The sequence below is a fragment of the Canis aureus genome, chromosome X (assembly GCF_053574225.1).
Source record: "Canis aureus isolate CA01 chromosome X, VMU_Caureus_v.1.0, whole genome shotgun sequence".
NCBI lineage: Eukaryota > Metazoa > Chordata > Mammalia > Carnivora > Canidae > Canis > Canis aureus.
This window is the reverse complement of record NC_135649.1, coordinates 46,425,209-46,497,297: the sequence shown is the minus strand read 5'-3', so window position 1 is coordinate 46,497,297 and position 72,089 is coordinate 46,425,209. Positions and strand designations below refer to the sequence as shown.

The following is a 72,089-nucleotide window of genomic DNA, read 5'->3' as shown; positions in this document are numbered from 1 at the left end:
ATCCAAGATCTCTAAAGAGCTTATTAAACTCAACAGTAAAGAAACAAACAATCCAATCATGAAATGGGCAAAAGACATGAACAGAAATTTCACAGAGGAAGACATAGACATGGCCAACAAGCTCATGAGAAAATGCTCTGCATCACTTGCCATCAAGGAAATACAAATCAAAATCACAATGAGATACCACTTCACACCAGTGAGAATGGGGAAAATTAACAAGGTAGGAAACAACAAATGTTGGAGAGGATGTGGAGAAAGGGGAACCCTCTTGCACCGTTGGTGGGAATGTGAACAGGTGAAGCCACTCTGGAAAACTGTGTGGAGGTTCCTCAAAGAGTTAAAAATATACCTGCCCTACGACCCAGCAATTGCACTGCTGGGGATTTACCCCAAACATACAGATGCAGTGAAACGGCAGGACACCTGCACCCCAATGTTCATAGCAGCAATGTCCACAATAGCCAAACTGTGGAAGGAGCCTCAGTGCCAATCGAAAAATGAATGGATAAAGAAGCTGTGGTCTATGTATACAATGGAATATTACTCAGCCATTAAAAACGACAAATACCCACCATTTGCTTCGATGTGGATGGAACTGGAGGGTATTATGCTGAGTGAAATAAGTCAGTCGGAGAAGGACAAACATTATATGGTCTCATTCATTTGGGGAATATAAGAAATAGTGAAAGGGAATAAAGGGGAAAGGAGAAAAAATGAGTGGGAAATATCAGAAAGGGAGACAGAACATGCGAGACTCCTAACTCTGGGAAACGAACTAGGGGTGGTGGAAAGTGAGGTGGGCGGGAGGTGGAGGTGACTGGGTGACGGGCACTAAGGGGGGCACTTGGTGGGATGAGCACTGGGTGTTATGCTATATGTTGGCAAATTGAACTCCAATAAAAAAACAAATAAACAGGCCTGGAAAATTATATAGTTTTGTCCTACTTATTTTATATTCAAGTATATGTCAAATCACCACATCAAAGACTGTCTCAGACTGCACCCTCAGGTGAGTTTGGTTGCCCCCAATAGGTTTACAGAACACTTGATGTATATCTATCACTACCTTCTTATATTGTAATTGTCTATTTCCAAATGCATATCGTAACTAGCAGGCTTTAAATGTCGAAAATAATGGCTAACTCCTTTCCTCATCCAAAGCCTCTTAGAGTATTACCCAGCCCAGATTGGGTGCTTGGTAATTTGTTAGTGGAAATCAACCCATCGAAAGTAGAATCTGAAACCAGTGACCCATTAGAATCATTCCATAAAATCATCCAGTATAGGTATGATTCATAGATGCTGGTGCCTAGCTTTTACCCTCCATTCATCTGTTCGCCGCCTTTCCCCATCTCCAAGTAACCAGAAAATTCACACGTCTCAACAACAGCACCTACACAACTCATTATACATTCCTCTCTGACAAAGACGCAATCACGTCTCGCCGCTGGTCCGTCAGTCAGTTCCCCCTACTCCTCATCCCCTCACACTTCGATTCCCCTCTCCTTTCGCGGCGGGAGGCAGGATGTGCTTATGCCTTCGGCCCAAAAGAAGTGCCTACAAACCTCAACCTCATCCGCTCTCCACGCAGCGGCTGACAGCCCCTGCCTTGTGTCTTCAAAGAGCAGATTTGGCAGCATTGACAACACCCCAGCTTGCCGTAGCCCTAAGTCGGTCATAATAAGAGACGCGCTGGATATTTCCCAGGCGCCCACGGGGCGACGTAAAAAGGGGTTCCCACAATCCCCTTCTCCTTCGTTTCCCCCGTCAGTCTTGCCCTCCCAAAAAACAAAACAAAACAAGCAAAAACACGGTATTAACCTTTTCGCGTCTGAGCCCATTGTCCAATCGATGCCTTCTTGTGTGCCGAATGCTTTGTTGGGAGATACAGGTTAACTTATCTGGTACAAGAAATAAAAGACCAGGCCTCTCCTCTTAATCATAGTCATCTATTGAATGTTTTCTCAACTTGGTTGTAAATTGACTTGTAAACTTACCAATCATTTTTAAATAGGAGCTTAATTTACTTGTTCACAACCCAAATAGTTCATAATGATGCCTTTAAGCTTCCGGACCAACCCAAACTCTAACTTTGCATTTTATGAATGTTAACCTTGAACCTGTGCCCTTTGTATCCTACATTTTCCATCTCCTTTTCTTTTTTGTCAATGTAACCACCTATCTCAATGGTTAAGATCAGGTACTTTCTAAATCTGGCTTTCTGGGTTTGAATCTTCACACTCTACCACTATACAACTGTGGAATCTTGGACAAGTGATTTAAGCATGCTGTTCCTTGGCTTATACATCTGTAGAATGGATATAATAGTAGTAATTGCCTCTAGAGTTGCAAGAATTTTAAAAGTTTACATGTGAGCTGCACCTAGAACATTGCCTGGCAAAAAGTTAAGCAGTATATTGAAATATAAATGTTAATTATTGACTTTTTCGAATGATATCTTCTCAGTTAAGGCCTTCTAGCTAATAAATGATAATGGTTAACATTTGGGCATCAATGGACCAAGTATTATATTAATTGCTTTAAAGCTATTTTTACAAACTTAATCCTCACAATTATTGTGGTAATTACAAATATCCTTCCCTTTCCTCCTCTTTGTTTTCCTAAAGCAGCTAAGAAAATTTGGGTCAGTGAGATAGCAGATAACTCTATAACTTTCCCATGGTCACAGTTAGTAACAGAGCCAAAATTTAACTCAGATAAACTCAAATATATCTTGATCCTTCCCAAATATCACTGAGAAAATGGCATTGAATTTTTTTAGTGCTCTGTTTTCCCTTAAGAGTTGTCTCAATATCTGTGCAGGTCAGGAAGGCTAGGTTCTCTTCAGAGGTAGAAGGGCAGCAGACAATAAAGCAAGGAAGGGTCTCTCTCTTGAAGACTGGCAGCAAAAGAGTTGAGCAAAATAGCAATAGTCATAACCAGCTCACTTATTGTGCCCCACTACGCTACACAGGCCCCATTACTGCCTAAGGCCACTGGAGAAAAGACGCAAGATCCCCACCTCACCTGACCATCCTGTAAAACTTTGATATTGTCAAAGATTTTGATTGTTTTAGGACAACACCAAGAGACTCTGTAATATACTATTCTGACTTCAGCCAAAGTGGTAGTAATTTCCACACTTGCGGTTCATAGAATCAGGTATTTCTGCCTCAGCCTAAAAGCACAGGAAAATCTCCTTTTCCCCCAAATTAAAAAAAAGGAATTCCCTCCTTTCTTTCAGAGCCTACAGTACCTAGGGTCTTGTTATTCTTGCTGCACACCCACCCACCACCATTTTCCAACTTACCCTCAGGTAGTTTATAATAGTTTCCAGAAGGAGTGGTGATGGTGAAGAAACCGGGGAAGGAGAAGGTAAACCAAGCACTGCCTTGTCCCCACCCTCTACCACTTCTGCAGATCCCCGCCCTAACCTTCTTCACTCCCTCTTGGCACTTCAGAACCCATTATTCTGCACACCTAGGAAACTCTGGGTTTGAATTGTAGAAGAATCAATTTCTTGTCTTTTTTCTCCCCAGTGCCCACAATAGCATACATGACTGGGCTTGGTCTTCTGATTAGAGAGGCTAAATTTAAAAATAAAAAGGAGAAATATAGCAGGGGAAGGAATTTTACTTAATTTTAAAAATTATTTCTAGCTATAAACTATTAGAAAATGTCAGCGTAGGGGTAATACCTGCAAGAAGTTCCATTCTACAGGCCAGGAAAGATAGAGATCTTGGTGTAAAGCAAAAGTGTTGACAGAAGACAGACAGACAAGGGTCTCTCTAGGGTCAGTAGAAATAAAGAAAGTGTGTGTGGGGGGGATGCCTGAGTGGCTCAGTAGTTGAGCGTCTGCCTTTGGCTCAGTTCATGATCCCAGGGAACTGGGATGGAGTCCCACATCGGGATCCCCCAGGGAGCCTGCTTCTTTCTGCCTATGTCTCTGCCTCTCTCTCTGTGTCTTTCATGAGTAAATAAATAAAATCTTTTTTTAAAAAAGAATTTTTCATATTCTGTAGTGAGAAAGAATTACAATGAAGCATGAATGTACCTTTATTTCTGACTTGATAGAATGCGGTCTGTTCATGTCAGAAAGACAAAAGATATTGGGGGGTGCCTGGGTAGCTCAGTTGGTTAAGCGTCATAATTTCTGCGTCCTTGGATTGAGCCCTGCAAGTGGCACTCTCCGCTCATTGGGGAGTCTGTTTCTTCCTCCCTTTGTCCCTTCTGCCACTCATTCTCTCTCTTTCTCTATATCAAATAAATAAAATCTTAAAAAATATTAGAAAAAATATTAGAAATAGGCTGGGCCTCATTTTCATTTGAATTAGGTCATAGGTTCAAGTTTAATTTGAAGGGCCATGTCTAGTTGCATCTTAACTCCCCCACTGGCTCCCCAGAAATGAATGCCAATAATCGGGGAAGGAAGGACTATAGAGAGCCCTCTTAACATAGTCCTTTGATAAACCTAAGAATGAGTTTTAGGGAATGTTGTTGGAAGTACAGCCTGAGGGAAGGTGATTCTTATGCAAGTAATTTATTGAGGAAGTGCTCTCAGGCAAAGGGAAATAAAGGAAGCAGGAAACGGCAAGGGGAAAACAACTAAGCCAACTGGAGACTAGCTTTATCCTGACCCCACAAGGAACACTGGCATAGGATTTTCCCCACAGAATTGACCCACTTTGAGGCAAGGTGGCTGGCATTATGTACCCTCATCATCATTCACTCATTGCAGGTTATAGAGGTATGTAAGGAGAGGAAGTGTTGGCAGAGAACTGAAGCTCTTATTTAGAAAAAGAAGTAAAGTAATGTGGGATGTTGGGGTACAGATCTCAGACACAGACAAGAGACCCTGCCTTTATAGCCCTTTTTTTAATTGAAGTTCGATTTGCCGACATATAGTGTACACCCAGTGCTCATCCCGTCAAGTGCCCCCCCTTTTTTTTTTTAAAAAGGATTTATTTATTCATGAGAGACACACAGAGAGAGGCAGAGACCTAGGCAGAGAGAGCAGCAGGCTCCCTGAGGGGAGCCTGATGAAGGGACTCAATCCCAGGACCCCAGGATCACCACCTGAGCCGAAGGCAGACGCTCAACTACTGAGCCACCCAGGTGTCCCTGAAAAATTCTTATACTTATTAGAGCTATGTAACATTTATATAAAAATTTGGTTGGATTGTAATTCTCTTTGATAGATACTCTTGCTATAATAGCATGAATCTTAAATTTATTTATCAGCTCTTGGCTGTTTTATTTAACTGTAAACTGTTACTGAAGATGGCCAAAGAATGAGCCCAAGTTTGGATACCTGATAAAGATGCACTCACTAATCTACAAGTGTTAAAAATACAGACCAGATTACCAGTATGCAAATAACAGAAATATATCCTTTTTTTCAAAAATATATCCTAATTTAATAATTCTGCTACGATTCTGGAGACATATCAGTCTCATCATTATAAATCTCGATATTGTAGAAGTGTACAGATATTAGTTAAGAGTAATGTTCATCTTGAAAAAATGTTCAGATTAAAAACGACCAGATTTTAGGGGCACCTGGGTGGCTCAGTGGTTGAGCATCTGCCTTCGGTTCATGTTGTGATCCCGGGGTCCTGGTATTGAGTCCCACATCAGGCTCCTTGCAGGGAGCCTGCTTTTCCCCCTGCCTATGTCTCTGCCTCTCTCTGTCTCTCATGAATAAATAAATAAAATATTTTTAAATGACCAGATTTTTAAAATTTACATTTGCAGAGATGCAAATTCCATAACATCTGGCATCTTGTTCATTTTATTTCTAATATATATAGATATATCTATAGATAGATATAGATATAGATATATCTCCTATTAAGTATCCCTTGTATAGCCACCAATGCCAATCTCAGTTGACTAAATCCACTCTACTGGCTTAAAAAAAAAGTGCCAAGACAGTAATTTTCACTGGAATTATCTTTACAATTAACTTCCACCTAAATTAGGCCCCAAATGTGTGTGAAAACCATTATCTGTGTATATTTGAATACATTCCTTTCGGTGTGACTTCTCATAATTAATTCCCTTTTTATTTATTATTTTTATTTATATACATATATATATATGATTTATTATTTTAATTATTTTTCATTTGTTATTTAGCGAGATATATTGATCATGTCTTCACTCTAAAAAGTTTAAATTATGGAGGATCTTTTAAATGGTTGCCTTTGATTTGGTAACTGAAATAAACATCCCATTTTGTAAGAAGAAAATCACTAATTAAAAATTTCTACTGATCTGAGAAATGTTTGTTGTTTCTGAAAAGCAATTTCTACATTAGTTTAATAAATCTCAATATTTATAGGTCTTGTATAATATTTTAGTTGTGTGCAAGATTTGCAATATAGCATAGGAAAGAATGCTACACTTAACTTGCTTAACTGACATATATTGAGGAGGAGATGTAACAATTATATAGGAGAAAATTATATCTTGTTTTCTTTTAAAAAATAAGAAGACAATTATATGTGAGCAACTATGTAAATGTTATTATTATAGTACCTTTGTGGGTATTTCTCAAAATATTTCTGACCATTAAATCTTAAGGGTTTCCATGATTGCATATGATTAATATTACATCATCCATTTCTCTTTTTTTAATAAAAATTGAATAAATTTATTTTTATTGGTGTTCAATTTGTCAACATACAGAATAACACCCAGTGCTCATCCCGTCAAGTGCCCACCTCAGTGCCTGCCACCCAGTCACCCCTACCCCCCACCCACCTCCCCTTCCACCACCCCTAGTTCGTTTCCCAGGGTTAGGAGTCTTTCATGTTCTGTCTCCCTTTTTGATATTTCCCACTTATTTTTTCTCCTTTCCTCTTTATTCCCTTTCATTATTTTTTATATTCCCCAAATGAATGAGACCATTTAGGACCTCGTTGTGCAATGGTAGCGCATCTGACTCCATTTCATTTTTTTTAATATTTATTTATTTGTTTTAGAGAAAGTGAGAATGTGGGGTTGAGGGGAGAAGTAAAGGGAGGGAGAAGGAAAGAATCTCAAGGAGACTCCACACTGAGCACAGAGCCTGATTTGGGGCTCAATCTCACAGCCCTGAGATCATGACCTGAGCCAAAACTAAGAGTTGGTCACTTAACCAACTGAGAGCCACCCAGGTACTCTTCACATCATCCGTCTTTAATCAAAATGTTTTCTAAATCTATGATCTATCTTTCCAAATTCACCAGTTTCACCACAGAAATGATAATGAATTTCATTGTCACACTGTTTTATTTAAAATTCCCACCTTGGGGGGCCTGGATGCACAGCTATTCATACTCTAAAAGCCTAGGCCAAATATTATTACTTCTGCAAAGCCCTTCCTTATCTCCTTTCTCCCAGGTAGAATTCATCCTTTCATTAAATGTGCATTCATAAGTCCTTATAGATTCCTCTTTCAGATCTTATATTCTAAGGTATTACATGTTACATCAGTTAGGAATTATGTTTGGCTGTCATTGAGAAACCCATTATTTTTCTATACCATAAAAGAAATCCAAAGGTAGGCAGTTCAATGTTGTTATGGTGGCTGCTTTCATCTTTCTTCTCTATTTTCCAAGCTCAAGCTGTCCCTTCATAGCTTGAGGTTTCCTCAATGTAACAAAATGGTTGCTCTATCACCAGCCATCAAATCCATGTCCTAGGCAAAGATGAGTAAGAAGGTAATGCAAATTGGCCTCCCACCTCAGCAGCCTCAAGACCACTATCAATCTCCAACCCCAGTGCATGCATATGCACACACACATACACATGGACAAAATTATTAATCTTTATCAAAAGCCCTGAAAAATATCTTCAACCTCCATACCATTGGCCTATATGTAGTTACATTGGGCACCCCTGTCTGAAAGGAAGGCTGAGAAATTATATTTTTTCCCCATTTTGAGTACATCACTACCCCCAACAAATCAAGTTTTGTCACTTAGAATGAGGAGATAGGTTATGTGATAAACAACTAGCAATCTCTGTAACATTTTCCCACTTTTTAAAAACTGTATCTGTTTATTTACCTAGATCGTAAAATCTTGAAAGGTTTAGAGTATGTCACATTCATTTTGTATTCCTGGGGCCTAGCACAGTACAAGACACTCAGTGGTTTACTGTTTTTTCCTTCACCTACAATATGAAGGGTTATTCTGTGTAATCTTCCTAGATAGAAAAGATTCCATGTTTTACCAGAATAATTTTTTGTGCTTTATATTGACTTTATTATGTCCTCAATTATTTAAGAAAACAAAGCTTTCTTACTTATGTAAGGGCCAAGATTCTTGATAATCATGTTACATTCTATATTTATCTTTAAATATTTTATTGTTCCCTTCATATGAATAGCCAAATATTCTTTCTTAGCACCAACTATCCTATTTTAAGTGTTCAAATCTCCTGATAACTTTTGGTTTTTTCTTCCTAAAATTGAATCTGAAATAAAATAACTTTCAGGATATCTTTTGCACCTTACAATTATCTTTGACATTTTCCAGAGGGTCCCTGGACAATCAAAAACATGTTCTTTCACCTTATAAAAAGAGAGGTGCTAGAAACTGTTATGTTTATTCAGTGTTACTATTGATGAGTTGCATGGGAAGAGTTGTCCAATCAGAAGAAATGCTCAGAATTCCCCAAGTTAAATTTATTTATTTTATTTTTTTTCCCAAGTTAAATTTAAATGGAGAAAATGTTATTAATATAAAAATTTCAGAAATTATATTCTCTATGGGAAGTACCTAGAGATTTCTCAATGTCCCTAGTCTCCATAATGTTTCTATTTATCAGAGTCCTGGTAGTGTTTTGCCTGAGAATATTAGGCAACAGCAATATAGTGTTATGTTATAATTTCAGTTATTATTATAAATGTTTACTTGGCCACATCTTACTTCCCATGAATTTAGCATTTTAAGGCCAGTGGTTTTCTTTAAAGATTTTATTTTGTTGAAAGAGAGAGAGCCGAGACAGAGCATGAGGGGTGGGGGGGGGAGGTGGTGGTGGTGGTGGGGGGGGGAGGTGGTGGTGGTGGTGGTGGTGGTGCAGGCAGCAGGAGAAGGAGAAGCAGGCTCCCAGATGAGCAGGGAGACCAAATACATGGGGCATGATCTCAGAACCCAGGATACTGATGTGAGCTGAAGGCAGAAGCTTAATCGATTGAGCTGCCCTAGGTGCCCTGGAAGGCCAGTGGTTTTTAATTAAAGATTCACATCAGACAATTATGGAGTTCCATTAAAATATAGATTTTTGTACCTACTCCAGACTTACTGAATCTCTTTGATATTTGATATTTTTCATATTCTACCAATATGTGTCCTTATGTATGTTTGGTATATTCATAGTATAGAAGGTACATTATATGTCTGTATTATTATATGTTATATCTTGTTTTTTCTTTTTTCAAAGATTCATTTTAATGAGCAAGAGAGCACAAGTGGGAGGAGCAGAGGGAGAGGGAGAGAGAATCTGAAGCAGAGTCCAAGCAAAGTATGAAGCTGGACAAAAGGGCTCTATCCCACAACCCTGAGATTACAACCTCAGAAGAAACCAAGAGTCTGATGCTTAATAACCTGTGCCACCCAGACATCTCAAGTTTTTTCCTTTATAAAAGTTGTTTTCATTAATTTTTTGTAAATCAGAGGTAATATTCACTATCTTTGCTGAAAATAGGCTCAGTAATTAACCTTCTAGATATTTTGTCTAAACTTTGAGAATTGGCTTTATTACTGGGATTGTTTCTGATATCATATATTTGGGCCCACTGATTTTGTCCTCCCGCAAAAAGAATCAGCAAATAATTTGATTCAAGAAAGGAAAAGAAGTTAGGGGTCTCTGATTTGAGAATTGAAACCCTAACTACTTTATTTTTATTTTTATTTTTTTAAATTTTTTAACTTTTATTTATTTATGATAGTCACACACACAGAGAGAGAGAGAGAGAGAGGCAGAGGGAGAAGCAGGCTCCATGCACCGGGAGCCCGACGTGGGATTCGATCCCGGGTCTCCAGGATCGCGCCCTGGGCCAAAGGCAGGCGCTAAACCGCTGCGCCACCCAGGGATCCCCCCTAACTACTTTAGAGGAATTCTCGATTTCTTTTTTCTCTCCTCAGCCTTCTTAATTTCATGTTTTATAAGAGGTCCAGAAAGCAGAGCAAATGCTACATGCTGTGGTTCAGAGCATAGCAAGCAGTTCAGACAATGCCACTGTAACAGGCTCAATGGTAGTCCCCTAATGATATTTCCACTTCCTCATCCCTGGAACATGTAACTATTATTTAATATGGCAAAATAGTGAATGTAACTATATACGGCAAAAACAAAAATATGTGAATAAATTAAGGATTCTGAGAGAAGGACCTTATCCTGGATTACCTGAGTGGGCCCTATGTCCAAAGACAAGTGTCCTTATAAATCAGAGCCTGGGTAATTTGGAGAACAACCTCATACCTGGTTACAGGCTCTTTGGATTGGGGCTGAGATCTATTATTCCCTTGGTTTAACATGGGCACATGGCTCCTGGCTGAAACGTGGACCACAAACTGATGAATAATACACTGAGGCATTGTTTTATCAGTAGGTTGTGTTGGTGATCTTTGGGGAGCTAATTTTATATATATAATAAGTATATTATATATAATAGACATAATATATATTTTAACATAACTTTTATATATAGAATTTTATGTATCTAGATGTAGATATAGCTATATATACACATCAATCACATGAAAAAATTAACAGAGGTTAGATCATTGGGTCAAGTCTAATATATTTCTATCCAATAGTAACCAAAATGACGAAGACTGTTTACCACCTCTTGCAGCCCATCACCATTCTGGGAGGTAAATTATGCATCAGAAGAAGGCAGATCATCCCAATGTTTCTTTCCAGGCCCAGATCCTCAGGGAAGGTAGGGAACTACTATATCCATGTTTTCAGAGAAATAGAAATTAGGAAAGATCTTGGTGGAGAATGGAAGGGAGGGATAAATTGGGGAAATGCATTCAGGATAGGTATTCTCAAGGGACAAACCAAACAAAGTGGGGCAAGGAAGAAGGATGTACAAAAGTCATCAACTCCTAGTGGCAAAGAGCTTGGTAAAAATGTATTAGTACATTATTACCTTATATTTAAGTGAACATAAATACAGTGCACATACCCTATTTACTGCTCTCAGTATCTAATTAGTGTTTCTCAACTGAGAAATATATTGGAGGGATCTCTCTTAAAGGAAAACAGTCTCTTAGGCTCAAGCATTTATGTAAATTCTTTTAATAATATTTCTTAAACATAAACAAACATGAGACTAAATAGAAACTCTGCTATTCATAAGGCTCTGTACAAACTTAACATCAAAGTAAATTTACAAATTGTGCACAAATATTAATTTAATGTGGTACATGTTTGCTGAGACAAAACTACCCTTAGAAACCTGAACATACTACTGACTGGCCAGCATGTGTTCTTGGTTTTCAACATACTTGCTTGTATGTGAGTCTTGTGAGGATCTTGGTTTCCCATCACTTTCCCTTTCCAAACTATTAGACAATCTTCATCTGTACTAAGCCATGAAGTAGGAGGTACACCTAATTTATTTTTTTACCAGCTCATGACAATTAAAGTAGTATTGTTGCCAACTTGATTTTTAAAACAGGTTCAAATACATGTCCTAATTATGTGGCAGCTGTTAGTTACCATTGTCATCCATATACTCCAGGATATGTTTAAAATTAAATGTCAAAGTAAAACATACCTGTAAAAAAGCTTGCAGATGCTGTCATTAGACTCCAGTTTGAACAACACTGTCCTGTTACAGTATGTGTAAATATATATATATATATATATATATATATATATATATATTTAAATTAGAATATTTTGTTAGCTTCTTACTCATAGTTTCTGGTGCAATTACCTGAGTACTTACATTATTATGTAGCACTTGACTTTTGTTTTGGGGACTAAGCCATTGCCCATTCAGGCTCACTGGGAATGGTGCATTGGGGATCACAAATTAAACCATCATCAACCTTACATCCATGATTTTTAAGTTAAATGAAAGAAGACAGGCACACTCAACAGTCAGGTCATCGAATAACTAAAGTGAGATAATATATACATTTTAAAGGAGTGGTTGAGTTGTTTTCATTATAAGTTGCATTGGTAGGACATATCACAGAGATTAAGACTGGGGCTTGTGTGTGCCCACTGTCCATTTCTCCCAACCTCCTTTCTCCTTCCCTTCCTCCTAGGTTCTTTCACTTTTCCTTTTTTCTGCACCTACTTTAGTTTTATGTTTCTCTCAAAGTTTAATGTAGTGTTTTTCCATAAAGCTAAATGTATTTAATTTTTAATTAAGAGATTATTCCCTTATTTTATATGAAAGTGTGCTTCATTTTATAAGTTGTAGTAGTTTAAAAAATTGTCTTCATTTGGCAAAGTAAGAAATTGGAAATCTTGTGTTTTACTCCAAATCTAAAAAAAAAAAATGTTTATACGTGCAAGGTCTGCAACCACTGGTCTGTAAAACAGAGAAAAGAGAAAGAGGAGGAAAGAATGGTGGTATTTGACACGTAGCAAGTTGACTTAAGTTGAATAAGTTAAAAGCGCTATAATATACTTTCCACTGGAGCACTGGCAGGAATACATAAGACTCATTTGGGAGTCAGGGAAGGCTTCACAGAGGAGGTAACATTTGAGCTGGGGCTTTAAGAATTAGCAGGGGAAAACCAGCAGGGCATTCTAAGCAGAACGCATAATGCAAGCAAGAGCACAGAGCACAAAAGAGCACTACGTGTCCAGCAGCTCTGAGTAGCCTGGTGGCTGTTGTGTAGAGTTCTCAGGGTTAGAAGATCAAGGGTAAAGCAGGGACTATTTTTTTCCTACTTGGCCCATTTCCCCTACAGTTCATTGCACAGTGCTGGGCACACACACTGCAGGGCTCATTTAATTGGGACAGGGTGGTCTAGTACGCTGGGAACCAGGGCATCTGGACTCTTTCTCACGCACTCGCAGTGTGACCTTAGCCAAGTCCCTTTTCTCAGGGCTGCCGCTTCCTGCTTATTAATCAGCCCTGGGTGAGAAAACAGAGGTGGTTGGCCTGAAGCGCAGGGCCTTTCCAGCGCCAGAAATCCCACGCTCACGCGTGGAGGGCGGTTGGGCGGAGGTTCAGTTCCTCCTCCGCTCCAGCAGGGGGCATAGGGAGCAGCTTCCCACCGCCTTTTTCCTCCCGGCGGGCGTCGGCGGACTGCAGCAGTCGCAAGTGGCGAGCGCAGTGGGCGGGCCGGGCGCGGCAGCGGCGGTGGCGCTGCGGTCAGCGGCGCTGCGCTGCGCTGACTGGGCTGGGCCGGGCAGCGGCGGCGACGGAGACCGCTGCCGAGGCCACTGAGGCGCTGACTGGGTGGCCAGTGGGCTGCTGTGGCCTCTAGCAGCCTCTTAGCGCGGTCGGCATTCACCGGGCGGCATCTGGCCGTGGAGCTCAGCCTGCTGGTGAGCTGCGGTGGGCACACCCCGGCTCGGCAAAGGCGGACAGGTTAGAGTGGGGGAAGGGGCAGGCACAGAAGCAGCCCGGGCCAGGGAGGGAGCCCAAAGCCAGGCCATCTCCAGCCATGTCCGACGAGACGTCGGCCACCACTTCGTACGAGAAGTTTCTAACCCCCGAGGAGCCCTTCCCGCTCCTGGGACCCCCTCGCGGGGTGGGCACCTGCCCGAGCGAGGAGCCAGGCTGCCTGGACATCAGCGACTTCGGCTGCCAGCTGTCCTCTTGTCATCGCACGGATCCACTCCACCGTTTCCACACCAACAGGTACGAACCGCTGCGGAGGGCAGGGGCTAACTGCCCACACCCCTGACTCAAACTGGAGAACGCTGGCTCACTCCTGAACCTGGTGCTCCTCCTCGGGTCTGCGCTTCCATTCGTCCCCTCCCCCATCTTCTTGCGACCAGCGCTCCTTTCCTGTTCCCTCTCCCTATTTTCACCCTAGTCCTCCCGATTTTCCTTTGGTCCGGCATTTTACTTGCTCTCTTTTCCCCATTCATCATCTGATCATAGCGATTCCTCCCTTATCCCCTCCCACCCCATCTGTGCCCAGAGAATCAATCCCAAATCTCCACCCTCAAATTTTTTTTTAAAGATTTTATTTATTTATTCATGATAGTCACACAGAGAGAGGCAGAGACACAGAGACACAGGCAGAGGGAGAAGCAGGCTCCATGCAGGGAGCCCGACGTGGGACTCGATCCCGGGTCTCCAGGATCGCGCCCGGGCCAAAGGCAGGCGCCAAGCCGCTGCGCCACCCAGGGATCCCTCCACCCTCAATTTTAAGATGCATCCCTACTCCATCCACCCGAAAAAGTTTAACCCCTTCCATCTCCCATACACTCTAGAGTAGACTTTGGATGGCTCAAAACCAATCTATGGATCTTTTGAAAGATGGCACTTTTAAAGGTAGAATCTTCCTTTTCCCGATTTTTAATCTGTCTCCCGGCCCAATTGACACTCCCCACCCCATTTTTTTTTTTTTTTTTTGGTGAAGGTATAGGAAACAAGACCTCCTTATGAACTCTTTGCTTTACCATTTTAGGCCCTGCCAAAATGTATAACCTTAAATCTCGAAGATTCCTTCATGTAGCATATCCCTTGGTTTGCTCCCCCAGTGGAAGGACGAAGCTAAGCTTAGAATGGGCTTATACAAATTTACTCAGGGGGCACATCTCCTAACGGATTTTATTGGAAGCTAGAGTGTTCTGGAGAATTCTCTCATGTAAGCATTTAAGTTTAATACCAAATGTGAAGATTGTGAAGATGGTGTACAGGTAGCCCCAACCTGTGCACAGAAGCCCCAAGGTGGATATTTGATAGATACATACCAAGGCTTGGGAGGGTGTATGGAGAACAAGGGAGGAGATGGGTTCAGCTGTGGAAAGAAAATATTGGAATTGAATTAAGGAGTCTAGTTCTGATTTCTAGTTCACAATATCAGCATGAACAAATCCTTCCATCTTATAATGTCTTTTGCATGCCCTCCACCACCTCTTAAATCACTCTACAGATTTACTGAGCTTCTACCAGATGCAAAGAATGTATAAAACATGATTCTTACCTGAAAGAAAGAGTCTGGAAATGACATGTTAAACAGTCATGCAGAACATCAGTGTAACACATTGGAAAAGGAAGTGGTAGTAAATTTATTACTTTTCCAATCGTCATTGCAAAAATGAGGAAACTGAGGCCCAGAGAGGAAAGACTGAGTTCAAGGTCATAAAACAGTAGGCAAAGCCAAGATTACTTCATTGGAGCCAGTGATGAAACTTGGAACAGAACTAATGGCACAAATGTTTTAAACGGTTGTTATAGTTTCTTAGACTGACTCAGAGAAGCTTATTTAACCCATGATGTGATTATAACATGAGTGTAATGGATTTATGAGATCGAGTGTGTTTAGGGTTGTTTGCATTGGAAAACAATATAAAAGAATACTTTTGCACATATTTGGTATTTAAGGTTAGCAACATTGGAGCAAGTCCTATACACAGGAAAGTTGAATGATTTCAGAATTAGCCTGCACTGATGATGAGGGCAAGGGAGTGAGGAAGGAGGCTGAGGGTAAGTAAGCACTGCCAAAACTGTTGGGTTGATGAGTGAAGCAAGGAGAAGAATACATTTCTTACAGCTCATTTTGTTCTTTTTCTTCCTCTCCATTTTTTTCTTGTGTTTTCCTACTCCTTTTCTTAGAGACAGAGGTAAGGTCAAGGTTGTTTTCCAGAATGGAGCAGTTAATATAGACAGGGAGGGGATCCCTGGGTGGCTCAGCGGTTTAGCGCCTGCCTTTGGCCCAGGGCGCAATCCTGGAGTCCCGGGATCGAGTCCCACGTCGGGCTCCTGGCATGGAGCCTGCATGGAGCCTGCTTCTCTTCTCCTGTGTCTCTGTCCCCCCCCCCCCCCCCCCCGTCTATCATAAATCAATCAATCAATCAATCAATCAATCAATCTTAAAAAAATTAAAGAAATAATATAGACAGGGAGGTTCCTGTTCATCCCCAGTTTTCCCAAGTCAAACATTTTGCCTGCTTTTTAAAAACCTCTCTCTCCTGCCCTACTTTTCTCAAGGCTTTGGGATGACAGTAGGAGATCTAATGTATTTTGCTTTGTACCCTTTTCAACAGAGATTAGGGTAAGCAGAAGTTGCAGTATTTACATTGGATGATGTTTCTGCCCTAGGCCACCTAGGCTTTTTAAATGTTCTCTCATTCTGGAATGTTCTGCCTTCCTAGCCCTCCTCAAGATGGCATTTGAGAGGACCATATACTCCCCTCTCTCCAATAAATAAAGTCTTTTAAAAAAAACAAAATTTTTTAGAGATTTTTAAATTTATTCATTTGAGAGAAAGAGAGCATGAGTATGAGGGGCAGAGGGAGAGGGAGAAGCAGACTCCCCTCTGAACAGGGAGCCCTGGCATAACCTGAGCCAAAGGCAGACGCTTAACTGACTGAACCACCCAGGTGTCCTGAAAATAAATTTCAATAAACCAAGAAACTTGATTATTTTTTAATGATTTATTTATTTATTAGAGCATGCACATGAGAGGGGGAAGGGGCAGAAGGAGAGGGAGAGAAAGAATCTCAAGCAGGCTCAGTACTGAAACTGATACTGGACTCCATCTTACCACCCTAAGGTCATGACCTGAGGTGAAACCAAGAGTCAGACACGTAACTGACTGAGACACCCCAATTATTTTTTAACTTAAATGTTAATATGGAATATATGTGGTGTTTAAGGCATTTTTCTTTGGTTTTGGGACAGGATATTTATGATATAATTGTGAGTTTTTTCTTAGCATTTGTCCATGGCAACCTCCACCATTATCAAAAAGGGAAGTCATTTACCAAATTGAAAAAAAAATTATAATGATACTGGTAAGTTCTGTAATTAAATTGTTTTTTTTAAAAGATTTTTTATTTATTTATTCATAGAGACACAGAGAGAGAATGAGAGGCAGAGACACAGGCAGAGGGAGAAGCAGGCTCCATGCAGAGAGCCTGACGTGGGACTTGATCCCGGGTCTCCAGGATCATGCCCTGAGCTGCAAACGGCGCTAAACCGCTGTGCCACCAGGGCTGCCCTGTAATTAAATTGTGAGATGAAGGAGGTTAATATGAACTACTTGATGTGTTATTCTTTTCATCTTTAATAGTAGTACATCAGTACTTTGAACAATTGTGAAAAGCATGTGGGAGGACAGTGCCTCACTTTTGTACACCCTATTGGCAGGATAGGAAATGAACTATTAAAGCAGTTACTCAGTTATTTGATTTTAGAACCCTGTTTCAATCACCTTAACCAGAAGAGCCTCAAGACTACTGTGTATCTTTTGTACTACCCACAGGCTTCCTATCAATATAGAATTAACAGTTGCAGAAGAGCTGTGATTTGCAGGTGGGGGAACCATGCTCCATGAAGTAACAGATTATAAAGGCAGGAGGAATTTGGTTTAGGGATTTGTTGAGACAAACTGAGAATAGGGATCAGACTTGGGAGAATTATCCAGGCTAGAAATACGGATTTGAGAGCATTTGGAATAGAAAGAACAGTAGAACAGTAATGTGTTAGGAGTAGAACTGTGGCTTAGAAAGGTTGAGAGAAGAAGAAACTTTTCAATAAATTTAGCAGGGAAAGGAAGGAGAGGAGATGTGGTAATCTGAAAAAAAAGTTGAATGTTTCATTGTTGTTTGTTTGCCTTGTTTAGTTTTTCTTTTCTAAGAATAGAGATTTTTAGCTCCTTAGCAGCCCACAGGAAAGGGAGAAACTGAAAGTAAGAGGAGAGTGTGGGATGACAGGAGATGACTGGGATGAACTCAGAACACGAATGGAATAATTAGTCTTAGAAATGACATGGCTTTTTTTTTTTCTTCCAAGACTACAGAAGAGGGTAGGAGGGATGGGTAATGATATGAAGACAATTGAGATCTCTAGGAGAGTTGGGCATTTGAGTAGCGTGGGCGGGGGCGGGGGGGGGGTTGTGTCATCTGCTCTAACTTGGGACCTTGATGGCCTACTGTGCTCCAGAGTTGTAGCAGAGGTTGGGGGTGGCTATATGGGGGTTTTGACAGATAAGCTTTGTAGATAAATTTTCTCAGCTTTAGTTTTTTTTTAAACTGAAATTTGGGCAGCAAGCCTAGTTATTGAATTAAACTCCATTTCATTCGGATTCTTTTTTTTTAAGATTTTATTCTTTTGAGGGGGAACACGAGAGAAAGAGCACAAGCAGTGGGAGGAGGGGTAGAGGGAGAAGGGGAGAGAGAAGCAGGCTCCCTACTGAGCAGCGAGCCCAATATGGGGCTCAATCCCAGGACCTTGAGATCATGACTTGAGCCAAAGGCAGACACTTAACCGAGAGAGCCACCCAGGTGCCCTCATTAGGAGTCTTCTCAATATTTTTCTTTTAAGGTAGAAAGTCTACTTTGTGAATAATTTTATGGTTATAACTAGAATCTTAGTGTTAGGTAGCTTTCTCCTACTGGAATAAGATATAAGAAGTTTGCAGATTTGAATAGTTCAGCACTAAGCACATGCACACAGTGGTCATTCATGACATGTTTGAAACCAACAGAATAGTCTAAAAGAATCACACTTAAATTTTTTTTTTAAATTTTTATTATAAAAGCTCACTTTAGAAAATTGGCATATATACAAAACTCTAAAGATCACTCATGATCCCTTTCAGTAAAGATAACAACTGTCAGCATTTTGATGTTGTTACTTGTAATATTCTTTTTTTATTTAAAGATTTTATTTATTTATTCATGAGAGACACAAAAAGAAAGGTAGAGACATAGGCAGAGGGAGAAGCAAGCTCCCTGTGAGGAGCCCAATGAGGAACTCGATCCCAGGACCCTGGGATCAGGACCTGAGTGACAGGCAGATGCTTAATCACTGAGCCACCCAGGTGCCCTTAATATTCTTTTTTTTTAATTTTTATTTATTTATGATAGTCACAGAGAGAGAGAGAGAGGCAGAGACACAGGCAGAGGGAGAAGCAGGCTCCATGCATAGGGAGCCTGATGTGGGATTCGATCCTGGGTCTCCAGGATCGCGCCCTGGGCCAAAGGCAGGCGCCAAACCGCTGGGCCACCCAGGGATCCCAATATTCTTTTTATGTTCATATATAATTCAAAAAATCAGGATCAGGTTATATATGATTTGTGACCAGGTTTTTATACTTATATTGTGAGCGTTTTTGTTTTCAAAAAATAGGCTGAAAATACAATATTTTTTAAAAAGATTTTATTTATTTATTTGGATGAGAGAGTGTGTGAGCAGGGGGAGGGGCAGAGGGAGAGAGAACCACAAGCACACTCTGCAGGGAGTATACAGAGCCCTACATGGGGCTCCATCTCACAATCCTGAGATCATGGCTTGAGCTGAAATCAAGAGTTGAGGGCTCAACTGAGCCGACCAGGTGTTTCCTGAAAATATAATTTTTAATGATTATAAAACACCATTATTTAGATATATTATTTATTCCCCATATTTGGGAAGCATATCTTTTTCCTTTGTTGGTTATTATAAATGAGACTATTTGGACATGTTTGGTCTTAAATCTTTTTCCCAATTTCAATTTGAGGAAGTGATCATTCCTAGAAGGGCAATTACTGAGTCCAAAGGAATGAACTTTTTGAAGCTTTTGATGTATATACAGTACCAAGTACCAGTCTTCCTATTTTCAGAAAGATTATGCCAATTTAACACTAACACTACTAATTGCAGTGGATAAACGTACTACTGCCTACTTTGTTTTTGTTCACATTGCCTTAAGGTAATAATAAAATAATATTTGGAAATTAGAAGATAATAGAATTTAAAAATATATATCTCTTGGAGTGGGGCACCTGCTAATGGTTCAGCACTTGCCTTTTGCTCAGGTCCTGATCCCGGGATCCTGGGATCAAGATCCACATCAGGCTCACCACAGAGGAGCTTCTCCCTCTGCCTATATCTCTGCCTCTCTTTCTGTGTCTCTCATGAATAAATAAATCTTTAAAAAAATGTCTAGTAGTAAAAATGTTTCTATTTTGTAAATGATTGGTTTCGAATATGAACCTTTTTTAAGTCACTGTAAAAAAAAAGAGCAAAAGCTCCTAAGAATAGCCAGAATCCTATTAAATCTCTTATAAAGACATGGACCTGAAAAACTGAGAAAGATACTGATTTTGCCCTACATTAAGAGCACAAAACTGGGGGGGGGGGCTCTTGGGTGGCTCAGTCATTTGAGCATCTGCCTTTGGTTCAGGTCATGATCCCAGGGTCCTGGGATTGAGCCTCACATCAGGCTCCCTGCAGGGAACCTGCTTTTCCCTCTGTCTCTGCCTGCTGCTTGTGTTTTCTCTCTCTGTCAAATAAATAAATAAAATCTTTAAAACACACACACACACAGAAGCAAGCAAATAACTGTCCTGTCAGTGATTTAAACATTAGATTATCAAATCTAGCATAGTTTTCTGAAAAGGAAAGTCATAATTATAGAAGGAAACACATTTCTACTGAATTTTTGCAAGCTCAAAAAATTTTTTATTGAAAACAATTACCTAACAGCTTTTCCTACCACATAACATGGTACTTGGTACATAGAAGATACTAACTAAATGGTTGTTGAGTGGCTGAATGAATAAAGGTTGAAAAAAGCCATTAGCATTTCTTTTTTGCCACTAGCATTTTGAAGACAAAAAAGAAAAAAATAATTTGCCCAGAATACAGCATAGGTAATGGTTTACTAGATCTAAGAGAGTGTTTGTCATTTTTTAGCTTTTATATTGCCTTATTGTACATCCTGAACAATTTGGTTAGTTCTAAGTTTGATTTTTTAAAAAATGAGGATACTGCCTGCCTAGGAAGCACATGGTGAAACTAGGTAATATTACAAGGTATTCTAAGATGTTAGATGAATTTGAGATTTTTGCCTATTTATAAAAGCTTGTTGATATCTGTGTTTATAGTTATTGAACCATAATAGTTTAGAGAGTGTCATGTGTGTGTTTTGAACCTTTAAAATATTCTACCTTTAGCTCAAAGGAAAAATGACATAAAATTGTCGGATTGCCCACATTTTGCAAACCAAGAACTTTGAAATTAAGATTAGTAATACAAAATAAGGGAGGGAGAGTTAAAAAATGAAAAACACAGTTCAAGAAAAAAATAGATTTAATGAAAGATGAGAAACAACCTAATAATAGATAAGTAACAGGCTTTTCTTCAGGAAGCCATTATTTCAGTATTTTATTAGTATCCAATGTATTAAATCATTATCTTAAGGATTAATTATGTAGGCTACTGCCTAAGCAATGAAGATTATCTTGTTAATGTATGAAGCTAGTGGAAATTTACAGAAGAAAGATATGTAGATTTAAAGACAAAAGTAACGCTGCAACAGATACCACAGGCAAAATGTTAATATTCTTAATACACTAAGAACTTATAAAATCAGTAAGGAAAACATTAACACATAGAAAAACACTAGAGCAAAATAGCAAATATTTTAAAATTTGATCTTGCTAGTAATTGAAGAAATGAAAATTGACGTAAAAATGGTTTTTCCTACCAGATAGGTGAAACTTTAAAAATGAAAATTCCAGTGCTGGGGCGCCAGGGAGACTCAGCAGCTCAGCGTCAGCCTTCGGCTCAGGCCATGATCCCAAATCCCATATCCTTGGTCCAGGGATCGAGCCCCACATCAGACTCCCTGCAAGGAATCTGCTCCTCCCTCTGCCTCTCTCTCTCTGCGTCTCTCATGAATAAATAAATAAAATCTTTAAAGAAAAGAAAGAAAATTCCAGTGCTGTTAAGGTTGTGGTGAAATGAGCATGCTTTATATACTGTTTCAGGGAGTGTAAATTAATGCAGCCTTTCAGAAAGGCACTTGACTAAGTATGATATGACCTTTAGAAGTGTTGATATTCTTTGACTCAGTACTTTCCTTTCAAGGAATCTATCCTGAGAGATTATATGTTTTTTTTTTTTTTGTATTTTTTGTATATTTTTTAATCGGAGTTCAACTTGCCAACATACAGTATAATAGTGCTCATCCCGTGAAGTGCCCCCCTCAGTGCCTGTCACCCAGTCACCCCATTCCCCCATCCACCTTCCCTTCCACTACCTCTTGTTCGTTTCCCAGAGTTAGGAGTCTCTCATGTTTTGTCACCCTCTCTGATATTTCCCACTCATTTTCTCTCCTTAACCCTATAATCCCTTTCACTATTTTTTATTATATATGTTGATAAATAATTATAAACAAAACGGTTCATCTCAGTATTATTTGTAATACCAAAAAAATGGAAACAGCCTAAGTATTATTGAAGGAATAAGGTTAAATAAATTATGAGACTTTTTAATCAGTGGAATATTATATAGGCATTAAAATGTTTTCAAGTAATATACATAGGGAAATACTTAATATATGATAAGTGAAGAATGGATACTAAAAACTATATATATGTGTGTGTGTATATGTGCAGAATGATGATTCTGTAAAAAAAATATATATGTACTAAAATATTGTGGATTAGTTATTATTGAGTAATGGAACTCTTGGTCATTTTAATATTCTTTATTACTCCTTTCTTATTCCAACATCTTTGCAATGATCTTTTATAGCACTGGTAAGTAAAAGTTATTTAAACACTTCTTGAACTTCTGTGTACTTTTTGTGCTTTTCTCTGCCCTGCAATGGCTACTCTCTTCTTTTAATAATAATAATAGCTACCATGCATTGAGCACTTTTTATGTCTGCTAAGAGTTCTGTATGCATTCTTGTATAATCTTCATAATAACTCCTCCTTAAAATGAAAACACAGGCTGAAGAGGGTGTGTTTTGCTTAAGATCAAGCAGCAGTCAAATTACAGAGCGAGAATTTGAACTCAATCTGACTTCAAAATATATTTATAACCACTATCCTATGTTTTATTTATAGATGAAGGTTTTACTTTATTCTTAATTTAGATACAATTTCTTTTAAAATATTTTATTATAAACATTTTCAGACAAATATAAAAGGAAAGGGAATAGTGTAATGAACTTCATATATCCATCATCCAGCTTCAACAATTATTCACATATGGCAATATGCTTTATATCACTACTCATTACTCAAACCCTTATTATTTTCAGAAAAATCCCAGATATATATCATTCATAAATGTTTTAGTATACTTCTTTAAAAGGTAAGGGCTCTTTTGAAAATAATCACAGTATCATTGTCATATCTAAAACTATACTTCTATTCTTCATAAATATCTTGAATGTATCTCCTATTAATATCTTAAGATTGTGGGGATTCTGGAGTTCCTGTTATGATTTCTTTTGTGTTGTGTTTTTAAGGTGGAACTTAACTTCTTGTGGAACAAGTGTTGCCAGCTCAGAATGCAGTGAGGAGCTATTTTCTTCAGTTTCTGTTGGAGATCAAGATGATTGCTATTCCCTGTTAGATGATCAAGACTTCACTTCTTTTGATTTATTCCCTGAGGGGAGTGTCTGCAGTGATGTCTCTTCTTCTATTAGCACATACTGGGATTGGTCAGATAGTGAGTTTGAATGGCAGGTAGGTTTTTTTTTCTTGTATTACCATCATTACTCCATAAATAGAAGAAATTTTGATATTTTCATCTCTGACAATATAAAGAATTAGATGGAACATGTATCCTTTATTTTTACTAATGTACCATTTAGGTCTCTGATGTTATAGATATCCTTCTGTGGATTTTCATATAATTTACTACTTGTATAATGTTCTCATTATTATATATCATCAGTATTTTTCTATGCATGAATCCAAGCAAGTATATTCTTCCTAATTATAGGAAATAGCCTTTGTGTCTTTATAGGCACAATATCCTTGCATCCGGGTCATGTTCTATATATTTAATATCACAAACCACTATTATAAAAACATACTTTTTGGTTCTCATCAGAAATATAATTTCCCATTTTGAATTCTCTTCATATGTAGGGATGTTTTTTGCCCTATAGTGGTTTTTTTGTGGCATATATAGCATGTAAAATGGCTTTTTGGAAAATTTTTTGGAAATTCTGCCTTATAATGATTGCAGTCTATCAGAAAATGTAAATCATGTTATCGCAAGATCCATTTTCTGATTGTAAAAGACAGTAACATTTGAAGAAGCTTTCCTTGCATATAGGAGATGTTATATTCAGATACTTGAATGCCTGCTATCTTTGAAAGCCATCCAAATTTTTGAAGTTGTATTCCAAGAGAGGAATCAAATATTATTTTATTTCAAACATTTTCTTATTGAAGTGTGAAAACAGACTGGCATGAAATTAAAAGTAATTCTCCAGGTCCCACTCTGCTGTGGTTACCACTGTTGAGAGCTTGTGCAGATACAAGTATGTTTACAGAATGTGAAAAACACAAATGGGATCATACTTGAGCCACTGTTTGGCCCTTTGCTTTTTTTCAACTAACATCTCATTCTTTTTGTTTTTTTTTTTTTGTTTTTTTTTTTGTTTTTTTTTTTTTAAAGATTTTATTTATTTATTCATAGAGACACAGCTAGAGAGAGAGAGAGGCAGAGACACAGGCAGAGGGAGAAGCAGGCACCATGCAGGGAGCCTGATGTGGGACTCGATCCCGGGTCTCCAGGATCACACCCCGGGCTGCAGGCGGCGCCAAACCGCTGCGCCACTGGGGCTGCCCCATCTCATTCTTTTTGAAGGCTGAATCATAATTTATTTAATCTGTTCTCTAATAATGGATATTTAGATTGGTTTAAGTTTCTTGTTATAAAAATGCTACACTGAAAATTAAGAGTTTTTAAAGAGAAAAAGTAATCTAAAACTCTGTTTTTATATTTTATATTTCAGATGTTTCTGTTTTATATACAGTTGTAAATATGATTTAGATAAAAATCATAAAAATTTTTTAGCCTTTAAAATATTGAGATAAAATTCACCATTTTAATAATTTTAAGTATATAATTCAGTGATTTTTAATATATTCACAGTGGTGTGCAGCCATCACCACTATCTAATTCAGGGACATTTCTCTAAAAAGAATTCCATACCTGTTAGCAGATACTCCCAATTTCCCCCCTGCCCCCATCACCTGGCATCCACTAATCTACTTTCTCTATGGATGTGCCTTCCTGGATGGACATTTCATATAATATGTGGCCTTTGTGTCTGGCTTCTTTCACTTGGCATGTTTTCAGGGTTCATCCATGTTATAGTGTGTCACAGTACTTCATTTCTGTCTTAGCTCAGACTGCTATAACAAATACCATAAACTGGATGGCTTAAACAACAGGCATTTCTTTCACACAGTTCTAGAGGCTGAAAAGTCCAAGGTCAGAATGCCATAATGGTTGGGTTCTGGTGTGGGTCCTGTTTCTGACTTGTATATGGCTGCCTTTTGCTTTATCTTCACATGGAGAGGGGAGAGAGGGCTGTGATCTCCTCATCCTCTTGTAATTATAGTCACATCCCATCATGTATCCTCTATCCTCATGTAAACATAATTATCACCCAAAGCCCTACCTCCACATATTGAATTGGGGATTAGGGCTTCAAGATAGGGACTTGGTGGTGGTGGTGAAAGAAGGGGGCACACATTCAGTCCATACCAATTCCTTTTCATTGCTGAATAGATAGGGCCAAATCACATTTTGTTTGTTTATTCATCTGCTGATGAGTGTTTTCCCCTTTGGGGCTATTAGGAATAATACTGCTGTTAACATTCAGATATAAGTTTTTATATGGATGTATCTTTTTTATTACTGAGTATAGTTGACATAATATGTATATTTGTAATTCTCTTGGATATACACTTCGGAGTGGAATTGCTGGGTCATATGATAACTTTATGTTTAACTTTTTGAAGAACTGCCAAAATGTTTTCCAAAATAGTTGCACCACTTTATATTTCCACCAGCAATATATGAAACTTCCAATTTCTCCATATCCTTGCCAAAACTTGCTATTGTCTTTTTGATTATAACCATCCTACTGTGTGTACAACAATACTTCATTTTGGTTTTGATTTGCATTTCCCTAATGACAAATGATGTCAAGCATCTTTTCATGTGCTTATTGGCCATTGGTATTCTTTTTTTTGGAAAAATGTCTATTCAAATCCTTTGTCCATTTTTAAATTGTTTTGTCTTTTATTGTTGAATTGTAAGAGTTCTTTATATGTTATGGCTACTAGACCCTTATACATGATTTGCAAAAGATCTTTCCCTTCCTGTGGGTTGTGTTTTTACTTGATACTCCTTTGACACACAAAAGGTTTTAATTTTAATAAAGTTCAATTTATTTTTTCTTTGAATTCTGTGCTTATGATGTCATATTTTAAAAAACATTGCTTAATCCAAGGTCATGCAGATTTTCACCTGTTTCTTAGAGTTTTAGTTTTTATATTTAGATCTTTGATCCATTTTGAGTTACTTTTTTGTATGTGGTGTAAGATAGGGGTCCAAATTCATTCTTTTGCATGTAGACATTCAGTTGTCCCAACACTATTTGGTGATAAGGCTATATTCTTTGCTTATTGAATGGTCTTGGTACCCTTGTGGAAATGAATTGGTCATAGATGTATAGGTTTAGTTCTGGGCTGTTGATTCTATTCCATTAATATGTATGTCTATCCTTATGCTGGTACCACGCTGTTTTAATTGCTCTAGCTTTGTGGTAAAGTTTGAAATCAGGAAGTGTTAGGTCTCCCAGTTTGTTTTTCTTTATTAAGATTGTTTTGGCTGTTGGGGATCCCTTCTGCAATTCCACATAAATTTTAGGATAGAGTTGTCCATTTCTGCAAAAGGGGCAATTGGCATTTTGATGGGGATAGCATTGAATCTGTTGTTTTTTTAGTGTCCAAGCCTTGTACTTCCTTGGTTCAATTTATTCCTACATATTCTATTCCTTTGATGCTGTTGTAAGTGGAATTGTTTTCTTAATTTCATTTTTGCATTGTTCATTGCTAGTGTATAGAAATAAAACTGATTTTTGTATATTGATTTTATATCCTACCACTTTGCTGAACTCATTTGTTAATTTAAATGATTATTTTTCTCTGTGTAGATTTTATAGAGTTCCTTTGTATAAGATCTTGTCATTTGTGAATAGAGATAAGTTTTCTTCTTCCTTTCTAGTCTGGGTAGCTCTTTTTTCCTTGCTTCATTGCCCTGGCTAGATCGCCAGGGCAGTGTTGAATAGAAGTTGCAAAAACAGGCATCCTTGTCTTTTCTGATCTTAAGAGAGAAGCATTCGATCTTTCACTATTGAGCATAGTGGTAGCTGTAGGTTTTTCATAAATGCCTTTATCATATTGAGGAATTTCCCTTCTATTCTAGTTTGTTTGGTGTTTTTATCTAAAAAACTATTTAGGTTTTGCAAAATGCTTTTTCTGAACTTACTGAGTTGATCATAGTTTCTTTCCTTCATTCTATTAGTATGATGTATTCCATTGATTTTTGTATGTTGACTCACCCTTGCATCCCTGAATAAATCCTAATTGGTCATGGTATATATGCCTTTTAATATGCTGCTGGATTTCATTTGTTAGTATTTTTTTGAGGATTTTTGCATCTGCCTTCATAAGGGATATCAGTCTGTAGTTTTCTTGTGGTATCTTGTATTGCTTTAGCCTCATAGAATGGGTTAGGAAGTACTCCCTTTTCTTCTGGATAACGAACTGTAATACACTTTTCTCATTTAACATATAAACTTTTTCATGGTATTCATAATGACTCTTAATGACTATATAATATTCCTGGTACTAGATGTGCCAGAACTTGTGAGACCATTCCCTTTTTACATCTGTTCAAAATTTTTTTTCTATTATTGGTAACATGGCAGTGAAAATCTTTGTGTGGGTACCTTTTTATTCTGTGCCTCATTTTTAAAGTGCATACTTTGTATTTAAAATCAGACTCCTGTAAGGATACTTAATAAAGTATAATTGGATGGAGTTCTGATAATTCTGAGAATTATTTTTTCTGATTATTTAACTTAGAGTTCATAGCCATAATGTTGCAAAGTGGCAGGCGTTTTTTAAATTTTAGTTTCTGAATTCTTCACTCATTTCATAAGAAGTTAGAGTGGAAAACTATTCCCAACTACTCACTATTAATGTATAGGACTGACTATAACATTTGAACAAAAATAAGGCCTGCCTTAGTAATGTGTTTCCCAACTTCTGAAATTGGAGTGTAGTAACTCTGTCACCATGTATATTTAAATATTATTTAAATAATGTTATTATTTATTATTTGATCTATTATTTAAATATTCTGAAAGATTTAACATGCTCTCTTGTCTCTATGGGGCCTTGTGTAATGATGAGCAGTAAATTATCCAAGAAGATAATTACAAATTAGCTGTTAGGATTAATATATAGATTAAAATTGTTAACTAAAAAATTCTGATTACCTCTGTTGTGATTAAAAACTACATCCATTTAAATCTTTTAACATGTTTCAGTTACTACTAAAGTAAATATAAAGGATTTATAGATTCTCTGGGAAGAGAAATACTAACTACTTGATAATGCAGGGTTTTAACCTTATAGTGAAGTAGCACCAAAGCATTTTGCTTTTCTGATAGTTTTCTTTGCTTGCAGTCCTTTTATTATTAAAGATATATTTGACTAGTCTTAGAGCTTGAGAAATTACTGTTAAGCAGGGAACCATAGAAAATTTAAAGAGTTAATTCAGCTGTCACACTTGAAACCTAAAGGTGCAATTTGAAATTACACATCAGCTGTTCCAGAAATGAGCTTATAAAATTTTGCTGCATACTGCAGAAAATATGGCAGAGATTTGATTTAATTGTCCCTACTTGTCACAATAACTGATTATAATATATTATATACTAAATATTATTGTCCATGAAAAATATGGGATAAGAATTATAAAGCATTTTCAGTTTGAGATATAAAATGGAAAATTGCTGATCTAATAAAATATACAGGAGCCCATACAGTTGATTCTAATGTATATCTGCAATTATAATCCCGTATCTCCAATTGACTACTTGACATTTCCACTTTGATGGCCTTATTATTTAATGTACCTATTATCTTTTTTTTTTTATTGTTACTGTTATTATTGAGAATATTAATAATCATTCTTACATTTATTCGTACAGAGAACTTCCATTTCTGCAAAAGGCTTCTGTGCAAGATTTCATTAGTTTTAGTTTGTGCTGGCCTTCTGCAAAATCTTTTTGGCTTCAGTACTCCCCAGACAAGGAAAAAAGTCCTCTGTCCAGCTTTTTTTTTTTTTTTTTTTTTGAAACGAACTAGGGGTGGTAGAAGGGGAGGAGGGCGGGGGGTGGGAGTGAATGGGTGACGGGCACTGGGTGTTATTCTGTATGTTAGTAAATTGAACACCAATAAAAAATAAATAAATAAAAAAAAAATTAAAAAAATGTACCTATTATCTGATGCTGAATCCTTGATCAGTAATGTAACTTCCAATTACAGTGTTTCCATGGGAAAAAAAATAGACTCCATTTTGTGACATGTCTTACAGTGTAGTGAAAAATGACTATTGTTATTTTGAAGGACATTTGCATTTCTTTCATTATCACTACAAACTCTTCATATGCCAATTGCATTCTTCTCTCATTCCAAACTACCTGCAAGGCAAGACAGCCCAGCATAATTGAGAACACTGGACTTGTATCCTGCTTTGGATACTGACACTAGCTGTATGACATCAGGATGTCTCCTTAGACATGATTTTTCCTTATTTATAAAATGAATGTGTTGGACTAGAAGATCTGTAACATTGCCTTAGGTCTCTTGCTATTTTTTAAAAAAAATCGAGCTCTTTAAGTGCACTAACCTTGGAGGGTTGTAAGACTGTAAAATGTGGCCAGTTTTCTTCTGGTTTCAATGGAGTCACCTGACTATTATCCATTCAGTTATCAAATAGCCTTGTTAGGGACACCTGGCTGGCTCAGTCAGAAGAGCATGTGACTCTTGATCTGAGGGTTTTGAGTTTGGGCACCATGTTGGGTGTAGAGATAACTTAAAAATAAAATCTTAAAAAACCAGCCTTGTACATTGTTTTTCATTTGAAATTTTCCCTATTTATTCCCGTTTTTCTTTGCATTGTTGTTTATCATAGTCCAAGTCTAGATCAAATAAGAACTTCCTGTCTGATTCCAGTCTTTCTTCACTCTGTTTTGTCCCCATACTGCTTTTTAACTCATCTTCCCTCAAGACTAGTTCCATCAAGTTACTTCTACTTAGAAAATGTTACTGGCCTATATCTGCATATCATATAACAGCTTGTTCATCCATTGAGCTTTCAAATCCCTAGCATTGACTTTCTGTTTTAATTATATTGGTCTCCTTATCTTCATCCTATTTTCTTTAAATCTGTGGTTTTACCAAGTTATTCTCCTTACTTGAATGCTTTCTCTTTTTCCCCATTCTGTAATTCTGAGACTACCTTTTGAAACTTCACCCACTTTAGCAGCATGTGGCATTCTCTGATGGCTTTTGCTACCATTTAAAGGATACAAAATTATGGAAAGAGATGGAAAACACATGTTTATTGAGTGTTGCCTTGTGCCAGGCCTATCACTTCATTTAAATTTCTCAACAATCCTTTGAGATAGGTGGCATTAACCATAACACTGGGGCTCAAAGAAGAAAACTAACTTCCATAAGATCACCTGGCTAGTGAGCAGTAGAACTGGGATTTAACTCTGCATCTTTTTACTTCTCCCTGAAGAAAATGGCCAAAGAACCATTGTTGCTTTATTTGCCATCCCCCAACCCCAGCAAACACATAAACAGAACCAAAGGCACAAATTAAATGCTTAACATATAGTCTGTCACCTAGCAGATGTTCACTAAAGATTTAGATAAACATTTTTCTTAAATTTTGAGAGTCTACATATTTTGATAGTTCCTTTACCTAATACATCAAAGGAGCTTGAAGTAGAGGAGGGCTTTCATCTGATACAGACTGTTTCATTTTGTTTTAGGAACCCCAGGGAGATCTTTAATGTAAGTAGTGTTGTGATTTGAAATCTTTCAAAGGGAAAGTAGCAAAACATTTTCATTTTTGACATTAAAGGCTGAAAGATGACCTTCATCTATTCAGCAATCATTCTCTCATGACACTGACTAGATAACATCAGGGCTAAGGGTGAATGAACAATTCCAGCAGTGTTAATGAGATTTTAATGGAAGTCATACAAATTGTTGGTAGTCATTTATGTACTTGGACTTATCAGTGACTATTAAAATGAAAATGTGGTTTTTAACATTAGTAGCTAACTTAAGAGAATTTCATTCTAAGCATCATGGTCACCTTGCATAGTGATCAACCCTATTTCTGTCTTCGTTAGTCTCTTCTATGCAGTTGACTCCCCATTGCCTGTCACCTTATAGCTCTTCTAAGTTTTAATCCTGCAGCTTTAACTCACTGCTAGATATTTCTGTTGATGATCTGTCATTTCAAATCTAGCATTTGTCATTTGCTATTTTGTATAATTGAATGTTTGTGTTATAATATTATCTTCCCCAGTAGGAGTTTTTGTATAAGGACCATGACTTAAAATCCTTTGAATCCCCTGTACCTATTAGAGTGATACAGGTATGGTAGGAGGCCAGGTGTGTGAGTGTAATAATCTTCATGGCTAAAGTAGCTTTTATCTTTTGGTAACTTCAAAAGCCTAGTAATCATCCAGAGTTGAGATGCAATTGCAAAGGACAACAACAAAAAGGTGGTATTTTGTACCTTGTAAAAATGAAAGCATTTATCTTTTAAAATTATGTACTACTTGTAGAAGAAATTATTTTTTGGATGAATGACTTAAATTTACTTGTTTATTTTAAAAAGTTTATTTATTTAAGTATATCTCTACATGCAACATGGGGCTCAAACTTATGACCCTGAGATCAAGTGTTGCATGCTCCTCCAGCTGAGCCAGCCAGGTGTCTCTAAACACATTTATTTAAAATTAAATCCATTCTGGCTTGTGGAGGTTATAAATATGTTTATTACCCTGATTGTGGTGATAGTTTCATGGTCATATGCATATGTCCAAAGTTCTCAAATTATATATATTAGATATGTACTATTCTTTGTATCCCTTTGGACTCAAGATAATTGTTAAAAAATTAAATCTGTTCTAACTGGCTTATAATAGACAATATAAAAATTATAGCACTTATTTTTGGTGTTCATCTCACTTTAAACTGATTTTCTGTGTATTAGTCTTGCTCACTTTTCTCCTTTGTCCATTGTCTCAGTATTTTTTCTAATTTTTCTGTCATAAAACTCTGATCTTTAAAGTGTTTTTGCTCTATATTAACAGCATATTTTAAATTATTTTAATTGCCTTGAGGTTGTTAATACTGACTTGAGCACAAGGACCATGCCTTGTCTTTATATTGGCAGTATTTCCAGCATAGTGTTGAGCAAAATGCCAAGTCATGGCAGATCCTTCCCATCTCCTGAGATGGAGTCCAATGTTCCTTATTCATCATGCTGTATAACCCCTAGCCTACATTCACATTGTGAATTAAAAACCCTAATGATGATTGACTCTTAAGTTAGCATTTTATTAACAAGTCTTGATTATGAGTTTAAGCTTTTGGGAAATATCTCACTCAACAAGTGACTGTATAGAAAGAATATGTTGATGTTGCTGCTTTGTCTAAAATAGGAGTGAATCAGAACTAATGTCTCGTCATTCTGTATTTGTCATTAAAACGTAATTTTTAATCAATATGTAATATGTTGTGCTATTTAAAGTGTATTTTTGAAAAATTTTGCTTTTCCTACCCCCTTCTTATTTTTATAAAGTTACCAGGCAGTGATATTGCTAGTGGGAGTGATGTACTTTCTGATGTCATACCCAGTATTCCGAGTTCACCTTGCCTGCTTCCTAAAAAGAAAAATAAGCACCGGAATTTAGATGAACTTCCTTGGAGTGCAATGACAAATGATGAGCAGGTAGGGATCTTGACTTTTTTTTAAAGATTTTATTTTTTTATTCATGAGACACACACACACACACACACAGAGGCAGAGACACAGGCAGAGGGAGAAGCAGGCTCCATGCAGGGAGCCCGACGTGGAACTTGATCCCAGGTCCTCAGGATCACGCCCTGGGCTGAAGGCGGCACTAATCCGCTGAGCCACCTGAGCTGCCTGGATCTTGACATTCTTAATTGAAAGCATATATGTAGAGATTACATGAAGCTCAGTGTATTACCTATTTAAAGCTACTAGGTAAATGTGGATTGCCTAATAAAATCTGAGTGAGGGCTTTAACTGTTTTTGCAGGGAACAAATATCATAAGTGCTTTTGATGTTTGAAACACATTATAAATGACATTAAAATATCAGAAGTTTTGGCATTGATCTTGTTTATTATAATTTTTCATCACATAGGTGGAATATATTGAGTATCTGAGTCGTAAAGTCAGTACGGAGATGGGTCTTCGGGAGCAACTTGATATTATAAAAATAATTGATCCTTCGGCTCAAATTTCCCCTACGGACAGTGAGTTTATTATTGAACTTAACTGTCTCACAGATGAAAAACTGAAGCAGGTATGTAAATACAATACAGATTGTACAGCTATTAACAAAACCATTATTTTATAAAATGTAGAGTTGGATAATCGTATGTTAAAATACACAAATAATTAAGGTCTAAATCACTGCTGTGAGATGTAATATTAGAAAAAATGATGGCAATATTTGAGAGCACATGGTTGTAAGGTTTTAGGTACATCTCACCTGGCAATACCTTTCTGGGATCATGTGGATCTAGGACCTGCTGTTTAGTTGTGTAGGCTTTGAAACTTAATTTTACCACTTAAGGGATGGTTATGCTATTTATTTATTTTAACTCACCTTTAAAAAAAGTGATTGACAGAATCAAAACACTGATTATTGAGAGCTATCTATACTTGAGTGAACATCTGAATTGGGAGATTTGAGTAATCTTATGGAGTAATTGAGCCTGTGTAGGGTAAAATGTAATTTTCATTCAGCTATTTTGAAATACACATTTCTTTATCTCCATTTTTCTTTGGTACATAGGTGAATGAATACTTATGTTCTATTTTTGTTTTTTAAAAGCTTTTTTTTTGCATTTATCATCGCTTGTAAAAATGTTTTTATTCAGTATTTCTCTCAACAGACATACTATAATTTTTACATTCCAGCTCATTTTCTATTAGTATTGAAATTGATGCCCTGCATTTGAAGACAGGTACCATGGGCCCCTAGCTAAGATTTAGGAAACACCCTAATCTTAGATATAATCAGGAGCTTACTTAAATCATATTGAGACCTTTAAAAAATGCCTAAACTGATTTGTTCTATTGTTAATTTCTCTGAGTGTTATTTTCTTTTTTTTTAAAAGATTTAGTTTTTAGAGCAAGTGAGCAGTGGGAGGGGCAGAGGGAAAGAGAGAAACTTCAGCAAATTCCATGCTCAGTGCAGAGCCCAGCGCGGGGCTTGATTTCATGACCCTGAGATCAGGACCTGAGCTGAAATCAAGAGCTGAACACCTAACCGACTATGCCACCCAGCACCCTGAGTGTTATTTTCTTATAGCTCCATAATATATATCCTAGAATTTTGTTTTTTTTTTTGTTTTTTTTTTTAATATTTTTTTTTTAAATTTTTTTTATTTATTTATGATAGTCACAGAGAGAGAGAGAGAGAGGCAGAGACACAGGCAGAGGGAGAAGCAGGCTCCATGCACCGGGAGCCTGATGTGGGATTCGATCCCGGGTCTCCAGGATCGCGCCCTGGGCCAAAGGCAGGCGCCAAACTGCTGCGCCACCCAGGGATCCCTATCCTAGAATTTTGAACAATGTCAATTTTTCTAGTACTTGTTTGTACATTTAGAGATTTCTTTCATCCTTATAGTCTACTTATGTACATCTGTAGCACTTTTTTATTTGATTTATTTAACAATGTTAAGTGTCTGTTATGTATTAAATATTAGGATACAAAAGAGTTTAAAAAATGATCCTTGTCTTCACAGCGTCTACAACTCAAGAAAGAGCCAAAGAAATCAATGTAGGTTATAATCCAAGATTATAAATCTGTATTATAATACAGATACAATCATATTATAATACAATAAATGTTATTTTTATTTCTTTATAATTACTGTCTTTTACTCGATTTGTTAAACATCTGTTACAATCCAAGTTCTTTTTTGGGGGGTACACTTATCAAAAGCAAGAACATAGATACAGTACTATTAAATAATCTATAGGCTGTATTCAGGTTACACTCGATTTTCAACCAATGTCTTGTTTTATCTCAAGATCCAATCCAATCTTTTTTTAAAAGTTCTTATTTAAATTCCAGTTAGTTAACATACAGTGTAATATTAGTTTCAGATGTACACTTTAGTGATTCAGCACTTTTTTTTTTTTTATTGGTGTTCAATTTACTAACATACAGAATAACACCCAGTGCCTGTCACCCATTCACTCCCACCCCCCGCCCTCCTCCCCTTCTACCACCCCTAGTTCGTTTCCCAGAGTTAGCAGTCTTTACGTTCTGTCTCCCTTTCTGATATTTCCCACACATTTCTTCTCCCTTCCCTTATTTTCCCTTTCACTATTATTTATATTCCCCAAATGAATGAGAACATATAATGTTTGATTCAGCACTTAGATTTAATAGCCAGTACTCATCACAAGTGCACTGTTTAATCCCTATCACCTATTCAACTCATCCCCTCACCCTCCTTCCCTCTGGTAACCATCAGTGTGTTCTCCGTATTTAAGAGTCTGTTTCTTGGTTTCTCTTCACTCTTTTCCCCCTATGCTCATTTGTTTGGCTTTTTAAATTCCACATATGAGTGAAATCATATGATATTTGTCATTCTCTGACTAACTTATTTCACCCAGGATTAATACTGTCTAGCTGCATCCACATTGCTGCAGATGGCAAGATTTCATTCTTTTTTATGGCTGAGTAATATTCCACTATGTGTGTATATACACACACACACACCATCTTCTTTTTTTTTTAAGATTTTATTTATTTATTCATGATAGTCACACAGAGAGAGACAGAGAGGCAGAGACACAGGCAGAGGGAGAAGCAGGCTCCATGCAGGGAGCCCGACGTGGGATTCGATCCCGGGTCTCCAGGATCGCGCCCTGGGCCAAAGGCAGGCGCCAAACTGCTGCGCCACCCAGGGATCCCCACACCATCTTCTTTATGCATTCATAAGTTGATTGACATTTGGGCTCTTCCCATAATTTCCTGTTGTTGATAATGCTGGTACAAACCTAGGGGAAGCATGTGTCCCTTTGAATTAGTTTTGTATTCTTCAGGTAAATACCTAGTAGTGCAATTTCTGGATCGTGGGATAGTACTATTTTTCACTTTTTGAGAAGCCTTCTTACTGTTATCTGGAGTGGCTGCACCAGTTTCCATTCCCACCAACAGTGCAGGAGGGTTCCTCTTCCTCCCCATCCTTGTCAATACTTGGTGTTTCTTGTGTTGTTGATTTTAGCCGTTCTGATGGGTGTGAGGGGTATCTCATTATAGTTTTGATTTGTATTTCCCTGCTGATGAGCACATCTGTAGCACTTTTGATAATGTTTTACATTATGTACAATATTCTTTTCTCCAGTATTTTCAGGTAGAATGTCAAGGAACAACACTAACCAGTGTTTGTCTGTGTGTTCCAAGGTCAGAAACTATATCAAGGAGCATAGCCCTCGCCAAAGGCCTGCAAGAGAGGCCTGGAAGAGAAGCAACTTTAGTTGTGCAAGCACCAGTGGAGTGAGCGGTGCCAGTGCCAGCGCCAGCAGCAGCAGTGCCAGCATGGTCAGTTCTGCAAGCAGCAGTGGGTCCAGTGTTGGAAACTCTGCTTCAAACTCCAGTGCCAACATGAGTCGAGCACACAGTGACAGCAACTTGTCTGCAAGTGCAGCAGAACGGATTCGGGATTCAAAAGTAAAATGTCTAATCAATACAAAACTTTACCTTTCAATATTAACATTAGTATTTCTTCATATAAATTTCTTGAAGAGTTAAAATTATCTTGCTTTCTAGATGCCTGTGGGTTTTGGCTTTAATTGAACAAGCAGGATACTCTGCTTGAGTAAAGCCCTTCAGGCTGAGTGCTTTGAAATACTGTTTTGACCCACACCCATATCACATTCAATTTTATCTGATTTTTGTGTCTGTTTTAAGTAAGATAAATTGATGGAAATAGTGAGTCTCAAGATTGCAATATTGACTGTAACTCACTACTGAGCAGGTCTCACTATGTTGCTGATGTTGCTGTCTATTAGCTCCTAACAATGTTCTGCATGTCGTGTGTGTGTGTTAAATGTTTTCTTAATGTTTTAATCTTGAATGTTTATTAGGTCTTTTAAAAATATAATAACACCTTCTCTAATTTCTGTCTATTTACAGTTGAAGAATTTTTTGTGATAATATTGAGCACATAAAAAATAGGGAGGTGTAGTGTATTTAGAATGTTTTTGTGATGCTTTAGGTAAGTTCAGTTCCTTGCAGTGGTGACAGTTTGGAGCCAACTTAAAGATAAAAAGGGTATCTCATAACTCTTTGGGAACCCAGTGGTGACTAGAAGATAAACAGTGATTCCTTCCCTGGCTTGTACCAAAGTAGAAACATAGCCATCTTTGTTGGTTGCCAGGGTATTCCTCTAGATATTCTTCATTCTTTTTTTCTTGCATCAGTTCACCAGTGACAAGGAAGAGCACCCACTGGGTTTCTAATGGGCTTTTAAGATGGTATTTGCCTAATATGGAGAAGACGTGATTCTTTCCCGCCATTGTAAAATTGCTAGAGCTTTTGAATGAAAGATACCTTAAAAGCGTAAGCATTAGAGATTTTGGCAATGTTCTCTATGTTGGCATTCAGTATTGTTCATTATGTGTTCACTCTGCAGTGACACCCATGTACCTTAATTTGGTTAAAAAAGGCTTTGGAATGATTGATTATCTATAACTAATCAAAATGATCAAATTTCAGTCCTTCCTAAGATTCACTGGTCAAATACCATAAAAATAGAATCTTGAGGTATCATTTCCCTCAGTTCATTCCAGTGGCTCACTTACTGGAACCAGGATCATACTGCAAAGGAATTTGAACATCTCCAAATATTCTGAAAATACAGAATTTGATCCCTAAAAAATTCTGAGATGGGTATGTCAGAACTGAACCTTACTGATTTAGAAATTTTTATTTTGACAGAAGCGATCCAAGCAGCGGAAGTTACAGCAGAAGGCTTTGCGCAAGAGGCAGCTGAAAGAGCAGAGGCAGGCTCGAAAGGAGAGGCTCAGTGGGCTCTTCCTTAATGAAGAAGTGCTGTCCTTGAAAGTGACTGAGGAAGACCATGAAGCAGATGTAGATGTTTTGATGTAATAAGGATGAATTTATTGGCATTCTTTTTAGGTGTTAAAGTGTTCTATCCTTTTATTTGTTTACATGCATTTTGACCAAACTTTTGGTTAGGGCTGTGCTGATGTACCATTAGTATTTAAGTCCAGTGGTTCTCAGCAGGTGGTCCCCAGACCAGCAGCTTCAGCATCACCTGAGAAGTTGTTAGAAATGCATACTACCAGGCCCCATTCCAGATGCAGTGAATCAGAAACCCTGGGGGAGGGACCAGCATTGTGTTTTAACAACCACCAGATTGTTTTGCTGCACGCAGCTCTAGTTTTAAGAACCACTAATTTAGTAAATGTTTTGACTGTTTAGACTTTAGGGTGGTTAAGTGGGCTTTTTCAAGAGCTAGTACGTTTACAGTTCGGAAGATTTCAAGCTACTGCTGACAAGTAGTTTATTATGTCAGTATAGGTATATCTGTAGTGATCATAATTCAGCTTCCTTCTTAATGTTACAGTTCCTCAGTTTGCTTTTTCTAAAGGCCATAGCATAATTCTTAATTCTTAGTGGACATCTTTTTTTGAGGTTGTGGGGTGTGGGGTGTGGATTGCTGTTTACAATAGTGCCTTCATTAGCTTTAGTTCTGTTTTCATTTGTTAACTCAAATGTGTAAAAATAGGCACTAATGTCTTTCCTGTTAGATTTGTTTTTTACTTTCTGTAAATTCAGAATCCTTTTGTAAGTGATTACTACTGAGGAAATAATGTTACTAGTAGCTGAACTTTAGACTTGATGCTATATTGATTAATACTCAAATGGAGGAAGCAATTAAGCAAAACATCCAATTCTGCTTTTCCGCTGCTTCCTGAAATTTTAGGGTGTGAATCTGTCTCAAAGGCAGGAACTGTATCTTAAGTTCTTTTGTAGGTCATTTTTTCCAGCACAGCTCTGATTTTTAAATATTTGGTATAACAGCTTCTGGCATGTAAACTGGTAAATGTTCAAAGTTAACTAAAGAAAACCCTTACAGTTCTCCGAAACGTCTCTATAAAGCACTAGAAATACACAGAACGTGAGATAATAGGAAAAAAAATCCTGAGCTTGTTGGCTCTTAATAGAAGTCTTATTGTAGATGTGAAATCATGGAGTTTCTTTAAATGTTTTCATAGAGTTATGAACACTAGAAGTAGTGTGATTCCTTTTCTTCTACCACGTCTTTAAACACTCATATGGGTTAAAGAAGATGGAAACTGGTACTACTGACAATCAAGCTGCTTTCTGATTTTCATGATTTTCTTTTTATTGTGGATAACTTTTGGGAGGTAATCATAATTCTGTAGGAGGAGTTGTGATCAATATTTTTTTAAACTCTAGAGTCGAGGATGATAGGATTTTTACTTTTTTAAACATTCATATCAAATAACTCATTAAGAAAGAGATTGACTTAAATCGTTAATTCTCAGTTGATAAAAACCTTTGCTTGCAATCATGTTTTGAAAACCTGATTTTACTTTACTTCCTTGAAGGTTAAAGAATTGAAACTGAGGATGAAAAGTGATGTATTTTGCAGCTTTGCTGAGGTCTGTGATATGGTTATGAGATTTTGAAGACTACTAAATTTATACTTTAAAATTTTACTAAGATGAAAGTATGCATATATGGTTATCAGTTGGAGTACTCCCTCTGACTTTCCTTTTACCCTTTCTTAGATGCTCCTAACCAGCTTAGAGGGCCCAAAGAAAGCTTGGGGTAGGACCCCAAAATACTTTGAGGAAAGTGGAAAGGGTCAACCTCATTGTGTTTTCCCTTCCAAATATAGGATGAGTAAAAGGAGAGAAGAGCAAATACAGCTGAATTTTCTGCCTGCTCTTAGCAAAAGCAAAATCTAGAGAATGATTTATCTGTTCTCTTTACCTACTCTTCCAGGAAAACAGGCCACTTTTGGAGACCATAGAGCAGCATTTATCTGTTAAATACTTGGAAACAATTGACCAGTAAAAGAAAATAACATGGTCATGATATAATAAGATCAATTTTTCTACTCTCCCAACAGTCACATAGTCTTATTACCTTAGATTTAACTTAAGTCGCTATGAAACAAGTTTACCAAAGCACCACAAAGCCAATTTTAAAAGTTTATAAGGATTTGAGTTTTTATAGTAAAGTATGCCATGAAATTTTATGTAAATCTGGATGCACTGTCTTTACTATAAATTAGAGATTGCCCATAAAGTTGGTTTAGAGGAGATTGAAAATAATTCTTTTTTTTAATTCTTTTTTTAAAAATTCTTTTAATTAAAAGAAAAAATTAAAACAACTTGGGTTTGCTTATGATGTGGGAGAGGGATATTATCAAGTCTTTCTCCATCTCTCCTGACATTAGAAAAAAAACCCAGCAGTAAAAGACAAAAAGTTTTGTTTTTGTTAATGGGCTATACTGTGTTTTTTTCTTTTTTAATATCTCATGTAGATAATTCAAGTTTGAATTCTTTCTTGGAATAAGTAATAATTTATTTAGTCTGGTATATCTGAGTTTAAGACCAATCCAACTCACTATTTTTTCTTTTTAAAGATAAATCTAACCTATTAATAAAAATGTGAGACTCATTTGCTCCAGTGTAGAGCTTCTGTAGAGAACTGACACTGGAGCAAATAAGTTTCTTCCCCTTTAAACACAACCCTTGTTAACTTAGGGCATGATAAATTTCCCTCAGATTCTTTGTAAAACATTTTATTAGAGATCTTGTATGTATGTTTAATTATATACCAATAAAACTGGAAAAAAGAGCTCTTGTAGAAGTCTGTCAGTCCCTACCATAGGTATGAACCTTGAATTAAATAAGATGGCATGTCTTTTTCTACAGTTTTACAACTGAATTAAAGTAATTCAGTTTTACAACTGAATTAAAGTAGTATACTGTTAGGTGGTATATAAAGGGTAGTTCATTCTGCCCGAGCAAGAACTTAGAATAAAATGACACTTTTTCTCATGAGACTTGTCTTTTTTGTTTTTAAAGATTTTATTTATTCATGAGAGACACAGAGAGAGAAAGGCAGAGACACAGGCAGAGGGAGAATCAGGCTCCATGCAGGGAGCCTGATGTGAAACTTGATCCCAGGACTCCTGGATAACACCCTGAGCTGAAGGCAGACGCTTAACCAGTGAGCGACCCAGGCGTCCCTCATGAGACTTGTATCTTTTGTTAGGCTGGGGCAGTTTTGTCCATTTCCTTAGCCCTTTGGATTAACTAGATAGATATTGCTGAATTAATCCCAGAAACTGACTTGTAATTTAATGACTCTATGGATTGGGTGGACATCTCATTTTATTTAACTCTTATAAGTGTTAATTCCCTCTTAAAGGAAAAATTCCTAGAAACTACTGTATAAAGGTATCCAGATTCTGATGAGCTTTAAAATTAGTGAAGTTTTCAAATATCTTCATATTTAAAGCCAAAAATGTTATTAGGACATGAAAAATAGAGAAGTCCTGTTTCCAGATTCTCTAGCAGAGATTTTCATTCATGGCTTACTTTTTAATAGCCTCATGTGCCTTAAAGGTGAATTCTATACTTTTTCTCAATATCAGGCTTTTTCAAACTCAAAAAAAATCTGAACATTGTAATTTGTTTTCTAAAATGTCCTTGCTGTTGGATATCAGTAAGCAAAATCATTAAATTGAACCAGTCAGTGACAATAGAGCGTATTAACAAAACACTAATCTTTTCAGATATTAAATTTCATTAACATGACTTTATTTGTGGCCCACCTTGGTCACTGAAGAACATTGAAAGTTATCTAAAGTATAGCTTAATGTACTCTCTCATTTTTTTTCCCCTGAAAAAGGTCATAAGCCAGAATGCTTTTTTTAAAACCAGATAATTCTTAGTGTCTGGAGAGATAATATTCAAGACAAAAGCACTTCAAGAACAGAGATAATATAGCAGCTTGATTCCCTTGTTATAACTTTAGGGATTCTTTGCATTCATTTGTGTAATAGCTGGAATGCTCCCCTCCCCTTTAACAAATTACCTATTAGCTCTTCTGTCTTCAAGAAATGTTTGCTTAGAATCGGGAGGGGATTACTGAAAGTCAGTTTATAGTTTGAGACAGTTGATAGGAGAATTCCCAGTCCTATTCAAATATGGTATTGATGGTGAGCACACTGCCATTCAACATTTCTAAACTTAGAGGTAAATCTAATCCTTAAAAGGACTATTAGTTAGAAAATAAGTATTTGTATACACATGTATCGTGGTAACTTTAGATTCATTTTAAGTCTGACAAAGTAAGATAAATTCTATCTTTACAATGGAATTATGCTAAGTGGGTGAGAAACTTCTGAAAGATATTTAGACCTAGGCATCTCTGTCAGTATAGTATCTGGAACATAGCTCCTTCAAATTCTAGCTTAAATCTCATTTCTGTGGAAAATAATTGACTTATTCCTAAGGCTCAGAAGGAACTCCAAAGAGTCTTCTAATTAACCGGCTATTAATAGAGTACAGAAGTTGCATGCTATTGCTGCATATCAGAGTTGACTCACTAAAATTTTATTTTCATATTTTTTCTAATATTAAAATTATTTCTTTTCAGCCCCCCTCACAATTTTATTTTAAATTAAGGTTATTAATGTTTTAACCTAGATCACATGGTGGTAAGTTAATTTTTAATTTGGCATTCATACTGAACTCTGAAAACCTGGTTTAGTCTTCTCTGATTTTAATATATAGTAGTTTTTTTCTTTATTGTCAAGTTTGTTACATCTTTGTGGTCAGTGGAATCTGTGGAAATCTGTGGGTTTTTTTTTTTTTTGTGGTGAGGGGTAGGGGTAGAAAAGAGAATTGCTCCAATTATACATATGCATTTTGACTATATAAAGGTAGTTGTAGAATTAATATGTATAAATGACAAGTTAACACTTACCTATTCTGACTTGTTCTAAGGAACAGTAGCCTGAAGCCATGGCTTGTTTTTTGGAGCTGCTTGCTCTTCAATAGTAGCTGACCAATTAGATTTAAGTTTGGACTTTGGGGTTAGGTTATCTAGCTGAGGCTTTTAGGAATGGAGCAGACTATTTCTGTTCGTATAGTGGATCAATTTAATTTCCTCTTTGAGAACTCTAATTTAGGTATAGGTATTATCCATTCTGAATCTTTGTGTTGGGAGTTTAATAAGACTGTTGTCAAAAGCTATTAAAGATAATTACAAGTATATGTAAAACATTTGACAGATGGTTAAAAATTTCATTTTTTTTAGTTTCAAAGGTTAGTTATGTAGCATCAATATCATAACCAAAGCAAGTAGGAAGTTGGCTGGTTTGGAGAATCTTCAAGTAGTCTTAAATACTGTAATGTATCAGATTGTTAACCAGGATTTTTTTCCTGTATTTCTGCTAAATGTATTACTATATTAATGCACTTTTGTATATATAACTGTCTTCTGTACATTCTGTACTTACTACAGTGTATATAAAAGCTGTTTTTCCTGAAAAGTGTAAGGAAATACAATAGCTGTAACACAAGTCGTTTCTATTTTGAGTTCCTTCTTGTACTTGAAAGTAGTAGTTCAGTAGTTAAATCTAAATGTGTATGTATGGTTGTAATTAAAATGGGAAATGTGGCAGAATTGTCTTTTGAAGCTGAATATCAGACTGAACAGTGTTGTTTTGGGTATTAAAAACTCTTGTAATATTTTAATTGTTTCTTTTGATGTACCATGGGCTTTTTCAAACCCCACTGCTGCTTACCACTTTATACTTCAGAATCCACTCCTCTACATGTTCCATCCCAGAACATTGATCAACAGAAAAGAATTAGGTCTCCTCTCTTTTGCTCACAGTTTGGTTAAGGATCCATAAACTTTTGTTTTGTGAAAGCCAGAATTTCCCAAATGTCCTTGGCAAATCATTTTTCTGGAGAGATCAGATTTCTAGGGAGAGTAGCATTCATTGTATGTGAAAATTAGGTCTGTCTTGTGTTTACAAAAATGAGATCTATTTTCCTTATATATTAATCTAGAGTCTTTTTAGGTTGTAATTCTAGAAAAATGTGAGCAGTTTTCTGTAGTTTCAGAAGCAATTCAACTTTCAGCAGCAACTCTATCTCTTGCCACTAGAGGGAGGTCTGTGGTTGCTCTCCTGAAAACGTCTTAGCTGCTTTTCTTTTAATTTCAGAGGTTGAAATCAACCTTATTTCAAAATTCCTTTTGTGATATTAAATACTTTCATTTATTAGTGGAAGGTAAATTAATTGAGCTTGTTTAATAAAGCAAATCTTATGCTTTTCTGTAATCTTCAATTTTTAATAAATGTGAGTTAGCTATTAAGTGAAGTGTGTGTGTGTGTGTGTGTGTGTGTGTGTGTGTGTATGGATCTTCTCTTAGGTACTTTAAAACTTCACTGTCCACTGTGGTAGCCACTAGCCACATGTGGCTATTTAAATGAATTAAATAAAATTTGAAATTTAGTTCCTTGGTCCCATTAGCAATACTTCGAGTGCCCAGTAGCCACATATAACAAGAGGAACACCACCATCACAGGAAATTCCACTGAACAATCTAGAGATTTGATGTTTTATGTAGTGGCCACTATCCTCATCTTACCAGTGAACAGTAACCAGTGATTCCAAATTGATGCCCACAGTTAACTATTGTAGGTGATTGGTGTGAGAGGGAGAACAAGCTGTGTTTCACTTTTCTACTTTAATAAAGCCACTACCAAAGTTGGGACTTTGGTGGTTTAATGGAGAAACTTCTCAAATATTGAGTATTTCATTGGACTATGAATAAGATTTCTTAAAGACTCCATTTTTCAAAACTGCTTAGTGTGTTTCTTTACTCATGTGATGTGGGAGACTTAATAGAGTCACTGTTACTTGAGACTGACAATCCTCTGCCCTTTCCCAATTAGTTTGAATCTCCTGGTTAAGTGGTGTTTTTATATTACATTATCTGTGTTTCTTAGTAATAGGTTGATAGATACTAGATTTAGGTACAATGTTATTTCCCTTTGTAATGGTTAAATAACATTTTTAACACTTCAGTTTGTTCATCTGGTTGCCAGGATCTCATATGCTTGTTTTTCTTTTAAAAACAGCAGATAACTGAATTTATGTATTTTCATGTTTGTCTTATAAAAATCATCAAGTAAGACCGTAAAATGAATTCCCACATCTACTTCCGCTCTTCCCTCATGGCCATTCTTGTTTCTTTTAGCCTCCACCTCCAGACACCTTAGCTGAACTCCTAATGATACCCTGGATGGTAATTTCATTTTTAATTGTTTCAGTGTCAGATTTTTAAAAGGACACTCTTCTTTTATATATAAATATGAGCATATACCTCCACAAATAAAAAAAATTCCTTAATATCAAATAACTGGTTTACTTGCTTGAAATCAAAACCATAACCATTAGTCTTTTTTCTTTCTTTCTTTCTTTTTAAAAAGATTTTATTTATTTATTCATAGAGACACAGAGAGAGAATGAGAGGCAGAGACACTGGCAGAGGGAGAAGCAGGCTCCATGCAGAGAGCCCGATGCAGGACTCCATCCAGGGTCTCCCGGATCATGCCCTGGGCTGCAGGTGGTGCTAAACCGCTGTGCCACCAGGGCTGCCCAGTCTTTTTTCTTTCAAAATCATTCTGCATTTTGTTAGCACTGAGGTAGAAGAATTATTTTTATTATTGTTTGGGTAAGTCCTGATAGTATGTCTTGAGCACATTTTTATTAAAAGTGAGATATCTATTGCTTTTAGATAAAAACAAAACCCAGCTGTTTTCCTTACTGTTTTGTTTCTTAATGAAGCCATGAAATAATTTGGGTAGCAGGAAGGAAGGAGGGAAATAACTGTGAAAGATGAATTGAACCGGGGCATCTAGGTGGGTCAGTGGTTGAGCATCTGCCTTTGGCTCAGGTCATGACCCTAGCATCCTAGGATCGAGTTCCACGTACCTCTCCCCACAAGGAGCCTGCTTCTCCCTCTGCCTGTGTCTCTGCCTCTCTGTGTGTCTCTCATTAAATAAATAAAATCTTAATAAAAAAGATGAACAGTTATTTTTCTGTCTCACCTACCTATGAGTTCAAGAATGCTCTTTGTTTGCCAAAATTGTCACACATGGTAAAAATCTGAATACCCACTATTTATAAAGAGTTTTGCAAGGATGCTCTGGGGGACATAAGGAAAAATAGAGATTCTTATAGTCCTTAGAAATTTTTTCAGGAACTCTTTATAAAGCTGTGACAGGCTATTGGTTTTGGTTTTGCATTTTAACTTACTGTAGTTTAGATTTTACGAATTGTAGAATATCAGAGCTTGAAGGGATTTGGGGGATTATTTAGCTTGGTGATTCTTAAACTTGAGTGTGCATCAGAATCCCCTGGAGGACTTGTTGAAACACAGACGGCCAGACGCCACTCGAGTTTCTGACTCAGTAGGTCTTGACTGGGCCCTGAGAATTTTTATGATTTCCTTGGTGATGCTGCTGGTCCAGTGAACACAGAGAAGCTTTGATGTAGCTCAGTCCCTTTTTCTCTTGCCTCTATTTTTGCAAATGAGGAAATATACACTAAATGGAAAGTGACTTCTTAACCCCAAACTGGTTTGTGACATGGCCAAATCAGAATCCAAATCTTGAGGTGCCTTATTCACACTGGGAAAGTCCAGTGCTTTTCCTGTTGTGCAATTGTTTCCTTCGTAGTAGTTGCCTCCAAATGCTTCCTTCCAAGTCTTTTTTTTTTCTTCCAAATCTTTTCTGAACATTGGGGTTTTCTGATAAAGATTTATATCTTTACCCAGATCAGGAGTTTCTTTTCTTTTTTCGTTTTTAAAGATTTTATTTATTTATTTGAGAGAGAGAGAGAGAGACCGAGCGCACAAGCAGGGGGAGCAAGAGGGAGAAGCGACCCCTCACTGAGCAGGGAGTCCAATGCGGAGCTTGATTCCAGGACCCTGTGATCATGACCCAAGCTGAAGGCAGATGCTTAACTGACTGAGTCACCCAGGCGCCCCTTAAGAGTTTATAAATTGATGTCATGATTAAAATTGTTGGCAATTTCTTTTTATATGCCAATGTATTTTTCTGAGGAGGGCTCCATATCTTTTATCAAGTTCTCAAATGAATTTTCTTCCCCTTAATGGCTAAGATTCTGTCCTTTGAAGGCAATTTTAGTTTTTGGAAATAATCAAGGGTCATTTGGGAGGCTATCTGGGGGTTTATGTGTGTGAGAATCCTGAAAATTGCTACACTTGGTCAATGAGGTATGATTTTAAAAGTAATAAGACTTTTTTTCTCATGGCCTAAAAACTAGGGCTTTGATGTACATTAAAGAGTTCTAGAAATATTTTGGGCAATGACAGCATCATTGGTTTAGGTGTATGGCGATGACATGGAATGGAGATATTAGCTTGGATGTATTAGCTCTGGTTTGTTGATTAAAATAGTCATCTCTTCATAATCATAACTTGTATTCTAGAGAAAAATCTTCCACTAATGTTTTAGAAAAACCGTGTTAATTTCACAGACTTGTTCACAGACAGACTTGTTCATCAAATAACAGAACGAGATGGTAATCTAAAAACTTGAAAGACATATAGCCTTTTGGACATATAGACTTTTGGTCCTATAGCTGAATGATAACAAATTAAGGACTAGAATTCAAGTCTCTTGAGCTGTAGACTAGTGCTCTTTCCACTGTATCACACTGCTTTGTATCATGCTACTACTTTCACAGTGTTTCAGGAAAAACATCTTAAGATTTTAGTATAGAACAGTGAGTTAAAGTGTGGATCACACACCAGCAAAATCAGCATCACCTGAGAACTAAGAGGTGCAAATTCTCAGGCCCCACCCCAGACCTATGGGATCAGAAACTCTGGCAGTCTGTTTTAACAAGCTCTCTCAGGATTCTGATGCACACTCAAGTTTGAGAACCATTAGTTTGGAGTAATGATTCTCTGGCCGAACATCAGAATTATCTGGGGGAACTTTTAGACAGTGCTGGGACGCCTGGGTAGCTCAGTGATTGAGCGTCTGCCTTAGGCTCAGGGCATGATCCTGGGTGGGGGTATCGAGTCCCACATCAGGCTCCCTGTGAGTAGTCTGCTTCTCCATCTTTCTATGTCTCTGCCTCTCTCTCTGTGTCTCTCATGAATAAATAAATAAGTAAATCTTAAAAAGAAAATAATGGTGCTTAATCATTACTACCTTCTTTACCCAGACAAATCAATCTCAAAGGTGAGGCCTGGGCATCTATAGTTTTATAATAAACATTGTATTTTGGAATAATTTTAGGTTTAAAGAAAAATTGTAAAGACAGTGTAGAGAGTTCCTCTGTATCTGTTACTTAGTCCTCTAATATTAACATCTTACATAACTATGGTACATTTGTCAAAACTAAGAAATTGATATCGATACATTACTGTTAACTACAGATTTATTCACATTTCCTTATTCTTTATTCAGATTTCACTAATTTTACCACTAATACCATTTTTCTTTTTTTTTAAGATTTTATTCATTCATGAGAGACAGAGAGAGAGAGAGAGAGAGGCAGAGACATAGGCAGAGGGAGAAGCAGGCTCCCGGCGGGAAGCCTGATGTGGGACTCGATCCCAGGACCCCAAGATCACGACCCGAGCCAAAGGCAGATGCTCAACCACTGAGCCACCCAGGTGCCCCACTAATGTCCTTTCCCTATGCCAGAATCCAGGCCAAGATTCCTCATTGTATTTAATCATCATGTCTCCTTAGCCTCCTCTAGTCTGTGATATTGTCTCAGTCTCTCCTTGGTTTTCATGATCTTGACAAATAAAAGAATTGGTCAGTTATTTTGTGGAATGTCATCCTCAATCTGGGTTTGCCTGATGTTTTTTCTCACAATTAGATTGCAGTTTTGAGATTTAGGGAGGGTTACCAGAAAGGTGTGGTGCCATTCTTATCACATCATCTTAAAGGTATATACTATCAACATGACTTAACCCTAGTTAAGCTACCATTTTTCCCTTTCCAAACTCTGCTCTTTAGGAGCAAGTGGTGCAGGCCAGCTCACGCTCAAGGAGGAGAGAGAAGTATCTACATATGTTATTGGGATTTCTGTATGGAAGATTTGTATCTTCTCCATGTATTTATCTACCTGGTCATTGATATCAGTATGTATTCATGGACATTTATTTTATACTTTGGCCTATAACCGTATACTAAGCTATTTTATTGCTCAAAATTTTCCAGATTTGGACATTGGGAACTCTTTTTTAAAAACATTTTATTAATTTATTCATGAGAGACACACACAGAGAGAGGCAGAGACACAGGCAGAGGGAGAAGCAGGCTCCATGCAGGGAGCCCCATGTGGGACTCAATCCCCGGTCTCCAGGATCACACCCTGGGCTGAAGGTGGCACTAAACCTCTGAGCCACCTGGGCTACCCTCATTGGGAACTCTTGAAGGACACTCTAGTGTCCCTTTGACCTACCCATTTCCATTTGTATTTTGAACGCTTTATTTTCTGGCACTTCACAATGCTTCAGCCCTAGAATCAGCATTTCTTCAAGGAGCTGGACACTTCTTTTTAAAAGCTCCTCAGGTGATTCTAATGCAGAATAAGTGTGGGAACCACTGATGTTGAGGCTGAACCATATTCTTCTGTAAATCTCCTGATGCTTTGATCAGGCCAGATCCTATCTTGTATCCTCATAAAATGTAGTCCTTTTTGATTATTTCTCCTCCTTTTCTTTTCATGTTCAGTCTTTTCACCAAAGCTGTTTTCTTTTCTTTTCTTTTCTTTTTTTTTACCAAAGCTGTTTTTGTCTCAGCAACCAGAGCAGCACTTTTTAAACTTTAATGTACATAGGATCTTGTTAAAATGCAGATTCTGATGCAACAGGTCTAGGGTAGAGGCTTGAGTTTTTGTATTTCTAGCAGGTATCTAGTTGATTTGAGTGCTCCTGATCCATGAACTACATTTTGAGTAGCGACTGTCAGAACAAAATGCAGACAACTTAGGACATTTCAAGAACCTCCACGGTCTGCCTGACCCCAGTCTGCTTTTCAGCTTAATCTTCTGTACATTTCTCCATTTACCTTATATTCAAACCAACCAGTCTACTCAGCATTTGTAGTAGTCACCTTCTGATGTGGCCCCCAGAAATTGTGGTGATTCACTTCTTTAATTCCTTTCCCCTGGATGTGGGATGGACCTAGAGACTTGTTTCTGATAGGATACAGCAAAAGTGATGGGATGTCACTTCTGTGATTACATTACAGAAGACTGTGACTTCTGACTCACTTGTCCTCTTGTCCTCTCGGGTGCTCACTCTGATGAAGCAAGCTGCCAGGTTGTGAAATGCTCTGTGACAGGCCCACATGGCAAAGAACAGAGGGACTGAGGCCTTTGTATAACAGCCCATGAGGAACTGAATTCTGCCAACAATCATGAGTGAGCTGGGAAGGAGCCTGCTTCTCCGTCTGCCTATGTCTCTTCCTCTCTCTGTGTCTCTCATGAATAAATAAATAAAATCTTTTAAAAAAATCTACCAAAATAATTCAGATTGAGTAAATACAGTATTATAAAATTTAAAAAATCATTTTGTAGCAAAGGAGTTTGACACCTAACTTTTCCTAAATTTTTGAAAGAAATATGTTTTTCAGCTAAAAATTTCAAATTCTCCATCTACCTTTCCCCATGTTAATGCATATGTTTCTTTAAAAAATTGATGTTATGGGGCACCTGAGTGGCTCAGTGGTTGAGTGTTTGCCTTTGGCTCAGGTCGTGATCCCAGGATCCTGGGATCAAGTCCCACTTTGGGCTCCCCACAGGGAGCCTGCTTCTCCCTAAGCCTATGTCTCTGCCTCTGTGTGTCTCTCATGAATAAATAAATAAAATCTTTACCAAAAAATAAATAAAAAATTGATGTTATCCTCACTTTTAAAATTATATACCAGTTTTATCTATACCTGATCTTTTGTTTAAATTTTGTTGGCTATTTCCAAAAGCAAAACATATGAGTAAGTCTAAAATACTATAAAGTATAAAATTAGAATCATATCTACTTTATAGTATTAAAAATATAAAAAACTCAAACAGATTAAAAATAGCATATATCCAACTGTGGGCAAGGCAGTGGAGGGACCAGAACTCTATAAAACTGTTTGGCAGTATCTACTACAGAGAACATATACATACCTAAGTCTCAGCAATTCCAGTCTTAGATATATAGTCTATGGAAGGTGTATGTTTACCAAAAGATATACTGGAATATTTACAGGAATATTATAATATCCCCGAAACTGGAAACTACCCAAATGACCAACAGGTGAATGGATAAACAAATTGGGGCATATTCGGGGAGGGAGGGACAAGATGGCGGAAGAGTAGGGTCTCCAAATCACCTGTCTCCACCAAAATACCTAGAAAACCTTCAAATTATCCTGAAAATCTATGAATTCGGCCTGAGAATTAAAGAGAGAACACCTGGAATGCTACAGTGAGAAGAGTTCGCACTTCTATCAAGGTAGGAAGACGGGAAAAAAGAAATAAAGAAACAAAGGCCTCCAAGGGGGAGGGGCCCCGCGAGGAGCCGGGCTGAGGCCGGGGCGAGTGTCCCCAGGACAGGGGAGCCCCGTCCCGGAGAAGCAGGAGCTGCACCGACCTTCCCGGGCGGAAAGGGGCTCGCAGGGAGTTGGAGCAGGACCCAGGAGGGCGGGGGTGCCCTCGGGCTCCCCGGGACAGTAACAGCAACTGCGCGCCCAGGAGAGTGCGCCGAGCTCCCTAAGGGCTGCAGCGCGCACCGCGGGACCCGGAGCAGCTCGGAGGGGCTCGGGCAGAGGAAGAGGCTCCGTGCGGAGGGGGCTGCGTGGTTCCAGGAGCAGCTCGGAGGGGCTCGGGCGGCGGCTCCGCGGAGGGGGCTGCGCGGCGGCCCGGGAACGCGAATCCAACAGCGCAGGCTCCGGAGCACAGGGCGCCGGGACACAGCCCAGGATCCGGCCTCCCTCCCCCCGGGACAGGCAGAGGCCTGGAGGGCCCAGGACAGCGAGGACGCTCCTGCCCCAGCTGAGCAGATCAGCCGCCCACCCCGGAGCCTCCAGGCCCTGCAGACGGAGAGCTCCGGAGTTTCTGCGGGGGCTGAATCCAGGTTTCCAGAGCTGGCCCCGCCACTGGGGCTGTTGCTCCTGGGGACTCACGGGGTAAACAACCCGCACTGAGCCCTGCACCAGGCAGGGGCAGAGCAGCTCCCCCAACTGCTAACACCTGAAAATCAGCACAACAGGCTCCTCCCCCAGAAGACCAGCTAGACGGACTGACAACTTCCAGGGGAAGCCAAGGGACTTAAAGTACACAGAATCAGAAGATACTCCCCCGTGGTTCTTTTTTTTTTCTTTTTTTTTTTTGTTTTGCTTTTTGATTTGTTTCCTTCCCCACCCCCCATTTTTCTCCTTTCTTTCTTTTTCTTTCTCTTTTTCTTCTTTTTTTTTCGTTTTTTTCTTCCTTTTTTTTCTCTTTCTCTTTTCTTTCCTTCTTTCTCTCCTCTCTTTTTCTCCTTTTCCCAGTACAACTTGCTTTTGGCCACTCTGCACTGAGCAAAATGACTAGAAGGAAAACCTCACCTCAAAAGAAAGAATCAGAAACAGTCCTCTCTCCCACAGAGTTACAAAATCTGGATTACAATTCAGTGTCAGAAAGCCAATTCAGAAGCACTATTATACAGCTACTGGTGGCTCTAGAAAAAAGCATAAAGGACTCAAGAGACTTCATGACTGCAGAATTTAGAGCTAATCAGGCAGAAATTAAAAATCAATTGAATGAGATGCAATCCAAACTAGAAGTCCTAACGACGAGGGTTAACGAGGTGGAAGAACGAGTGAGTGACATAGAAGACAAGTTGATAGCAAAGAGGGAAACTGAGGAAAAAAGAGACAAACAATTAAAAGACCATGAAGATAGAATAAGGGAAATAAACGACAGCCTGAGGAAGAAAAACCTACGTTTAATTGGGGTTCCCGAGGGCGCCGAAAGGGACAGAGGGCCAGAATATGTATTTGAACAAATTCTAGCTGAAAACTTTCCTAATCTGGGAAGGGAAACAGGCATTCAGATCCAGGAAATAGAGAGATCCCCCACTAAAATCAATAAAAACCGTTCAACACCTCGACATTTAATAGTGAAGCTTGCAAATTCCAAAGATAAAGAGAAGATCCTTAAAGCAGCAAGAGACAAGAAATCCCTGACTTTTATGGGGAGGAGTGTTAGGGTAACAGCAGACCTCTCCACAGAGACCTGGCAGGCCAGAAAGGGCTGGCAGGATATATTCAGGGTCCTAAATGAGAAGAACATGCAACCAAGAATACTTTATCCAGCAAGGCTCTCATTCAAAATGGAAGGAGAGATAAAGATCTTCCAAGACAGGCAGCAACTAAAAGAATATGTGACCTCCAAACCAGCTCTGCAAGAAATTTTAAGGGGGACTCTTAAAATTCCCCTTTAAGAAGAAGTTCAGTGGAACAGTCCACAAAAACAAGGACTGAATAGATATCATGATGACACTAAACTCATATCTCTCAATAGTAACTCTGAATGTGAACGGGCTTAATGACCCCATCAAAAGGCGCAGGGTTTCAGACTGGATAAAAAAGCAGGACCCATCTATTTGCTGTCTACAAGAGACTCATTTTAGACAGAAGGACACCTACAGCCTGAAAATAAAAGGTTGGAGAACCATTTACCATTCTAATGGTCCTCAAAAGAAAGCAGGGGTAGCCATCCTTATATCAGATAAACTATAATTTAACCCAAAGACTGTAGTGAGAGATGAAGAGGGACACTATATCATACTTAAAGGATCTATTCAACAAGAGGACTTAACAATCCTCAATATATATGCCCCGAATGTGGGAGCTGCCAAATATATAAATCAATTATTAACCAAAGTGAAGAAATACTTAGATAATAATACACTTATACTTGGTGACTTCAATCTAGCTCTTTCTATACTCGATAGGTCTTCTAAGCACAACATCTCCAAAGAAACGAGAGCTTTAAATGATACACTGGACCAGATGGATTTCACAGATATCTACAGAACTTTACATCCAAACTCAACGGAATACACATTCTTCTCAAGTGCACATGGAACTTTCTCCAGAATAGACCACATATTGGGTCACAAATCGGGTCTGAACCGATACCAAATGATTGGGATCGTCCCCTGCATATTCTCAGACCTTGAAAGCCTTGAAATTAGAACTAAATCACAACAAGAAGTTTGGAAGGACCTCAAACACGTGGAGGTTAAGGACCATCCTGCTAAAAGATGAAAGAAAGGGTCAACCAGGAAATTAAGGAAGAATTAAAAACATTCATGGAAACTAATGAGAATGAAGATACAACCATCCAAAATCTTTGGGATGCAGCAAAAGCAGTCCTAAGGGGGAAATACATTGCAATACAAGCATCCATTCAAAAACTGGAAAGAACTCAAATACAAAAGCTAACCTTACACATAAAGGAGCTAGAGAAAAAACAGCAAATAGATCCTACACCCAAGAGAAGAAGGGAGTTAATAAAGATTCGAGCAGAACTCAACGAAATCGAGACCAGAAGAACTGTGGAACAGATCAACAGAACCAGGAGTTGGTTCTTTGAAAGAATTAATAAGATAGATAAACCATTAGCCAGCCTTATTAAAAAGAAGAGAGAGAAGACTCAAATTAATAAAATCATGAATGAGAAAGGAGAGATCACTACCAACACCAAGGAAATACAAACGATTTTAAAAACATATTATGAACAGCTATATGCCAATAAATTAGGCAATCTAGGAGAAATGGACGCATTTCTGGAAAACCACAAACTACCAAAACTGGAGCAGGAAGAAATAGAAAACCTTAACAGGCCAATAACCAGGGAGGAAATTGAAGCAGTCATCAAAAACCTCCCAAGACACAAGAGTCCAGGGCCAGATGGCTTCCCAGGGGAATTTTATCAAACGTTTAAAGAAGAAACCATACCTATTCTCCTAAAGCTGTTTGGAAAGATAGAAAGAGATGGAGTACTTCCAAATTCGTTCTATGAGGCCAGCATCACCTTAATTCCAAAACCAGACAAAGACCCCACCAAAAAGGAGAATTACAGACCAATATCCCTGATGAACATGGATGCAAAAATTCTCAACAAGATACTGGCCAATAGGATCCAACAGTACATTAAGAAAATTATTCACCATGACCAAGTAGGATTTATCCCTGGGACACAAGGCTGGTTCAACACCCGTAAAACAATCAATGTGATTCATCATATCAGCAAGAGAAAAACCAAGAACCATATGATCCTCTCATTGGATGCAGAGAAAGCATTTGACAAAATACAGCATCCATTCCTGATCAAAACTCTTCAGAGTGTAGGGATAGAGGGAACATTCCTCGACATCTTAAAAGCCATCTATGAAAAGCCCACAGTAAATATCATTCTCAATGGGGAAGCACTGGGAGCCTTTCCCCTAAGATCAGGAACAAGACAGGGATGTCCACTCTCACCACTGCTGTTCAACATAGTACTGGAAGTCCTAGCCTCAGCAATCAGACAACAAAAAGACATTAAAGGCATTCAAATTGGCAAAGAAGAAGTCAAACTCTCCCTCTTGGCCGATGACATGATACTCTACATAGAAAACCCAAAAGTCTCCACCCCAAGATTGCTAGAACTCATACAGCAATTCGGTAGCGTGGCAGGATACAAAATCAATGCCCAGAATTCAATGGCATTTCTATACACTAACAATGAGACTGAAGAAAGAGAAATTAAGTAGTCAATCCCATTTACAATTGCACCCAAAAGCATAAGATACCTAGGAATAAACCAAACCAAAGAGGTAAAGGATCTATACCCTCAAAACTATAGAACACTTCTGAAAGAAATTGAGGAAGACACAAAGAGATGGAAAAATATTCCATGCTCATGGATTGGCAGAATTAATATTGTGAAAATGTCAATGTTACCCAGGGCAATGTACATGTTTAATGCAATCCCTATCAAAATACCATGGACTTTCTTCAGAGAGTTAGAACAAATTATTTTAAGATTTGTGTGGAATCAGAAAAGACCCCGAATAGCCAGGGGAATTTTAAAAAAGAAAACCATATCTGGGGGCATCACAATGCCAGATTTCAGGTTGTACTACAAAGCTGTGGTCATCAAGACAGTGTGGTACTGGCACAAAAACAGACACATAGATCAGTGGAACAGAATAGAGAATCCAGAAGTGGACCCTGAACTTTATGGGCAACTAATATTCGATAAAGGAGGAAAGACTATCCATTGGAAGAAAGACAGTCTCTTCAATAGATGGTGCTGGGAAAATTGGACATCCACATGCAGAAGAATGAAACTAGACCACTCTCTTTCACCATACACAGAGATAAACTCAAAATGGATGAAAGATCTAAATGTGAGACAAGATTCCATCAAAATCCTAGAGAACACAGGCAACACCCTTTTTGAACTCGGCCATAGTAACTTCTTGCAAGATACATCCACGAAGGCAAAATAAACAAAAGCAAAAATGAACTATTGGGACTTCATCAAGATAAGAAGCTTTTGCACAGCAAAGGATACAGTCAACAAAACTAAAAGACAACCTACAGAATGGGAGAAGATATTTGCAAATGACATATCAGATAAAGGGCTAGTTTCCAAGATCTATAAAGAACTTATTAAACTCAACACCAAAGAAACAAACAATCCAATCATGAAATGGGCAAAAGATATGAACAGAAATCTCACAGAGGAAGCCATAGACATGGCCAACATGCATATGAGAAAATGCTCTGCATCCCTTGCCATCAGGGAAATACAAATCAAAACCACAATGAGATACCACCTCACACCAGTGAAGATGGGGAAAATTAACAAGGCAGGAAACCACAAATGTTGGAGAGGATGCGGAGAAAAGGGAACCCTCTTACACTGTTGGTGGGAATGTGAACTGGTGCAGCCACTCTGGAAAACTGTGTGGAGGTTCCTCAAAGAGTTAAAAATAGACCTGCCCTATGACCCAGCAATTGCACTGTTGGGGATTTACCCCAAAGATACAAATGCAATGAAACGCCGGGACACCTGCACCCCGATGTTTCTAGCAGCAATGGCCACGATAGCCAAACTGTGGAAGGAGCCTCGGTGTCCAACGAAAGATGAATGGATAAAGAAGATGTGGTTTATGTATACAATGGAATATTACTCAGCTATTAGAAATGACAAATACCCACCATTTGCTTCAACGTGGATGGAACTGGAGGGTATTATGCTGAGTGAAGTAAGTCAGTCGGTAAAGGACAAACATTATATGTTCTCATTCATTTGGGGAATATAAATAATAGTGAAAGGGAATATAAGGGAAGGGAGAAGAAATGTGTGGGAAATATCAGAAAGGGAGACAGAACGTAAAGACTGCTAACTCTGGGAAACGAACTAGTGGTGGTGGAAGGGGAGAAGGGCGGGGGGTGTGAGTGAATTGGTGACGGGCACTGGGGGTTATTCTGTATGTTAGTAAATTGAACACCAATAAAAAATAAATTAAAACAACAACAACAACAAAAAACAAATTGGGGCATATTCACCTAATGAAATACCATGCAATTTAATCATAAATGATCCGTAAGTACACCCAATGGTATGGATGGATTTCACAAACATGATGTCAAGCAAAATAAACCAAATACAAAAAAGTATATTCTATATGTTGTAAAAAAATACACGTGAAACTAATGTATGTTGCTAGGACTAGGATAGCGCTTACTCTTATGGGTCTGGAGTGTCTATAATGACTAGAAGGGTATTTGAAGGGGCCTTCTGGGGCACTGGTAATATTCTGTTTCTTGTTAGGGTTGCGGGTTGGTTAAGTAATGTATTAAATTTGTAGAAATCCAGTGAGCCATTCACCAATGTGCCATGTTTTGAGGTATGTTATATCTCAACAAAATGCTTTAAAATTAGCATTTAGGTTATCAGGAGATGACTGTAGTCAAATAGTCTATGGAGTTTGTATAGAATTTAAGTTTGAACTTCAATTTTAAAAACAAACTTAGAGGCCATAACTTACAAATCTGTAAAGGGAAAAATGGTGTCAGAAAAAAGAATCTAATTCAAAAGAAGGCAAGAAAGAAGACACAGAAAGTAGGAGAAATGGAAGGCACAATATGGCTGAAAAAAACTCAAATATATTTTTTAAAAGTACAACAAATGTAAAACAACTACTGTTAAAAGATGAACAAATGTATGACTAGGTTTCTTTTTTTATCAAGTGTTCTGTGTAAGAAACACCTCTATGATATGAAAACCCATAAAAGTTGAAAGTCAAACAGTGGAGATAGATCAGGCAAACACTAACCAAAAGAAAGGTGGCATAATCATCTTAATATCAAACAAAATACACTGGAGGGCAAATATCATTATTACAAATAAAGAAGATTATAACTATATTATCATAAAAATTCCAAGCCATCAGAAGAATAATGCAATTCTTTTTAAAAAAAAGTATTTATTTATTCATGAGAGACACAAAGAGAGAGGCAGAGACACAGGCAGAGAGAGAAGCAGGCTCCATGCAGGGAGCCCGATGTGGGGACTCCATTCAGGGACGCCAGGATCATGCCCCGAGCTGAAGGCAGGGGCTCAATGGCTGAGCCACCCAGGTGTCCCAAATAATGCAATTCTAAACTTGAATATGCCCTAACAACAGCTTCAAAATACGTAAGGCAAAATTTACAGTACTACAGGGAGAAATTGACAAATCCACATCATGTGGGAATTTTAAACAATTTTCGCTGTATTTTTGAGATCAGGCAGATAAAAATTCAATAAGAATATAGATTTTAAAAACATAATTAACCTAATTGAATATATAGAACACTAGGTACAATTATCACAGAATTCTCAGTAAGTCAACACAATATTTATATGAAATTTGACCAAAAAAAAAAAAAAAAAAAAAGAAATTTGACCACATGCCAGGCCTAAAAACCTATCTGAACACATTTAAAAAAATATCTTACAGGCCATTTTTTCCGACCACAATGCAGAGAAATTAGAAGTCTATTTAAAAAGTAATTACAAAATAAAATAAAATAAAAAGTAATTACAAAAAAACCCATGTCTTTGGAAGACTGAAATGCACTTCAAAGCAACTCACAGGTAAATGAAGAAAAACTGAAATTAAAAAATACTTACACACTGAATAATGAAAATACTATGTAACAAAACTTATGGTATGCAGGTAATTATTACTCATGGAAATTTATAGCTTCAAATGCTTATATTACAAAAGAAGGATAGCTTAAAAATCAATTCAAGTGTATAAGTTAAGAATTCAGAGAGAATCTTTTTGTCTTTTTTTCATTGTTTTGTTTCTGAAATTCCACATATGAGTAAAATCATATGGTATTTGTCTTTCTCAGACTTATTTTTTATTTTTAAAGATTTTATTTATTTATTTATTTACTCATGAGAGACAGAGAGAGAGAGACAGAGAGAGAGGCAGAGGGAGAAGCAGGCTCCACGCAGGGAGCCCGATGTGGGACTCAATCCCGGGACCCCGGGATCACGCCGTGGGCCGAAGGCAGGCGCTAAACCGCTGAGCCACCCAGGGATCCCCAGACTTACTTTACTTAGCATTATATCCTCTAGGTCCATCAATGTTGTTGCAAATGGCTGGATCCCATTCTTTTTTTATGGTAGAGTAATACCAATTTTTCTTTATCCATTCATCTATCAATGGACACTTGGGTTGCTTCAATATCTTGGTTATTGTAAATAATGCTGCAATAAACATAAGGGTGCATATATCTTTTTGGATTCATTTATTTGTTTCCTTTGGGCAAATATACAGTAGTGGAATTACTGGGTCATATGGTAATTCTATTTTTAATTTTTTGAGGAATTATCATACTGTTTTCCATAGTGACTACATCATTTGCATTCCTAGTAACAGTGCATGAGAGTTCCTTTTTCTCAACATCCTTGCCAACACTTATTTCTCGTTTTTGATTTTACCCATTCTGACAGATATTAATGTGATTATCTCGTTGTGGTTTTGGTTTGCATTTCCCTGATGGCTAGTGATGTTGAGCATCTTTCATGTGCATTTAGGTCATCTGTTATGTCTTCTTTGGAAAAACATCTATTCAGGTTCTCTGCCCATTTTTTATTAGAATTTTTTTTGTTGTACAATTTCTTTATATATTTTGGGTTTTAACCCCTTATTGGAGATATCATTTGCAAATATCTTCTCCCATTCAGTAATTGCCTTTTTGTTTTGTTGATGGTTTTGTGCAAAAGTTTTCAGGGAGGTGGGCAGGGGGATGGGTGAAATATATAAAGGCTATCAAGAGAACCCCCTATCTTGATGAGCACTGAGTAATGTAAAGAATTGCTGAATCGTTATATTGTATACCTGAAACTAATGTATGTCAACTTCAATAAAATAAGAGAAAAAGACAAAAAAAGAATTCAGAGCTAGAACAACAAAATAAAACTAAAGAGAATAGAAGGCAAGTAATAATAAAAATAGCAGAAATGAATGAACTAGAAAACAAAGATATACTAGATAGAATCATCTATGACATCGTCCCTGAAATCTTTCTTTAGCTTACAACTTATACTCAATTTATCTGAGAACTCTGATGGCTCTACCTGCAGAATTTGACCACTTTGCACCACCACCATTGCTACTACTGGTGCCATTACATCACTTGTTTAAACTATGATGCAGATCTGACACCTGTGAAAGCAAAAAGGGAAGGAAGGAGGATTGGGGAGGAAGTCTCAGATCACAGTGCAGCTTTGAAAAAATCTTGGCCAGCTGAATGGAGAACTCTGCAAAGATGATTTTAGGCTGGCCATAACATGCTCAGTCATAGGCTGAAAACTGCCTGGGAACACATGGCTTCAATTCAAAAACAGCAGGTTGTAAAGGAACCTGTGCCTGGAACCTGTCAGATAATTGCACTCCTTGAGGCAGATTCTCTCTAGAAGGGAGATCTGAGGGGTGTGCTTTCATGTCTACCACAATATGCATTTCTGTTTGATGTTGTTAGGATGAAACTTAGGACAAGGCTCAGCAAAGTTTGGCCCATTGGTCAAGCTGAACCTGCCACCTGCTTTTGTAAATAAGGTTTTATTGGAACTTAACCACATGTATTTATTTCTCGTTCATGGCTGCTTTTACACTGCAATGGCAGAGATGAGTATTTATGATAAGACTACACTGCCTATAAAGTCTAAAAAACAACCCTTTACAGAAAATGTTTGCAGATCCATGACTTAGTATATATTTAGTAATATGCAAGGCACAATGGAGTCTTTCAAGTTTTATAAGTTAGCCATCTTTCAGGAAGAGTAAGACAGATATGCACAAATACTTGTGATGCTAGGGATGTCTTACAATTTCTATTCTTCATACTACATGTAAACAGTTTGGGTGTGTAGAAAGATTTATTCTGGCTGCTCTGTGGAAACTTTATTATAGAAATGCAAAGATAAAAGCAGGAATACCTGTCAGGAAGCAGGTGGTATAGTCTAGGCAAGAAATGATGGTAGTTTGCATAGGATGATAGTGGTAGAAAGGCAAAGGTGCATTTCCTGAGATGAAAACTGGAGAGGGATTGAGTAGTGTGACAATCAACGTTTTGCTTTTGATGTTGAACTTGAGGTATCTAACTGGAAATATCAAATAAAATTTTAGCTAGATGAAGCTAAAGTTCAGAAATGGTCTGGTTGATGTGAATTTGGAAAATAGTATTTAGGTAATATTTCAAGCTAGGACTAGATGAAATCATATAGGGAGAGAATATAGATAGCTATTTCTTACAACCAAGACTTGAGACACCAACATTTAGATGTTGAGGAGAGGAAGAGAAGCCAGAAGAGGAGTCTAGTATAGTGTTTCTACAAACAGGCAGTGGACGACCATGTGGAATGCTGCTGCAACTAAGATGAGGGAGGAAGATAGTACATTAAATTTGGCAACATGGAGATCACTGGTGACCTAAAAATAAGCAGAATTTTTTTTAATATTCAGGAGCAGAAGCTAGGATGGAATAGGTATAAGAGAATGGGAAGTAAGGAAATGAAGGTAGCTAGTATAGAGACAACTGTTTTGAGGCACATTACTGTGAAGAGGAGCAGAGAAATGGGCGTTAGTTGGAGGAGATGTGGGGTCAAGGGAAATAGTAGAGCCTGTCTGAAGGTTTTAAAGCAGAGTGGTGATGTCATTAGTGCTTTAGGAAGGCTGGTCATCCTTATCTTCTGTTGCAGAATAAAACTTACAGGGAGAGATACAAATAAGTGACAATTATAGTCTCAACTAAGGTAATGGTAATGAGAATGGAAAGGTGGGACAAATGCATTCTCCACTGTGTAGAATTGCTACCTGGACTTATTTCTTCCGAGATTTATAGATATTAGCACCCTTATCTTGATGCATTTTTTCTCAAATATGTAACTCAAAGAGATTTTTGTCTTTTCTCCTGTGATACTTGAATTAACAATAAATGTTTAGAGATGGAATGAAACTAATAAAACTAGTCAGTTCTAATCACATACCACACAGGCCACTACATTGCCATTTGCTTTGTTATTTATACTCTGGAATCAGAGAGACCAGGTTACTCTTGTCTCTCCTACTTTTTTTTTTTTAAGCTGTGTGATGATGAGAAAATCATTACTATGAGGACTATTTGAGGTAATTTTTTTAAAAAAAGTTTTAAGCAGGATTTCTATTCTGGGAATGATGAAAACTAGAACATTCCTCCTGTTGAGGAAAATTATGAAGTGTGTGTGTAAAATATTCTTGCTTCAAAGCAATGAAGAATTTCGGAAGTCAAGATCTAAAGGGTCAAGAAAAATTAGAAACTCAGAGAGGTGAGTCTGGCATTTGGGGTCAGTTTTTCCTATAAGGCTTTTGTTGATTCCAGAAGAAGATACTGCTGAATGTCGGAGAAGCCAAGCAGTGCTTTAATAGCTTCAAGGGACAAGGGAATTAAAAACTGCCGTCCAGGGCCTGGCAACTCCACCCAAAACTCTTAGTTGGCAATCCAAAAGGCTACATCCAGAATAACAGAAAACTAGAAATAGACTGACCTATGCAAGATTTGAAGCCCAGCTTCCAATAATCTCAGTCCCTGAAATTGGATTAAGATAATACAAGAAGGATCTCTTGTCAGGGAAACTTCATGCTAGGTCTCAAATTATCTTTTGTAATTGTTTACCACTCATTCAAAACCACATATAAAAGAAAACAAAATATTGTGAACAAAAACCAAGAAAAGCAACAGACAATAGAAACAGGCCCACAAGTACTTTATATAATGGAATTATATGAAGGCTTTATTTATTTTTTAAAAGATTTTATTTATTAATGAGAGACATACAGAGAGAGAGGCAGAGACACAGGCAGAGGGAGAAGCAGGCTCCATGCAGGGAGCCCGATGTGGGACTCGATCCTGGGACCCAGGGGTCACACCCTGGACCAAAGGCAGGTGCTAAACCACTGAGCCACCCAGGGATCCCTATATGAAGGCTTTAAATAACTATCCTTGGGGCACCTGGCTGGCTCAGTTGGTGGAGCATGCAATTCTTGATCTAGGAGTTGTAAGTTCAAGCCCCATGCTGGGTGTAGAGATTACTTAAAAATAAAATCTTTGAAAAAAAAAACATCCTTGGGACATCTGGGTGGCTCAGCAGTTGAGCGTTTGCCTTTGGCTCAGGGCATGATTCTGGGGATCAAGTTCCACATTGGGCTCCCTGCAGGGAGCCTGCTTCTGTCTCTGCCTGTGTCTCTGCCTCTGTCATGAATAAATAAATAAAAATATTTAATAAAAAAACTATCCTTAATATGTGGAAATAGATAAATGGCAAAATCCAGAATTTAGGATAAAGATGAGAAATTGAGCAAGAGACTTGAACAGGTACTTCACTGGATCTCCACATGGTCAATGAGCATATTAAAAGGTACTCTATTTCATTTGTAATTAGAAAAATGTAAATTAAAACGATAAGTTACTACCACATACTCTTCCAAAGAGGTAAAATTAAGAAGCTGGCAAAACCAAGTGTTTGTGAAGAATGTGGAGCAATAGGAACTCCCGCATACTGCTTGTGAAAGGATATTTTCATGTGAACACTTTGAAGAAGAGCTTGGCATTATCTACTACAGGTGAACATATACCTGCCCTGTGACACAGAAACCTTACCTGTAGGTTTATATCAACAGATTTGTTTGCATATGTGTAGCAAGAATATTCAGAGCCACATTATTTGCAACAACCCCAACTGAACACAGTCTAAATCTCCATTAACAACAGAATGGAAAAATGACAAAATAATAGTATATACTATACCATGTAGTATGCAGTGAACTACATGGATCAATCACACATTTACAATGTGGAACCAAAGAATCGGACACAAAAAGAGCACCCATTTGTTGAAGAGACTGTCCTCTTTCCAGTGGATAGTCTTTCCGCTTTGTCGAATATTAGTTGACCATAGAGTTGAAGGCCCATTTCTGGGTTCTCTATTCTGTTCCATTGATCTATGTGTCTGTTTTTGTGCCAGTGCCACACTGTCTTGGTGATCACAGCTTTGTAGTACGACTTGAAATCCGGCATTGTGATGCCCCTGACTCTGGTTTTCTTTTTCAATGTTCCCCTAGCTTTTCGGGGTCTTTTCTGATTACACACAAATCTTAAGATGATTTGTTCCAGCTCTGTGAAGAAAGTCCATGGTATTTTGATAGAGATTGCATTTAATGTGTAAATTGCCCTGGGTAGCATTAACATTTTCACAATATTACTTCTTCCAAGCCATGAGCATGGAATATTTTTCCATTTCTTTGTGTCTTCCTCATTTTCTTTCACAGTCTGATATAAAAAATGAGTTGTACTGAAAAAAGGAAGAAAAAATAGGAGGGGTACCCTCTGGTTCTATATACAGTAAATCCCTCGGCTTCCCCTGGAGCTTTCCAGCGCTGCTTGGTCAAGAACTTGCTCTTCTCCCGTTTTATTTATTTATTTATTTATTTATTTTTATTTATTTATTTATATATTTTAAAAAGATTTTGTTTATTCATGAGAGACACAGAGAGAGAAAGAGAGAGAGAGAGAGAGAGAGAGAGAGGCAGAGACACAGGCAGAGGGAGAAGCAGGCTCCATGCAGGGAGGATGATGCAGGACTCGATCCCGGTGCTCCATGATCATGCCCTGGGCTGAAGGCAGGCACTAAACCGCTGAGCCACTCACAGATCCCCTTCCCCTGTTCTTCCAGCTGGTCTTCCGGGGGCGGGGCCTGCTGTGCTGATTCTCAGGTGTGTGCACCTGGGGGAGCACCCCCCCGCCCCCCCTGCAGAGTGCCGGGCTCCGTGGGAGCTGTTTACCGGGTGAGGCCTCTGTTCCCTGGTGGCCCCGCCCCTCCCAGGCACACAGTGAGACCAGGAAGGAACAACACTGGTGGCGCCCAGGTCTCCAGCCTTGGAGTTAGCTCCCCGCAGTAACTAACGCAAGCTCCCAGTCCGCACTGGCCTAGATGCTCCAGGGGCGGCGTGGGTGTGCTGATCTGCACAGCTTGGGGGCGCCCAGTGGTAGGAGAGTCCTCGCTGTCCTGTGCCCTCCTCGCCTCCACCTGTCCCAGGGGGAGCGCAGGATCCCCAGCTGTGTCCGCCCAGCGCCCTGGGATCCGGGGCCTGTGCTGCTGGAATCACGCTCCCGGGCCGTGGCTCCCAAAGGCAGCGGGGCACAGCCCCCTCCGCCCGGAGCCCCCACCTGAGGGACTGGCTTCTCCCGGATGACCCGCCGCTGAGCGCTCCAGCCCTTTACCGAGATCAGCCCACAGTCTGTGGTGCGCTTTATCCCTGGGGCGCACTTCCTGTTAGTGACCCAGGAAACTGGAGGCTCCACTGCCCCTCCTGCGATTTCGCCCGGTTTCTCTGCTAAGCGCTTTTCCGTCCGGGAAGAATCCGGTGAGGATTAGAAATGTGTGGGAAATATCAGAAAGGGAGACAGAGATTCCTAACTCTGGGAAACGAACTAGGGGTGGTGGAAGGGGAGGAGGGCGGGGGGTGGGGGTGAATGGCTACGGGCACTGAGGGGGGCACTTGACAGGATGAGCACTGGGTGTTATTCTGTATGTTGGCAAAGTGAACACCAATAAAAAATACATTTATTATAAAAAAATAAAGTTCCCGCTTCTCCGGGCCTGAGCTTCCCTGTGCCAGAGGCTTTCGCCGGGCTCCTCGCAGGGCTCCTCCCCCACTGGATTCTTTTTTATCCGCCCCCCCCCCCCGCCCGCCCGCCTTCCTACCTTGTTAGAACCGAAACCCTCCTCTTTGTAGCGTTCCAGCTGTTCTCTCTTTATTTTATTTTATTTTATTTTTTTCAGCTGTTCTCTCTTTAAATCTCAAGTCGAATTCGTAGGTTTTCAGGATGGTTTGAAAGTAATCTAGGTAAGTTGGTGGGGCCAGGTGACTTGAGGACCCCTTCTCCTCCACCATCTTCTCAGCTCCTATATCCCTCAATTTCTTTCAGAAGTGTTCTGTAGTTGAACAGAATAGAGAAACCAGAAACGAACAAGAAGTAGTGGAAGGGGAGGTGAGGGGGTATGGGATGACTGGGTGACGGGCACTGAGGGGGCACTTGATGGGATGAGCACTGGGTGTTATACTGTACGTTGGCAAATTGAACTCCAATAAAAAATATACAAAAAAAGTTACCCATTGTATGGTTCTGTTTACGTGAAGTTTGAAACCAGGCAAAGGTAATCTCTGCTGTTAAAAGTGAAGGTGATGGTAGCCTTTGGAGAAGGAGGAAGTGGTAATAGGGAGAGGGCATGGAGGAGCACCTGGGTGCTGGTGATGTGATATTTTCTTGACCTGTGTTGTGTGGTAGTTATACATTTATAGTGACTTTGTGAAAATACATTGAGCTATACATTTACTTCCTGTGCACTTTTCTGTATGTGTTATACTTTATAATAAAAATTAAATCTCTATGCATCATTTTCCATTTCTAACCTTTTACTCATTGTTCACTTTGACTAGAATCTAGAATACATCCGATTCAGCTCTCACAACTTGCTCATCTTCTCTATGAAGCCTTTCCTAACTCCTCCACATAGAGTTGTAGACTCCTTTCTTTGGGTCCTTACTGTAACATAATACTTCTTTTTTATTTTATTTTTTAAATTAATTAATTGATTTATTTATTTATGATAGTCACAGAGAGAGAGAGAGAAAGAGAGAGAGAGGCAGAGACACAGGCAGAGGAAGAAGCAGGCTCCTCGCCTAGAGCCTGATGCAGGACTCAATCCCAGGATCATGACCTGAGCCAAAGGCAGACGCTCAACCACTGATCCACCCAGGGGACCCTATCGTAATCCTAATAATATATTATTCTTATGTTTGTTGTCTCCTATTACAAAGTTGTAAACCCCTTAAGGGCAAAGATTATTCATTTTTTAAATGACAAACTGAATGGAGCACCTAATATCACAGGCATTTAATACATATTTGTTGAGGGGTGTCTGGATGGTACAATCTGTTAAGCACCTGACTCATGGTTTCAGGTCGTGATCTCATGCGTCATGAGATCAAGCCCTGCATGGGGCTCTATGCTTAGCACAGTCTTCTTGAGTTTCTCTCTCCCTCTCTGTCTGCTTCTCACACCCTCAGCAAGCTGTCACCCCCGCCCTCCACCCGCCACTGCTCGCATGCTTGCACTCCTTCTCTCTGAAATAAATAAATAAATAACTTAAAAATACATATTTGTTACAAGTGTGAGTTGTAAATACTATCTTTCCCATTTTACACATATGGAAACCAGTACACAGAAAGGTAAAGTAATCTGCCCAAGGTCACACAGCTACTAGATTGATGGGCTAGCTGTGCACCCAGGTCTATCTTATGCTAAAGCTGGTGCTTCTGTTCTTTGCAGTGGAAGGTTTCCACTGCACTTAATTCACTTACTTAATCTTTACTATATCTTCATGACCTCAGTACTCATATTATCCCCTTTTTATAGATGAAGTAACTGAATCTCAGAGGGGCACAGTAACCTGTTCAAGATCATACCCCTGGGAAATAGTCAAGCTGTGATTCAAGTTGAGGTGTCCCCAATTCTTAAAGTACTTGCTCCTAACACTACATCATAATACATTTAGAGTACACAGTATTTCATAATCATTTAGATTGCTTCCTGTCAGAGAAGAGTACAAATATTTGCATTTCAGGGTTTGGTGTCCACAAAACTCCTATTCTAATATTATTTTTGCCTTTTTAAGGTGGTATCTTTTCCCAATAAGTATACAAATGGATTTTTTTTTGTCTTCAAAATCTCCATGTTACAGATGGTGGTTAATAGAACTCTGGATCAGATCTGGGTTTCAATTTGGTTTCTAATTATTTCATCTCCCCTCCAAAACTCTATTTCTTCATCTTAAAATGGGGCTAATGTTAGTACTTACCTCCTAAGGCTGTTGTATGGATTAATGCCTGACAATAGAATTGTTATTGTATCATTATTACTGATAATGTTGCTCAAGTTCCTGTTTTACAAAAAGGAAAAGAGAAGCATAAGAGGGGTAAGGCATTTATCTGTTCCAGGTTGTATTCTCCAACAGGGTTTTACTTCAAGATAAAGTTCGCTTGTGGAACATGACTGGATTTTGCTCTAGTTTGTCCTTTTAGGATAAAGTGTTGAGCACTGTTTTCATCATTTCTTCCTACTCAGTAGCCAGTTTTTTTTCTCACTGCTTTTTGGATCATGTACATTCTCATCCTGGCAACTGTGGCTTTGCAGCCTATCTGCTATTTCATATTCCCTCCAAAGCTTCCCATTCCTCCAATGACAGCACTCATTGCTCCCTTACCTGGTCCCTTGGCTATGAGCTGGCTGCTCCCTTCCGACCATCAATTAACTCAGGCACTGATCCTTCTGCTCTAGTTTCCTTACCTGGAAAGCTGATTTCCTTTCTTATCCATGGCCAAGTCCTTTAAGACCTTGGCCAAAGATTTCTATTTTCCAACTATCTCACTCATTTATTCAACAAGTATGATTTAAATGGCTACTCACTGGAGATACTGAAATGAGAGAGATAGCCAAGACCTGCTTTCTTTCCTGGAGCTTACATTCTAGGGAGTGAAGGAGAAAGGGAGTTGGGGGGGGTGGCAGGAAGGAGGCAGAGAAGCAGAGAAACACAGGGAGAAAGGAAACAGGACCATTTCAGGTACTCAAAAGCACTCTGAAGAAGATAAAATCAGGCAATGTGATGCAGAGTGACTGGTGAATGGGTCATTTAGGACTGGGGAAGCCTAAGGAGGAAAAATGTAAGTTTTGTGTTAAAAGTCAAGATTAGGAGGCTGCCATGCATTCCTGGCAAAGGGACATGCTCGGGGAAAGAGACAGCACTGCACAATACTACCTACCAAATAGGTGCTTTGCAGATTCCTGTTGAACAAATAAGGACAGATGCCTTTTACCATTGCTTTTTAAGTTAAAATGTGATGACTCTTTCTTTAGGCAAAGCAGTTCATGGTTTGGTCAAGGTCTAAAAAAATCCTTTCCATACAAACACCATAACTTTTCACAGTAGATTTAATACTCACCTAGACAAGAAAAGGGAACACTACTGCTAAGGCCCCCCTAATAGATCTGGCCAGCCACCAGCTACTTTTGCTACTGAGCCTTGTGGCTCTGCCAAAATCCAGCTGGATTCCTGGAGGCACAATCATATGCACAATGCATTTTACAGGGGCACCCACTACCTAGGGCTGACATACTCTTTAGGACAGGGGTTTCAGGCTAAACAAGAATGCTACCCAGTGGCACCCAGTGATTCCCTAAAAGCATTGTTTCCAGGGAGCTACATAGAAAATGAGTTCCTTTTTTGAGTTAGTTGCCAACAGGACATGGCAGCAGAATGGCTCCAATTCTCTTTATCTTCTCTGCCTTTATCTCCACCTTTCAGTAGCTCCCTCTCTTTCTAACAGTCTGTGGCAGGGTTGAAATCCAATCATAGGGCCATTCCTGCATTTAGGATTTATTTCTTAGAATCAGGGCACCTGGGTGGCTCAGTGGTTGAGTGTCTGCTTTTGGCTCAGCTCATGATCCCGGAGTTCTGGGATTGAGTCCTCCATTGGGTTCCCCTCGGGGCGCTTGCTTCTCCCTTTGCCTATGTCTCTTTCTCTGTGTCTCTCATAAATAAATAAAATCTTTAAAAAATGTTATTTCCTAGAATCCCTGTTAATAAAGCATATAGTCCTATGAAAGGAAACATACCATCCCATTACTTTCTCTTAAGAGTACTATAACTCGATTAGCCCAATTATCCTAAGATTATACAACCTGGGCACGGGACCAGGCTTCCCATGCCCAGGTTGGTAAGCTCTGGAGTGCAGAGCCAGAACAACCAGCAACACTTCTGCCACTACCTAAGCTCTGCCCTTCATGGCTGAGGGGGAAAAGAAGAATAATAAGTAAAAAAGAGTGAGATAAGCAACTGTTTTCTTTGACATTACTGCCTTCTTATTCTATAGACTCCTTCATGTTCTCATTACCTTTCCTTCCATTCCCAAGCAAACGAGCAATGGAGAGAAGAAAAAGGAAAAAAAAGTCAGAATCCCCAGGCTCCTTGCCTGAAGATTATGATCCAGCAGGTCTAGGTAGGAGCTAGGAATCTATATTTTAACACTCCAAGTGACTCTGATTCTTGTCTTCCTCAGATCACACCGAGAACTCCTGATTTAAGGTCAGACGAATAACTGGGGGGCAATTAGGCCTGGGATCTGGATACATCATCTGTAACAAAATACACCAAACTGGACACTCACTGGTCAGAGCAGAGCAATGATTTCAACAACTTGGCAACCATATTTGAGAAAGAGCACTGAAAGTCCTGCCCTGACAGGGAGGAAAGTAAGACAAAATGGCTGTCACTAGACAATGGCACATATGTAGAAGGGGGAGATATGTATGCAGGGATGGTTGTCAGTCTTACAGGGGCTTTTCCTGCTTGGGGATAAAGGAGCATAGGTATGTACCTGAGTAGCTGTAGCAACTAAAGTAGTGTTATAGAGCAGAAAAGACTAGAAGCGTGCTGGGGTCAGGTCTAAAAAGGGCAGGACTAGAGTGTGAACCTATGACCCTCTCATCCTCAAATTCTATGCTTTGAATCTCTCACAGGAAGTCACATCTTTGCTGAAACTCTTGTCTCTTTCTGTCGTCTCTGACTGAGGAAATCCTGTCCATTTCAAATGCAGCCATCTCTGTGAAGCCTTCCCTGATTTCATGTCCCCCATCTCTAACAGATGTCAGCCCTCCTGTTGCTATGAGATGGGGAATATGGGAGAACCAGGCCTCAGACGGGTCAGAGCAGTGAATTTAGAATTCCATCGTGTTTGGAAGGAAGGGGGTTGAGTGCAGGCAAGAATACCCCACTGAACAGAAAAGAGGTATTTTGTGTCTAGAGACCAAGGACAATAGGCCACTCTCTGAGCATATGTAGTTGGAAGACTATTGTTATATGACACAGTAGCTGGAGAGCTGTGTGTCTGGGGACAGGTGGCAAGAATACCAGAAAGGCAAAATCATGGGAGAAACTTGTTATAAAGGTAGTCTGATGGCTCGTACTCCCAGATATCGTTG

General features: G+C 38.5%; 1 protein-coding gene across 1 annotated transcript; it reads left to right on the top strand.

Annotated features, from left to right (window-relative positions):
• The first annotated feature begins 13,310 nt into the window (after positions 1-13,310).
• FAM199X (family with sequence similarity 199, X-linked) lies at positions 13,311-44,705 on the top strand. Its single transcript, XM_077889290.1, has 6 exons — positions 13,311-13,834; positions 23,400-23,619; positions 32,867-33,016; positions 33,458-33,619; positions 36,743-37,009; positions 38,279-44,705. The coding sequence occupies exons 1-6, from the start codon at positions 13,638-13,640 to the stop codon at positions 38,447-38,449; spliced, it is 1,167 nt and encodes a 388-aa protein (XP_077745416.1). The 5' UTR covers positions 13,311-13,637; the 3' UTR covers positions 38,450-44,705.
• Positions 44,706-72,089: the final 27,384 nt, after the last annotated feature.

Bases quoted from the DNA above. Each gene is read 5' to 3' on its own strand.
- FAM199X (XM_077889290.1), top strand. From the start codon at position 13,638: ATGTCCGACGAGACGTCGGCCACCACTTCGTACGAGAAGTTTCTAACC. The intron at 33,017-33,457 runs GTAGGGATCTTG...TTCATCACATAG, and splicing joins CAATGACAAATGATGAGCAG to GTGGAATATATTGAGTATCT. The intron at 37,010-38,278 runs GTAAAATGTCTA...TTATTTTGACAG, and splicing joins AACGGATTCGGGATTCAAAA to AAGCGATCCAAGCAGCGGAA.